This window comes from Lycium barbarum, chromosome 2, assembly GCF_019175385.1.
Source record: "Lycium barbarum isolate Lr01 chromosome 2, ASM1917538v2, whole genome shotgun sequence".
Taxonomy (NCBI): Eukaryota; Viridiplantae; Streptophyta; class Magnoliopsida; order Solanales; family Solanaceae; genus Lycium; species Lycium barbarum.
The window spans coordinates 74,428,762-74,500,850 of record NC_083338.1 but is presented as its reverse complement, the minus strand read 5'-3'; the positions used below and the strand labels follow the sequence as shown (position 1 = coordinate 74,500,850).

Here is a 72,089-nt window from a genome sequence, read left to right as displayed (position 1 = left end):
TGCGAAAATTACAAACTTTTGAAGTACAGAACTTTCTAAAAGAATTTCAGAGGCTCTTTTGGAAATTTCAAGTAGCAATCATATTAGGAAACTTCCAACTATCGCTAAAGAGCAAATCAAATGGGGTCTTAGAATCATATGTACATATCAAAATACATGTATCCAAAACTTTAGCCATATCAAATATTTTTCGGACATCATTCGGAAGTATACCAACTAGAATCTTTCAAACATCATAAATGTGTAGCAAACCATATGGAACAGCTTATGGAGATCAAGGACGTCGTCCATCCTAGTGGCTCTAAGAATAGAGTTTTCTTTAGAAGCATACACATATGTCATTCGTTCATTTCATAAAGGTCATGCCAAAAGAAAGAAAGGTAGGCTTTACATACCTCGATCGCTTGCTAGTCAAATCCCAAATCAAGTCTCGGCTCTCCAATATCTACAATAATATTATCAATTACCAAACATTAGCTACAAGTACTTAGAAATTCAATTCTAACTAGTACTTGTCTACAGAAATTTCGGCAGCATCTCCCCTGTAAATTCAACATCCCCGAGAATTTAACTCGGCAAAATTCATCAACAACCATACCAACAATACCAACAACCATACCAATAACATCAAAAACCAATTTAAAACGCATTCCAACACTAGCAACCTTCCTTTCTACATATTTCATCATTATTCAAATCAACTACACATTTTCAAGCCAATTCCAAGGCTCACATATTCATTATTAATTCAAGATCAACCAAATACAATTCAAAAGTATTTTATACAATTCTACAAAATATCCAACAATCCCACCAACACCATATTCCATTCAAAATCTCCACAAATGCGACAAGGTCACAACGTCACATTTTCTTCTTCCAATTTCATCAACAACAACAACCATTCCTACTTTAGTAATTCCATTTCCATAATTACATAAAAACTATAATAAAATTATATAATTTCCTACAACAACTTACAACTAATTTTCATGTCAATCTTGAACCATTATTCTTCCATTTACACCATAAAGGTCACAACAACATAATTAACAAGCTAAATAAAATTAATCCATCTTCTCCTCACCCTAACAACATCACACGGCCACATATACTTACACACACCCACACGGCTCACTCAACACACAACAACTCCATGATTTTCATTCAATTCTACTCACTATAACATATATAAATCTTCCATAAAAAAAGATAGAATTTTTACCTTCTTCCTTCAAATTCTTTACTTGCCACCAAAGTGATTTTCTTGCTAAAATAATTGTACCACGTTGAAGAGGGTCTTGAGCTTAGTAGGAATACTAGAAAATTTAGATTTTTGGATCAAAGGTGGAAGCCCTCCAATTTTATTTTATTTTTTGCTTCAATGTCCGAATGGCCCCCTTTTCTTTTCTCTCAATTTTTTTGTTCTTGAAGCTTCTTTGAAATGAAGGAATTGTGGCCCTTTGTCTATTTTATTACTTGGGTTAATTAATCACATGGGCTTGGGCCTCTTTCCATTGCCATGGCCGGCCACTTGCACCATTGGGCCTCTCTTTCTTTTTTTTTCATTTATTTTGAGCCCAATTAGTTATGGGTCTTATTTTGTAATTCCCGAAACTAATTTCCAAAATTCCCAATTTTGCCCTTGGCCTTCCTCCATATTTTCACATAAACATTTTTCATGAACAACACATATGTATTAAAATAAAATCAAAATATAGCCTTATTTCGTACAAGTCAAAATTTATTTTGAATTTTCCGAATATGCAAAAATACGGGATATAACACCAGTCACGCCTTACCCGAGTTGGGTGTGACAAGAAGGCACTGGGTGAAAAGATATAAGGTTGAAAAATAATGTCCTGAGCAAGAAATTGGTCCTTGCACATTAGGACACCTATCATTTTACAGGTTCCATATAACATAGCCGCCTAAGTGGTGCAATGAGTGGAAGGTAAGTCCCTAGCAGATTAAATATGTCATGCCCCAAACCTGGGCCTGGACGTAACACAGCACCCGGTGCCTGACTGCATGTGACCGAACGAACTTTCTGGCTGACTGAATCAACATGTGATGTCAAAACATGACTAAGTTATAAAATAAAATTAACACTTGCTGATTAAATGAAAGTTTGACTAAAATATCATAATGCGGAAATACTTAGACAAATCTGAAAATGTCGAAAAGTAGCCAACCTGGCTAAACCAAAACAACTGAAAAACTGAGTATACTGCCAACAAGGCTAACATAACAAATATTTGACTGTGTCTATGAAGCCTCTAAGAATACTGAATAATATAACCGACTAAAAACTAAAATAACTGGATAGCTGACAACGCCCTGAACGAATCTGGGGCTCACCAATAGCTGATACGTGTACTCCTAAACAGCTGAGTCATCAACCTGTATATCGTTACCTGCATCGCGAGATGCAGGCCCCCAAGCAATAAAAAGGGACATCAGCACATTGGAATTGTACTGGTATGTAAAGCAACTAAAGCAATAAAGTACTGGAACTGAAACTAAGACTGACAACTATAACCTGTGATAGAAAAGGAAGTAGAGATATGAATACTCCCTGCTCTGTATCTGAATTATCTATTTTATCTGTGTTTGTATATGTGGGTCAGTCAATGGCCTCGACCAAGTATACGTATATATAAGACTGTGCCTTTGGGCAAAATCACATATGCTCAATTATGGTTAATTAATAAAGACTGAGACCATAAAAACAATGAATAATACTGAACTGAAATAGACATGCTGGACTGAACTAAAAAACATTGATTGTTTCTGAGCATACTGAATTTCTAGACTGCAACTCATGTGGTAAAAATACATAAGCCTATAACGATTACATGATGAGTTCATGATATTCAAATTGACAACCATGAACGAATTCTGTAACTGCAACCCTAGAAGATAACAGTTCTACAACATATCATGAAACTAGGGCTAAATGGTATTCTGAGTCAAATTACTGAAAAGTATAAAGAATGAGGCCTAGGGAGAATCATGAACATTCCCTAACGTAGATAGTTAGCCTCACATACCTTAATTCCAACCTTTGAGCGTAATACAACATTCGTCAACCCTTTCAACTTTAATCTACATCAATACAAGTCAAAGGGATTCTATATTAGCAATAATATTCATGTTTTGGTCATCTAAGCATTTTATCAAACACTTGGTGGCCATAAAGCTCCACAACCTTCATTAATGGTGTTTTCTTCACCCAATTCTCATTCTATTACTTCTAGATGATTCTACAATCTCAATTAGATGTAATTAACATCATTCTTCATCACCCACATGATTATAACAATCCCAAGTCAACAATCCAAAACCCTATCATAGTTCATATAATTCTCTTTATCAAACCCATTTACTATTCTCCCAAGAACTCATCAATTCATAGCTATAAATGATTAGAGAGTAGAAGCATTACCGTTTTGAAGTCCAATCCTCTTGAATTCAAGTTCTAGGGTTTCCACATCCAACAATAATGTTCCAATCATAACTCTATGGATTAGAAGGGTTTACTCAAGTTAGAATGGGATTAGGGACTTGAATTCAACCTAAAATCATGATAAAACTTACCTTGGAGGGTTCTTGAGGCTTGGTACTTGTTCCCTCTGACTTCAGGGAGATTTTCGTGACTAGGGGTGTTAGGGAAGTAAACCCCAAGCTTAAATATAACTTAAAACGCGAAAACTCGACTTTTGACCCGAAACCCGACCTTTTACGCGATAGTCCCGCGATGCACATGCAGCGCATGACCCCCTGCAGGTCAGTGGTCAGAGAGGGTGTTTTTGTGGGATCGGCCCGCGACGCGGAGCCATCGCACGTGCCCTCACGCACCCTCACAAGCGACATGTGTTGGTTCTACGCAGTGTTCGGTAAAATGGGCATAACATCTTGTACCGATCTCTGTTCAAGATCCATAATATACCGTTGGAAAGGTATTTCAAAAATCCACAACTTTTATGTTTTATGTTTTCTCAAATTCTTAACGAATTTTCACGAAATTAGACTGGAAGGAAGACGTATCGAAAACTTAGCCGATTCTATAGAATTTTAAGTGCCTTACTATTAGCCATCTTGAGACGATCATATCTCCTTGCTCCGATCTCTAATTGTCCTGCTCCGTATATCTTTGGAAAGGTATTTCTACGTACTACAACTTTCATTAATGGTACTTTCCCAAATTCCCAACTAATCAAAGAATTATGGCTGCCCGAAATAGGCCTATCAACCATTTTCGCAAAACGTTCAAACCTTCAGTTTTTTCACTAAAACTCTAATGATACGAGTCTAACCTTAGTTCTAAGATACGGAGTGTAACAAAATAAGCCATCATACTTAGTAATGCGACCTAGTCATCAAGCAGGCTGCAGTGAATGGAAGGTAAAAGTCCTAGCATTATCCGACTCAGTGAGCTTACAAACTTCATTGCACGAAGTTATAGTGTTAGAACAATATGTAGCTGTTTTTAAGGGGAAAGATTGTCAACATATAAGCTCAACCCAAAGGGGAAGAAATTGTAATAACCCTAATTATTTTAGGAATTATTTTATTATTTAATCAAAAGAAAAAAAGGATTAAGTGTTAAAAAAGGGAATTAAATGGGTCAAGCCCAAAAAAGGAAAAAGAAAAATAAAGTCTGATGGATTTTAGCCATTAAGTGAGAAATCAGAAAGCAACAAGAAAAGAGAATGCAGAAATAGAGAGAAGAAAAAACGCACAAGAAGAAAAGAAAGGAAAGGGAGAAAAAAAAGAGGAAAAGAGAAGAAAAAAATAAGGTTTTTCTATCCAACTAATTAAGATAATGACTATAATCTTTTATTTAGGTTTATTACGTGAATATGGATAAATTTTTATGCTAGAAGTATGGAGAAATCATGAGGAATTGAGAAAGTTTAGCCCTAGGGTTCTTCAACCTAAATTGTGATTTGAAAGGGAAAACATTATCTAAATTTGATTTTGACTAGTGTTCTGGAATCCTCTCGTCGAGGAAAATTTGTTGGTGGTCATGGTTCGGGAACTCTGCCCCGTTAACTAGAGTTGACTTTTTACACCAATCTTTGTCGCGGTTTGAATTTTATTAAAAGAATAAAGATAACATCCTTCTAAAGGTTTTTGACCATTCTAAACCCGTTTTTGTGTAGTTTGAGGTGATCTGGAGAATCGAGAGATGGTGCTTGAATTGTGAATTTGAGGTAAGTGAGACTTTAAGCTTTAGGTGCTTGCTTTTCAAACTCGTTTTAAAAATATGTTTTATTTTCCTGGTCCATGTGTTGGGGCAAGCGTGTGCTTGGAAGAATCAGTGGTCTTTGAACAGCGGCAGATATGTTACTCTGAGAAGAATATTAAAACTGGTTTTATGAGTGGCTTGTGGTGTGGCGTGGTCTCATACCATGGCGTTGGGGCATTGGATATCATTCTTTTGCTACCTTGATATATTTACTAGGGGCTTACATACACTGCTGTAATATGTTAGGGGCACGCATATGCTGCCGTAATATGTTAGGGGTCTTGTACTTGCTACCGTAGTATACTTTTGGGGCATTATCTATGCTGTCGTGGACTCGTCGGGGTATTGTGTTAATCTCCTTCACTGCTGTTTATGACAAGTCTTGAGTGCAGATTGTGCTGAGATATATATTGTTCTTATTGACCATTCGTTTAGACCTTATTGAGCTTTATATTATAAAGTATATTTTTGTGCATATTATTTATGTGCTCATTGTGTGTTTGTATTTTCTAACTCTTGTTCCAGGAGGACTCAAAGGATCGTGTTGGCATAAAGCCATGTGTGAAGTTTTGATGACAAAGTTGTCACGACCCGACTAGGGGCCGTGACGAGTACCCGATACATGTACCGAGCACCCCTTAGCTATCCTGTATAAACAGTGCCATATTTTTGTTTTTTTTTAAACATTAACATTAGCAGTAATCTTTCTGATATCGCGTCACACCGGAGCGCGAACCATTCAGAATACAATACATTAAACTGTACATAACTGACTGTGTATATCTGTCTACGAGCCTCTAGACATAGTACATTTATACAGAGAAAGGGCCGAGTACTGTCGCGCCCGAAAATACATACACAAAATAGTACCGATGATATAAGGCTCCGGAACAACTGGAGCGTTGTCGAATGCTGCTGATAAGGCGCTAGGAATCTGGTCCGTATACCTGCTAACCTGCGCGGCATGAAACGCAGCGTCCACAAGAAGGGACGTCAGTACGAATAATGTACCGAGTATGTAAGGCATGGAAAACAATGCAAGCAGTAACATAAAGTACGATCAATAATAATATCACGGAGCCATAGGGCGTATAACGAGGCAAGAACGTAACCTGTACATAGGAAGGCCCCTCTTTAGGCCGGCTGTCATGTAGGCTTGTCTTTTCATCTTTGAAACGTTTCTTTTCATAGGCATAGGAACCAACATCTTTATATTACTTATTCTCGTGTACAGAAATAAAACAGTACGTTTCAGTAACGGTATCATTTGCTCACGTTTTCGGACGCCGAATACAATCGGCTCTCCCAACCCCCTCGGTGTCCCTTATTCATGTATACAGAAAACAGTACAATTCAGTAGACGGTATCTTTCATTTTCATTTACAGACGCCGAATACAATCGGCTCTCCCAACCCCCTCCCCAACGATGACCCAACATAGTACATCACATATGTATCACACATTATATATATATATACAGACGCCGCGTACGGCTCATCCCATATCCCGCGTCCGGGCATCCCGCGTCCAGGATGGAATCCAGCTGATCAAGTGGTGATATAACAGTGGCCCTTCCCTTTTTCCCCACATACACATACATATACATTTACTCATCTTTTATGCATATACAGGTCTCATATACAATTACTTTATCTTATATATATGCATACCCATACACGTATACCCGTTTTATATACATATATCATATAGGCACATAAGAGATCCAAGGAAAATCATGTATCCATCGGAGTGACATAAGGTCGGTGACCTCCGATTACATTACGGAATGCTAGTGATAGCTTTGTCTCACCTTGAAGGAACAAGTATTTTAAGGCGAAACTATCAACGGAAAATAGTGTTACAGTAACCGAAAATGAAATCTTAGGTATTCTAGGAAATAAAGTTATAACTAGAAAATATAAATATGATTCAACAATTAGTTTATCGCTTTCATGTTTATATGAAGTACTTGGCTTAGTCGTAGAGTCGTTCCGGTCGTACTTATCATAGCTACATTCTCTTGTCCGACATTGTCATTATCATTCTCATCATAGAAACACTCCCGCTGGAGTAGTCATAGTACTTATCACTTGGTGACGAAATCGGGATCAAAGGCCCCCTTTGGATTCACTTCAAGTACGTTAACCAAGATTATAGGAAGATCCGAGAGTAACAGGCCCACCTCGGGCCGGATGAGGTAGCGTATACAAATTACCCATATTACGTGTCATAGCGTTACTTGTATGAGTCTTAGGGTAATCGGGTCCCACTTAGGCAAGTTATAGGGGTCTAGAAGGTCTTTTCATCATTGTGCACACTTTTACTTCAATTCAATTGGACGAAAAGTTGAAAACTTTAGGTGCGGATTCCGGGGATTAGGGTTGTCCCCGAGACTCGTACCCGACTTCGTTTAGTTAAGACATGCCATAGAAAGAAAGGTGAAGCCTTACATACCTCTTTCCGCTCCTTTAGCTACTCCAAATTCGAGTCACAATCTCGTCAAAATCTGCGATTTGGTCATTTTTACCAAAACTCTCATTAGAAGACTTAGAGTTAAAATCTTAAGGAAGCACTTTGCTACCGAAATTTCGGCAGCATTTCCTCTGTAAATATACCATCCTCGACATTCAATTTGGTCAAATTCTCATCAAACACAACCCGGGAATTCAAACCCGGCCAAACTATCAACATAATTCAACAACTATACTAGCGATTCACACATTTCATTCAATACACATGATCTCAATTTTGCTACTTTCTTCAAAACTTTCCAACTTCAATAAAACAATAGCAACCTTACAAGATATATTCCAACAACATCATACTAATACTATTATATGCTATCCATGAAAGAACATTGTCCTCCAATATACATAATCTCCCACTTACCAATACTTCACCAAGGTCACCAAACCTTTATTTGCGATATGAAATCTACGACACAACAACTACAACATTGAATATAACTTGCTCATTATTCTTCATTCTTCAACACATATACATTGCCATACATACAATATACACGGCCATGTACACATAATAAAATTACTATACCTCACGGCCATACACAACATCAATATTCTCCAACTCATTCAACTTTCATTTTCTACATATCATTTACAAACATAACAACCAAATACTAGTTAAAACAATTGAAGCATGGCTTCTACACATACATATAGGTACACGGCCACATATCATATTTCTCTCCTTCATGAATTTCATCCATTTTTTGCATACTACAACACATATAAACCATGTATAACACATAAAACAAGATTAGAATTTACCTTTCTTCTTCAACTTCTCACTTGCCTAACTCTTGGCAACTTGTATGATTTTGAACCTTTCTTGTTCCAACCACAACTCCACCTTGTTGTGCACCCTCTACTTGGTAGAAAATAATTTTTGAGGGAATTTTTGGAATTTTTCTTGGTAATTTCCTCTATGGCCGAATGGCCTAGGGTTTTTGCTCTTCCTTTCTATTGTTCTTGGCTTCTTGAAAATTCTAGAGCTTAATGTGATAATTATGAAGTTGCCATCCTTTTTTAATTCATGGATTTTGCCCCACATGGGCTTGGTCCAAGAGGTGGCCGGTTGGGCCTAGAAATTTTCCAAAATTTTACTTTCAAGCCCACTTATATTTAGCTAGTTTATGTAATTCATGAAGCATTTTTCCAACTTCCAAATTTGTCCTTCGTCTCTCTCCATATTTCCACGAGTCATATTGCGAGTTTCCCCTTTTTGCCCTTGACCCTTCCTAATACTCCCACTTCAAAATTTTTATAAACAACTTGTACACCAAATAAGATCAAAATTATAATCTTGCTCTTAATCTCCCGCAATTACCTTAAATTATCCGAATGCGGAAAAATGCGGGATATAACAAAAGTGAATGTACGAGGCACAGAAACCAGGTTTAGAACAAGTCCATAGACATGTTCCTTTGCAACAAAGCAACAGAGGCAAATACAGACATATGGACTCAAACGCAGATTGCAAAATATGTGTATGTAAATGCAAAGACAAGTACGCAATAAAGAGATCATAGTAAAAGAGATAATGAAGATGAAGTGAAAAGGAGAAGTGACTCAGACAACATAAGACAATGTCTAGAAGGAAGAAATTGCTCAGCTAAAGAGTTTGCAGACAAAGCATGTGAATCAGGTTAATAGAAGAACCAGGTCTGCAAACATGTTCCATCACAGAGCAAGAACAATATCAGAAGTCAAAGAGTGACCAGAGGTGAGAAGACCAGTTGCAGACACAGAGCTTATAGTTGTATGAAACAGGTTTGTCAACATGTTCCAGCCAAGATCTCAGAAGCAGTTCGACGACAGATGAGAAATGAAAGAGATTGATGGAACTGGTACATAAACATGTTCTATCTCAGACAGCAAAGAGATTCAGAGGAAGACGAGCTAGGTGGATGAAATAGGTTTGTAAACATGTTCCAGGGCAAGTTACAACAACTAGGATTTGCAAAATTATGGAAAGAACTTGTTGGTCAAGTATGAAAGATTCCTTTCCATATTTGTAGGGATTGGTAAGCCTTCTACACATATTAGAAGCAGACTCACAAGGCAAGGATCTAAATACTACACAAACCCTATTACATGTCATTGACAGACCAGGACAGAATTTTGTATTCACCGACCTGCGGAGCATCAAGGGCTATATATATCCAGGTCTTTCCAAGAAGAAGTTTGTGCACCCCCAAAGAGAGAATTCAGAATATTGAGCGAGGAGAGGATTTATCCATCATATTCAAGAATCTGGGGTTGCGTCCCTAGTACAAGAAGACGGATTGAAGTAATTGTTCTACTGAATAATGTTTTCCAGTTCTTAGGTCTAGAATCTTGTATTAGGTTTGTACTATCAAAGTGTATCTTTATCAGCTTATTTAAAAGCATAAAAAGTAGATACAAGTGTTGTCACATCAAGTTAGAGTCTAGCTTGAAGATAGCTTGCTAATCAGAGGTTGGGTAGCAAAGCTGTTGTGGTTGACATTAGATTGCAAAGTTTGTAACTTAATTTCCAGTTGACTCAGTTGTAGTGAAGTTTGGGGTAAATCCTATAGGTCTGTAAGTCATGGTTTTTATCACCTTTTGAGCCAGGTGGTTTTCACATAAATATTGTGTGTCCTTTACTTACCCGCAGTTTATTATTTCTCAAAGACGCTAGCATCGAACGGGTGCAGTAACGTGTTCCATCCTTAGGTGAAAACTGATTACGCATAGGTTAGGCAGCAGGTCGTGCAACCTAACAGGGCGAGTCGAGGATCTTACAGGGTTTTATTTACGTATAACTGACTCTTTACATGTATGTCCATGCAGATACTATTGGTGACGATGAAGCTAGTAGCTGACGAGTTTGCTAGAGTTGATCTATTTGTTGAGGTGAGCCGCCGCTTTGTTCGTGGAGGCTACCAAAAGAATCCTTATCATTTATTTATTAATGTCTTTTCTTTTGGGGTTTACAGACCCGAATCTTTTGTAATTCTTTTAGATGCTCCATGGACTAGCGTGGGATTTAGGCAAGAGTATTTGATTAATATTCTGAGACACTAATATTCGTGATTAGTTATTATATATATTTGTGTACTTATTTAATTTATTAAATGCTCTGAATTTATTGTTAAGATAAGAAAATTTGGTTCGCCTGGCCGGTGGTGTGTTTTGGGTGCCAATCATGTCTAGGGGATATTTTGGGATGTGATAGATATGATCCAAAGCTGAAGAAGATTGAAGGAAGTTTATCAAAGGGCACATGAAAATATATGAAGCTGCTATGTGTTTGTCATCATCAAAAATGGAGAAATTGTTGAGTTGCTGCTGGCTCAATGATAGATTATGAGCATACATTAAAGTTTTGATGATTTGACAAACAATCCACCTAATGACGATCAAGGGAGACATAAGGAAGGATTTGAAGAACCATATATGCAAACAGATCTCCGAAGGATTCAGTGAAGCGGTCATATCAACAAACGAACTGCTCAAAGGAACTGATCTTTACTATGACGCAACTGGAGATTGAAAAACTATTTCATGCCGACATAAGAGAAGACGGAATATTAACTAATTCCTATTCGATGAAAGATTGTATTTCAAGTTATGGTAATATTTCCATAAAGTATCATAAGTTGATCAACATGGAATTAGTATTGAAGTAGGAGAATGTCACGACCCAGCCCCGTGGGCCGCGACTGGCACCCTACCTGGGTACCCAGACCGAATCGCCTATTCATTTCCAAATCCAAACTTAATTCAGAATTTTGCAAAATCGTGTCAAACATAATTTATATCAAAATATGTCTTAAGCGGTCGCACAAATCAAGATGGCATATCAAATCCAAACTGGGCGGCGGAATAGACATCGCCGGTCAAAAGTGCAAATATAAGCACAAGGGCCATTTAGGGCCATCAAAACAAACGGACCGCTTTAAGACCAGAAAACAAATCAAACAAACGTATATAGGACCCTCGCCCCACATATATGACTACAGGCCTCTACGAACTCAAAACAAAGACATATGGCGAGACAGGGCCCCGCCGTACCCAAATCGTCAAATATACAGAGCATATACATAGCAAAAGGAGTCTGTACCAAAAGTGGACTCCGGATCAGAAGGAGTACTCCAAAATGGCAGAAAATGAAGCCTACAGTGGAGGATCACCAATGTATGTACCTGCGGGCATGAAACGCAGCCCCCGAAGAAAGGGGGTCAGTACGGAATATGTACTGAGTATGTAAAGCACGGAGTACAGAAATATGGATCAAAACTGAAAGCAAATCAGATAACAAAGTGGAGTACAAATCAGTATGTCAAAATCCGTATCAAAGTCATATACGTATACATAATGCAAACGAAATCATGCAAACGCTTAAGAACGTGGTCGCCACTCCGACGCTGGCGCCACACACAGCATAACACCAGAAAGTTTCAAATCTCCGTACATCCCCGAACACAAACACAAACATAGGTGAGCTTATCGCATCACGAGCCATATCACAGCATAACTCCAAACGGAACCCGGCCCTATGGCGAAGCCTCGGGAACCGTAACACAGCATACGGCCGAATTATTGTAAGGCGCACGAATCATAACCGGCCCGGGAACCGGTGAACGAAGTCATAATAAGGCACGAGCGGAGTCGTGAGCAAACAAATGCAAATCATACTTCAAAATAGTCTTTCAAAACAGAGTAATCCCATAAGTCATTTCATAATACAAAATAATCGAATACTTAGTCGATATAAGGTTTCATTTCACAAAACGTTTCCAAAATAGTACGTATAGCTCAAAACGTAACTTAGCGTATCGTAATATTCAAAACACGTCCCGTAGGAGGAAGTTCCAAAATCGAAGGTATCATTTCAAACTTTATTCAAAAGGACAGCCCAATAAGACAAATAGGGCGTCTTGGGGTTAGCAGGTCCACCTCGAGTCGAATTGAGGTGGCGAACATAATTTACGAACATTTAGGGGCCAAAAGTTCATACGTAATCGTTTCTAAGTTACCCGACCACATTTCGATAGGTTTCGAACGATTGGTGGCATTCTAGCCAAAATAGAGCCCTTAGGCTTCAATTGAATTGAATGAATAGTAACTTTTCTGTGGATCGGGTTTCGAGGAGCAGAGATGCTCCGGAGGTTCCAATATTCACCTAGCATACTAAGACATGCCAAACGAAGAAGCGGGAAGCTTTACATACCTTACAGACGTCTTACGCTTTCCCAAAAGTCAAGTCCCGTTTCGTCTGAAATCTGCAAATGGTAAAAGTTACCAATTGAAATTCTTAGGCTTAAAAATGCCATTAACTTTATTTTTGCCTACCGAAATTTCGGCAGCACCTCCCCTATAAATCTAACACCCCCGAGACTTAGCTCGGCTCAAAATACATCAACAACAACAGCCCACACATCAACAACAACACAATTCATAATCAAACCACTCTAGTTTCAAAGTTCCACCTTATTACCTAAGTTGGCAACTTTTCATTCAAACTTCCAAAATTCCAAATCTATGCCCACATTATTGTATTCATTTACTTATTCAAGATTAGTCAATCACATCCCAAATATATTCCAAACCATATACGAAAGTTCCCGAAATTCATTATTCTCCATATTTCATTCAAAACATCAAAAGTCACGACGGACATTCTAACTTGCGTCGTTTCATTCCGAATTCATTAACATCAACTAATGTCACATTTAAAGTCTTTAGCACCCCAAATATACAATGATATACACAATTATACCAAAGGTATACACTTTACGATAATGTCCGAAATCATTTTCCAACGCCAATTTAATTCATCAATCGATCATTTGCGTCTTAAAGGTTATAACGACACAACTAACGAGCTAAATAGGATTCAATTCACCTCCCCTTCTAACTCTCATGGCTCACGGCCACACACCAACACACACACACACGGCTGCACACACATACACTACTACCACAAAATTCTCATTTCATTTCATACATCATAACATTCATACCAATTCCATAACACAAAAGTGGAAGAATTCTTACCTTTTCTTGAAAACCCGACTTGTCGCAAACGAGGTTCTTGTGTCAAGCTAATTATACCCCGTTGAAGAGGGCCTTGAGTACTTCACAACTATGTAGAAATTAAGATTTTTGGATCAACAACAAAGCTTGGGAAATTTTTTTCTCTCCTTTTTCTCAAGCTTGGCCGAGAGCTTCTTTGAGGTGCTTTCTTATTTTATTTTTTTGTTTTGATCTTGATTCTTGATAATTCCAAAAGGCCTAAGTGATATATATCCAATATAGATCATGTGCATGGCACATGATCATTTAAAAAGGGCTTGGGCCTAGCCAATATGGCCGGCCACCCCACTAACTTTGGGCCTCATTTTGTGTTCTAATTTTTTCTTGGCCCAATTCGATAAACGTCCCGTTTTGTAATTCCCGAAACTAATTTCCGAAATTCCAATTTTATCCTCGGCCTTCCCCGATGTCTTAACATTTATGATTCCATAACCATCATAGTCATATTCATCAAAATCAAAATATTTCCTTATAACACACAAATCGTAATTATTTCTCGATTTCCCGTTATACGAAAACACGGGACATAACAGAGAACATAGCCGACGCGCATACAAAGAAAGAAGGAAGATCCAAGTCAAACAAGATTTGGTTTTGGGGTAAAATTAGGAAACCAAAACTTGGTTGGTTTCTACATTCAAGAGGCGACAACTACTTCTATATTTACACAGCACGAACAAGCTTCAGAGCTTAACCACAACCACAAGTCACAACATTCCAACGAGAGGCTAAGTGAGCTAAGTCAACACTTTGTCTTCAGAGATCCAACTTCAAGTCGACAAAGAATCAGAGCTTATCAAGATTTATCATTAAGCTCTTTAGTTGCCTAGGGTAGGTTCTGTTGTGGTTTATTTATTGACCTTTGCAAGTATTGTGTAAAGTTGTTCGTTGGCTAAATAGATGTTAGAAACGGGTGTAAGAAACATGTCCTTTAGGTTATTGTAAAAACATTTGTATGGCTCCTTGATTTAGTGAAGATTTTAGCAAAGCCCTATAAGAGATAGGTCGTGATTTTTGACTCCCTTGAGCAAGAATTTTCCACGTAAAATTTCTTGTGTTCATTTACTTTATTCCGCTGCATTGTCTTCTTACATAGTTAGGCCTCATTTGTTTGCACTTAATAGAGGTCTGAAACTTAATCATTCAGATTCAGCCCATTAAGTGCATTTGTTTTTAAGGTCTGAATTTTAATTATTCAGATTCAGCTCATTAAGTGCATTTGTTTTGTTTCCTTATAAAGCCACTTAATAAATCTGAATAGATGTGAATAAATCAGATCTGTAAAAGAATTTTATTCCATTCAGACTCTTTAAATTAATACGGTTATTCACCTTTCACGCCTCTGTCTTCTCTTCTCAGCAAAAAAATCTTTCACGCCTCTTGTTCTTTTCTCAGCAAAAATTTTTCCTCTTGAACTGATAAAATTTCATAATCTTTATTTGTATACTTAGTATTTTTTACATTCACAATATGTTTTGGTGTATTGATGTTTATCACTCGACTGCTTAGTATTGAGGTTTTGTGATAATATAGTATTATACCATTCTATATTTCAGGTTGAGAAACATAAACCCGTAGCAAAATATTAACGCACCAATCACAGCAAGCAGGTCTTTTTCTATGTGATTTTGGCATTTTGTGGTACTTTTTTAATTGGATTTGTACTATTAAAGCAAAGCAGGATTGTTTTATAGAAAGTTTGGACAAAGTTTGGATCTTTTTAAGAAAAGAAGTATTTTTGAACCGCAAAGTTTTGAAAATTTGCTGGGAATTATATAAGTTTTGTGCTCAGTTTTGCAGAGTTGAATAAACTGTTGAAATTGTGTTGACGTTCGCTTTTTTTATCTTAAGTAGAGAAGGGTTCTGTGTTTTTCTCATATAGGTAAGAATTCTTGAAATTTTGTCAGCTTAGTTATTGGTAACTATGAAAAGTTATATACTACTTTTTAAAATGGGAAAAGAGTCAAATATACTCCTCTACTTTGTTTTATTAGTTAAATATACTCTTCGTTAGTGAAAGTTAACAAAAATACCCCTACCGTCTTCAAACTTCATACTTATGCCCCTATTTGGATGGAAATCCCCCAAATCCTCTCAAATTACCCAATTTCAAAAAAATTGCCCACTTTTTTTTTACCCTTCCCGCCTATCATCATCATCAAGCTCTAGCTTCATCTTCTTCCATGGAGAAAAAAAGAAAAAAGCAAGAACACACCCAAATGATAAAATCCCAAAACTCATCTCAAATTTTATCTTTAAATTCAACTTCAAATCTTGGTGCAGCCAATACTTAGGCTTGACATTATTCCTTATGCAAAACTCTTGATTATGTGTTTAAGGTTGTATTAATTGGTGATTTAATTTTATGAAGCAATTATAAGTTACCTGAACTAGGTTTGATGTAAGTAGATTTAATTTTCATACTTTTCTATTTTCAGGCCCCTCTTTTCTGTTGTTTTGGGGGGCTGTTATTTCTTTTTTCTTTTTAAATTTAAAAGGTAAGAAATAGGAGAAACTTTATTGTTCGACTGGCCAATGTGTCCATTACAATAGAACAAGATATGGTGCAGAGATTTGTACACTCATTTTAGGCGATATTTGAAAAGAAAGGGGAAAGAGGAGATCAGTGAAGTGAAAAAAATAAAAGAGAACTGGAAAATTTGGGAAAAGGAAAAGTTGATCACGACAGTAACTCAAAAGGCTCTTGAATTTTCGAGGTGCAGGGGCAATTTGTTTACTGGCTGCGCCAAGATTTGGAGTTGAATTTAAAGATTAAATTTGAGGTGAGTTTTGAAATTTTATCATTTGGGAATGTTTTTTTTCTCTCCATGGAAGAAGATGAAGCTAGAGCTTGATGATGATGATAGGCTGGTCAGGCGGGGCGGGTCAACAAAAAAATGGGTAATTTTTTTGAAATTAAGTAATTTGAGAGGATTTAGGGATTTCCATCTAAATAGGGGCAGAAGTTTGAAGGCGGTAGGGTTATTTTTGTTAACTTTCACTATCGAAGGGTATATTTAACTAATAAAATAAAATAGAGAGGTATATTTGACCCTTTTCCCTTTTAAAATTGTAAGTGAACAAGATTTTGTTTAGCTGCATGATTTTATTTATTAAAAGAATAAGTTATGTTGAATTCTTAAAAGAAAATCACGTTACCTTGTTACAATAATTTTTATATTGGTATAAATTTTAGTTTGCATTTCAGATAGTTTAAATTTTTTATCAAATATAAATATTCAAAATATTGTTTTCTATCAAAAAATATAAATTTATTATGTTGAAATGAGATTTTTATTTTTAATATTTTATTGATATAGTGTAATTTCACATGCACATTCAGATATTGAAAACAAACAGTCTTAATTATTCAGTGTTCAGATCTAGAGACCATATCTTAATATTCAGATTTGCATTCAGATCCAGACATCTAACTCTTAATGCACATCTTAATATTCAGATGTGTATTCAGATTCAGACATCTTAATCTTAATGAAAACAAATGAGGTCTTACTCTTAAGAACTTTTAGAGTGCATAGGAATAGGCCGATCCTAACATTTTCCTAAATAGTATCAATCAAAATCTATTTGAGCACTATTTGTCCGTATCTCTGTGAACATGATAATTTCCTATACTATCGTTGACAAGCACGAGCTTAACCTTATATATTGGGTTTGTGCTCGTCAGAACTCTACGATACAGTGATGGAAGTTGAAACTCTTAAGACATTGTCTTGAGTTCTAAAGAGATAAGACTGAAATAATATTTTTTTACATTTATTATGTGCCTATTTCACTCAAGATACCTATTTTAAAACTTATATATTTTTATTATAATTTTACTCATGATTTCTATTACAGGTTCCACGAAAAACCTCTCCGTGTATCCTTCATGAAGTTTGAATTAATAAATGTTTAAACTTCATGAATTGTACCTAAAATTTGTAACTCGCAGAAATTTTCAAACTCCAGCACTGTGTAGGAAATTTGTTCCGTGTCTTATCTACGGGTGTTGTTATCAATTTCTTTTTATATTAAAATGTGACTAGGAGCATTTAATTATTGGTGACTCTTTAGTTTTTTATTTTAGGAGAGGTGATTCAAGTTTTAATTATTGGGTGGAGGTGACAATTTTCTATTAGTGATTAAGGGATTTTAAAGTTGCCCAAAAGTTTGTATTTTGACACTTTGACCCTCAACTTTATTTTTAACACTTTGCACTCAAGTTTTATTTTTAACACTTTGACCCACCCCCGCTCCCATGCCCCCCACGCCCCTCCCACAGCCCCCCCCCCCCCCCCCCCCGCTCCCCATCCCACCTCCCGACCAAATTTGTTTTTTCTTTATTTTTTTTTTCACCCCCCTCCTCCTCCCAACCCCGTAACCCCACCCCCCCACCCCCCAAAAAAAATAATTAATTTTTTTTAATTTTCTTTATTTATTATTTCACCCCCCCTCCTCCTCCTCGAAACCCTCCCCCCACCCCCACCCCCGCCCTCCAAAACAAATTTAAAACTTTTTTATTTTCTTTATTTGTTTTTTCACCCCTCCCCCTCCTCCTCCTCCTCCTCCTCGCAACCCTCCCCCCACCCCCCACCACCTCCCAAAAATATTTTAAAGGAAGTTTTGATTTTTTCTTACCGGCCTCCACTCCTCCCCCCCCCCCCCCACCCTCCCCCACCAAAAAAACATTTAAAAAGTTTTGATTTTTTCACCAGCCCCCGCTCCTCCTCCCACCCCTCACTACCCCCACCCGAAAAAAAATTGATTTTTTTAATTTATTTTTTCACACCCCTCGTCCTCCTCGCAACCCTCCCCCACCCCTCACCAACCCCCCCTCCCCCACCCCCCCCCACCCCCGCCCCTAAAAAAGAATTTAAAAAGTTTTGATTTTTTTTTCTTACCAGCCTCCACTCCTCTTCCCATCCCTCCCCCCACCCCCAAAAAAAAATTGATTTGTTTTTAATTGTTTCACCAGCCCCCCCCCCTCCTTATCCCACCTCTCACTAACCCCCCCCCCCCCCCCCTCCCAAATTGTTTTTTTTTTTAAAGTTTTGAAAAGTTTTTCTTTTTATTTTTTTGCACCCACCACCCTCCACCCTTCCAAAAAACATGTTTGTTTAAAAAAAAAAGTTTTGAAAAGTTTTTTTTTTTTTGCACCACCCCCGTCCCCCACTCAAAAAGAATATTGAAAAGAAGTTTTGATTTTATTTTTTGGGGGGTTCAGGAAAAGTTTGGATAAAATTCAAGTTGTTGTTTAGTATGTTTGTAGTGGAATAGATAGTTTTTTTGTTGTTGTCCTGGTATGGTTCAGGGTTTAGGAAAAGATATCCAATAGATGATTTTTTTGTTCATGTCCTGGTATTTATCTTGTTCTGTTTATAGAAGATATCCAACGGATTTATAGTTGTTGCAACAAGTTCTACACTTGTGGCAACAAGTAGATAATCTGTTCAAACAACTACAAATCTGTTGGATATAGCTTCAGTTATTTGGTTCTGTTTGTAGAAAATATCCAACAGATTTGTAGTTGTGGTCCAAGAAATGCTCCATAGTTGTTAATTGCACTGTGTTGTAATAATAGTTATTTGTTGGAACTTTATGACATTTTAATGTTATTCTTTTTTAGAATGGTGATTTATGTTCTTGATGCTTGTGAACTTGGTTTATATGATATGTTGATCGTGTTCAAATCACAAATGTGTGTATTGTTGTTAATAAATTGCTGAACAGTTTTCAACAAGTAATGAATCCGTAGCAACAACTCTGTAACTTGTTGGGTTTTATCCAACAAGTAACAGGACTTGTTGCAACAACTAGTAACTTGTGTTTTATCCAACTGCAAAGATTTCCAGCAAATAAGCAATCTGTTGCAACAACTAACAGGCCTTGTTGCAGCAACTAAGTTACATGTTGGGGGTTTTCCAACAAGTGGAGTGACTTGTTGCATAAAGTGGGTAACTTGTTGTGTTTTATTCAACAAGAGTAAGGACTTGTTCAACAACTATGTTATTTGTTGCAACAGATACTACAGTTGTTGCAACAGATATTACACTTGTTGTAACAGATATTACACTTGTTGCAACGGATGCTACTTGATTCACCCATATTTAGTGATCAACAAAGAGAATCAATAATATTTAGTGATAAATAAAGGAAATCAATAATAAGTAGTGATCAATATATAATACTTAATCAATTTGATGGTAATTTGAGTCAGGAATATACATTAAATCCAATGATCATTAGAGTGAATTGATGTGAACTACTTGATTCAATCATATTTAGTGATAAGCAAATGAAATCAACGATATTTAGTGATCAATATATAATACTTAATCAATTTGATAGTATTTTGAGTCAGGAAAGATGATATACTAAGTCAGTATACACTAAATCAAATGATTATTATAGTGAATTGATGTGAACTTCTTGATTCACTCATATTTAGTGATAAACAAAGGAAATCAAATATATTTAGTGATCAATGTATAATACTTAATCAATTTTATGTATTTTGAGTCAGGAAAGATGATCTACTAAGTCAGTATACACTAAATCGAGTGATCATTGGAGTAAATTGATGTGAACTACTTGATTCACCCATATTTAGTGATAAACAAATGAAATCAACGATATGTAGTGATCAGTATATAATACTTAATCAATTTGATAGTATTTTGAGTTAGGAAAGATGATCTACTAAGTCAGTATGCACTAAATCGAGTGATTATTAGAGTGAATTGATGTGAACTACTTGATTCACTCATATTTAGTGTTAAACAAATGAAATCAACGATATTTAGTGATGAATATATATATATATATATATATATATATATATATACTAGCATCCTTAATGGACTAGATAGTAATTTCATGGATTAGATGGGCAGTTCTAAGTGTATTCTTAGAACAGATACTACAGTTGCTGCAACAGATACCACAGTTGCTGCAACAGATACTACACTTCCTACAACAGATACTATAGTTGTTACAAAGGATACTACAGTTGTTCCAACAGATACTACAATTGTTCCAACAGATACTACACTTGCTGCAACAGATACTATACTCGCTGCAACAAATACTACTTGGTTCACCCATATTTAGTGATCAATAAAGGGAATCAGCCATATTAAGTGATAAACAATGGAAATCAACCATATTTAATGATAAACAATGGAAATCAACCATATTTATTGATCAATATATATATACTTAAGCAATTTGATGGTGTTTTGGGTCAGGATAGATGATCAACTAAGTCAAATACGCACTAAACGGAGTGATCATTGGAGTGAATTGATGTGAACTACTTGATTCACCTATCTTTAGTGATAAAGAATGGAAATCAACCATAGTTATTGATCAATATATATACTTAAGCAATTTGATGGTGTTTTGGGTTAGGCTAGATGATCAACTAAGTCCAATACGCACTAAACGGAGTGATCATTGGAGTGAATTGATGTGAACTACTTGATTCACCCATATTTAGTGATAAACAATGGAAATCAACCATATTTAGTGATCAATATATATAATTAAGCAATTTGATGGTGTTTTGGGTCAGGATAGATGATTAACTAAGTCCAATACGCACTAAATGGAGTGATCATTGGAGTGAATTGGTGTGAACTACTTGATTCACCCATATTTAGTGATAAACAATGGAAATCAACCATATTTAGTGATCAATATATATAATTAAGCAATTTGATGGTATTTTGGGTCAGGATAGATGATTAACTAAGTCCAATACGCACTAAATGGAGTGATCATTGGAGTGAATTGGTGTGAACTACTTGATTCACCTATATTTAGTGATAAACAGTGGAACTCAACTATATTTAGTGATCAATATATATATATATATATATATATATATATATATATATATATATATATATATATATCTACTAAAATCATTAGTAATTTGTTGCAACTTCTTCCACAACTGTATGATCTGTTACAACAGATTAGTAACTTGTTTAAACAGCTTAGTTATTTGTTGGAACGGATTAGTAACTTGTTGAAACAGATTATTAATTTGTTGCAACTTCTTCCACAACTGTACTATCTGTTGCAACAGATTAGTAACTTGTTTAAACAGACTAGTTACTTATTGGAACGGATACTCTAGTAACTTGTTGAAACAGATTAGTAATTTGTTGCAACTTCTTAAACAACTGTATGATCTGAGGATTGATTGTCAGTTTGGCTGCCAATTTGACTATATCTTTCCTCAATATTTGATGATTCATAAATAAATTGTCTACTTGTTGCAACAAGTGTAGAACTTGCTGCAACAATTACAAATCTGTAGAATATCCTCTACAAACAGAACCAAATAACTGCAGCTATGTCCAACAGATTTGTAGTTGTTGCAACAGATTGTCTACTTGTTACAACAAGTGTAGAACTTGTTGCAACAACTACAAATCTGTTGGATATCTTCTATAAACAGAACCAAATAACTGAAGTTATGTCCAACAGATTTGTAGTAGTTGCAACAGATTGTCTACTTGTTGCAACAAATGTAGAACTTGTTGCAACAAATGTAGAACTTGTTGCAACAACTACAAATCTGTTGGATATCTTCTACAAACAGAACCAGATATGAAGTTATGTCCAACAGATTTGTAGTTGTTACAACAGATTGTCTACTTGTTACAACGAGTGTAGACCTTGTTGCAACAACAACAAATCTGTTAGATATCTTCTACAAACAGAAGCAAATAACTGAAGCTATGTCCAACAGATTAGTGAGTCGTTGCAACAGATTGTCTACTTGTTGCAAAAAGTGTAAAACTTGTTGCAATAACTACAAATCTGTTGGTTATCTTCTACAAACAAAACCAGATAAATACCAGGACAAGGACAAAAAATTATCTGTTGGATATATTTTCCTAAACCCTGAACCATACCAGGACAACAACAGAAAAAGCATCTATTTCACTACAAACACATAACAACAACAACCTGGATTTATCCAAACTTTTCCTAAACCCAAAAAAAAAAAAAAATCAAAACTTCCATTTAAGATTTTTTTTTCTGAAGTGGGGGTGGGGGGGGGGGGGGGGGTTGCAAAGAACCAAAAATAAAAACTTTTCAAAACTTTTTTTTAAAAACAAAATTAATTTTTTTGGGTGGGTGGGGGAAGTAAGCAACCGAAAAAAATAATTCAAAACTTCTTTTCAAGAAAAATCATTTTGTGTTGGGGGGGGGGGGGGGGGGGGTAGTGCAAAAAACAATTCTTCAAAACTTTTTTTTCAAAACAATTTTTTTTTCGGAAGGGTGAGGGGTGCAAAAAAAAAAGAAAAACTTTTCAAAATTTTAAAAAATATATTTTTTAGCCGGGGGTGGGTGGTGGGGGGTTGGGGGAGGAGGAGGAGGGGGGGGGTGAAAAAACAAATCAAGAAAATAATTTTTTTTTAAAAAAATAAAAATTAAAAAAAAAAATTTATTTAAAAAAAATGGGGGGGGGGGGGGAGGAGGAGGAGTGGGGGGATGATAAAAAGAATCGGGTGGGGGGAGGGTTGGGAGGAGGAGGAAGGGGGGGGGGGGGTGAAAAAACAAATAAAGAAAATCAAAATTTTAAAAACAAATTAGGGGGGAAGGGGTGGGAGGAGGAGGAGTGGGGCTGGTAAAAAAAATTAATTTTTATTTAATTTTTTTTTTGGGCTGGGGTAGGGGGAGGGTTGGGAGGAGGAGGAGGGGGATGAAAAAACAAATAAAGAAAATCAAAACTTTTTTTAAAAAAAAACAATTGGGGGGAAGGGGGTGAGGGGGAGGGGTGAGAGGAGGAGAAGGGGGCGGCTGGTGAAAACGAAAATACAATAATTTTTTGGTGGGGGTGGGGGGAGGGGTGGGAGGAGGAGGGGGCTAGCTGGTGAAAAAGCAAATAAAAAATTCAAAACTTTTAAAAAAAAAAATTGGGGGGGGGGGGGGGGGTAGGGGGCGGCTGGTGAAAAAGAAAATAAAATAAATTTCAATTTTTTTTGGTGTGGACGGGGGGGGGGGGGAGGGGTGCGAGAAGGATGGGGTAGCTGATGAAAAAGCAAATAAAATATCCAAAACTTTAAAAAAAAATTTGGGGGGGGGGGGGGTGGTGTGGGGCGGGGGAGGGGTGGGAGGAGGAGAAAGAGGCGGCTGATGAAAAAAAAAAATTAAAAAGAATTCAAAATAAATCTTTTTTGCTTGCGAGGGCGGGGGGGGGGGGGGGGGAGGAGGAGGGGGTGGCTGGTGAAAAAGGAAATAAAAAATTCAAATCTTAAAAAAAAAAAATAGGGGAGGGGGGCGTGGGGCAGGACAGGGTTGGGAGGAGGATAAGGGGGATAGTGGGTTTTTTGAATTAAGTTGGGGTCTTTTATATTTTGTAAAAGATTAAGATGTTTGAAAAAATACATTTTGGACCCCAGTTTTCTTAATCCCAAATTTAATTAGATTTTGCTTTCAAATGGTCCCCATGAGTCACCTATACTAATTTCACAACTAAAAGGTCATCTATACCTAATTCTTCCAAGTGACTACCACTTTCCAATTAGTAAAACTTACACAAATAGCTACCTTTTAATAGCCTCTAACAAGTTATAGTTATAAGTTGAATATTTACTTTTCGTAGCTGGTTTTGGATATATTTCAGAAGATTCTCGGCTGGCTGAAATATAGTGAAATACACTGATATATAGATCGGCTGTTGAGTAAAAAACGGCTATATTTATGGCAATAAGAACCTTTTCCAAATTAAATGTTAATTTGTATTTATGGTTCCATGATTCACGCAAACCTCCTGAGGTTCCATTACAGCTAACATCTATCAATCAAATTAACTCCATTCAAATACTTTTTGAATTCAAAAAACAAAATCAGCATCTTATCTTTCCCAAAAAATAGCAAAAGTTCCTTCTTTTTTTTTTCAACAATCTGCTTTGCGATAATACAGCAAAATCCCTTTCGTTTATTAATTTTTTCAACAATCTGAATGGAGATATGTTGTTCTAGTATCGCTGTATTTGTAATGATATAAATGGTCAGCGTAACCGCTTTGATCCGACATTCTGGTTTTTGGAACGATCAAAATTGTTACGTTAACTACAAAATAGATGCAGTTGTATTCAGTGATAATTGCAATTACGATGAACTGGTTGCTACGATTTCAACTTGGTCTGGATTGCAGAAACAAAATCTCAATAAAATATGTTGTTGAGGGGGATACTCAACCAATGGAAATACACAACGATATGGGAGTCAGGGTGTATGTTGAGCTTAAGAGGGAAAAAAGTGTTTTGGGGATGTATCCATTGTGCGTTAGTATTACAGATAATGATGTTGAGGAGATTGCAACTGGTGAGTGTGTTTTTAGAGACGATGTGCTTCAACTTGGATATGATGATAATTTGGAGTATATGGCTGCGTATGATTCGAATGAATTCGATCTGTCAAATTGTGGAAAGGCTGTTGTATTTTTAGATGAGGACAACAAATTGATTATTTCCACCGCAGAACAGAAGGAAATTTTTGTAGATCAAATTTACAAGGATAAGGATACATTGAAACTTGTAATGGCGAATTATGCTATTCGAGAACGATTCAATTTCAAAACTGAGAGATCAAATGTTATAAGGTATGTTCTTCCCATATTCTAACTTTGCGGGACATAATAAATGCATTACAAACTGCTCGTTACTGAGAATGAATTCATATTGATATATGTTTTTTATTGTAGCTATACAGTCGTATGTATGTCGCCTGAATGTGAATGGAAATTACGAGCGTCAAGTGTTGGAAAATCTGAACTGTTCAGAGTTAGGTATTTCCATGACGAACATACATGCCCTTTGAAGGACAAGGTATATTCACAGAGGCAAGCAACAAGTTGGTTTATTGGGGAATCGGTTGTTAAGCCGAAAATAGCGAACCACAAGAGGAAAGTCAGCCCTGGGGATATAATGGACGACGTAAAAAATGAATTCGGCGTAGATGTTTCTTACATGCTGGCCTGGAGAGCTAGAGAAAAAGCTATGAATGATTTGAGGGGGGATCCTGCTGCTTCATACAATAAATTGCCGGCATATATGTATATCCTAGATAAAACATATCCTGGATCATATGTTAAAATGCATAAATCATGTGAAAATGAGTTCCTGTATTTCTTTGTTGCACTCAAAGCATTCATAAAGGGATTCGAGTGTTGTAGACCAATAGTGGTAGTGGATGGTGCACACCTTAAAAGCACGTATAATGGTACATTTGTATCCGCAAGTACTTTGGATGATGCAGGTATGTGTATTCCTGTGCGTTTAATTTCAATAATATAAACTGAAAATACATTGTATATACCGAAATATACTGTGAAATATAGACTACATTACTCTTATCTAGACTTAAAATATAGACTGATAAAAATACACAGTTTATGGATTAACTTTTTACAATGTAAATGTATATACAGGTAATATTCTACCACTGGCATATGGTTTGATAGATTCGGAAAATGACAAGTCTTGGACTTGGTTCTTTGAGCAGTTCAAGCAAGCTTATGGTATTAGGGATAACATGTGTGTCGTATCCGACAGACACGAAAGCATAATCAAAGCGGTGTATCGGGTGCATCCTACTGTTCCTCATTTGGCCTGCATATGGCATTTGTGGGAAAATGTGACTAAGAAATACAAGTCGAATGATGAAGTATTGAGTCCTGTCTTTTATTCACTTGCCAAAGCATACACACAGGATGAGTTCGATAAACTGATGGAAAAGATTGAGAATGTTGATATACGAGTAAAGGAATATTTGGATGATGCTGGAAGGGAGAAATGGTCTAGGCTATATTCACCTGTTAATAGAGGTTGGAGGATGACTTCGAATATAGCGGAATGTATTAATGGAAAATTAGTAGCGGCAAGAGAGTTGCCTGTATTTGATTTCCTTGAAGAAGTTAGGAGGATGTTTGGGAGATGAAATTGCACAAATAGGAAAAATGGTACATACACATTCTCAACACTTTCGAGACGATACCAAGAAATGCTCTCAATGAACGAGTATAAATCGTTACGCATGAGGGTAAGTTTTTTCTTGATGATAAAACTGGTTTGTTTATATCTCAGGGTATACTTCTCTGTATTTTTCTATATTTTGTTGTATTTAGCTAACTGCCTTAAGTTTTCTTTTTAGTTTATGGTAACTGACATGCAATGTATTTTTGTTGTTGAATGTGCATGTTTCTTAGGTTGAAGCATCAACTGAATATGTTTATACGGTTAATGATGGACCGCGGTGTTTCATAATTGATTTGAAGAGAAAAACTTGCAGTTGCAGGATGTTTCAAATGGACGAAATACCATGTTCACATGCCTGGGCTGTGTTAAAGAGTAAAAATCTAACGGATGATGCATATTGCTCAGAATTATTCAAGCCAAATACAGTGGTGAATACGTATGATGTGCCGATTGATCCACTTCCCGACGAGAGTGAGTGGAATGTTCCAACACACATATTAGAGGAGGTTGTTCTGCCACCGAGACACAAGCGACCTCCTGGTAGGCCAAAAAAGAAAAGGGATAAGCCATTAATGGAGCTGATGATTGGTAAACGTAGGAATGCTTGTAGTACATGTGGACGTCTTGGTCGTAACAGGCGTTCGTGTGGTAATGAGCCACTTAAGAAGAAGAAATAAATGTCTAGTCTTCATTTGTGTTTTATTTCTAGGACAGTTGTCCGATGATGTTTAAAAAAAATCAGATGTATTCCATCTTGAATTCATTTTTTCTTTTCTGTGATGTATTTCACTGGTGTTATGTCATAGAATTGACCTGATTTGTTCAATAATAAAATTACAATGAAATTAACTTGAAAAACATTGGTCAATACTTGTGCCTCAAAAAATGACTTTATATGTGCAATGATTGTTGTGGGAATACATTTGATTCATACATAACAAATTGGCCGAATTATTATACAAAGGGAAAGCATTCAGGAGTTTTGTAACTTTTTTATATTTCTTTGTATTTCTCTGTATTTCAATTTATTTCCTTGCATTTCAATATAGTGTCATTGTTGGGGAATACATTTTAAAGAATACTCGTGAACTTATGAACCAGTTGACTTTTATTGCAATATATATGACATGGTTGTTGCATTTCTGGTTTTCCAAAAAAAGAAGTTTACCAGATATACAATGAATAAGGAAATGTATTGCGTACTTATAACAAACAAACACGAAATGACTGCAGACAACATACGAGTGTATTTAATAATATCCGAGAACACTAGACAAAAGACAACACCATACTCGTTGTATTCTGAAAGAAAAACATACTGTCTAAATGTAATATTAACTGATCCAAACACTAATGTTCAATATCAAAACCACATGAAAAAATGTCTTGAACTAAACAACATCTAATCTACCCCAACATCTACTCTACGTCATCTACTATATTCACTGCATCGTAATCAACTATAGGCCTGACTGGTCTTGCTGGTTGCTCGTTATCACTTTCTCCATTCTGTTTTGCCTTTCCCCAAGCATAGTCGCAAAGAAGTGCACCATCTCTGACGGTGAAACTTTGCATCAATATTGACTGGAATGCCTTCACCCGAGCTCAAGAATTCAGCAAAAGCTGCCACATATACACCACAATCCCTGAAACCAAATGAACAAAAATTTATTCGTGCTTTAGTAAAATTTTAGAAGAAAAACAATGTTATTGAATCTGTATTTCAAAGATAAAAAAAAAAAACATACATGCTTCCAGAGGGTTGTTGTGGTAGATCGTCCACATTAACGACATCAAAATCGTCATTTAGTGCTCTGTTTTTGTAAGCGGGGTGATTCTGAAAATCCATATCCTTCTTCTTTTCATAAAAACCGGACATTTGTAGATGATGTGACACAAGGGCAGCCATCATGTTCACTTCTCTCCTAACGACGGCATCATGCCCTGCAGCTCGATATGAGTCGTACACATACAGACATCTGCGCAAAAATCATAAACAAATATAAGAAAACAACAAAAAGATACATTATAGAAGTGTATTTCATTATTTCTATAGCGTATGTTTAATAACAAATACACACCTGTCAATGAATGATATTACCACTAAAATCCAGTGATTTTCCTCTTTCACATTGACAGGGATTAACACGTTGTCAACTGTATGCCATGGTACATTACCCGTCAACCTGTACCCATTTATGTACTCACATACATCAGATTCCTTGCTAGCAACACTTGTGGATGATTCCGGATTTTTCCAAGTATGATAAATCTCGGTGATTATGGTATGTAGTATACAGCTGACGGTGGTATATTTATATGTGTTGTTATCTTCATATTTGCCTTTCTTACGGAGGTAATAAAAAATAACATCAAGATGCTGCAAATAAAATATAGAGGCAGTCAGTAATCTCAGTTGTTACTTCATTAAAAATACATTGAAATATATTGAAAAAAATACAGCAAAACTACTGAAAAAAACAGAAGCATATCATAGTAGAAATATAACCGAATGTTATTACAAAAAAAAAAAAAAAAACAGTACGAAAGGTACATATGGTAAATATAGTGAAATATAGAATAAGATTCATTGAAATACACATTTTGAAGAACACAGTAAAATGAAAGGTGATAAATAAGTGAAGTCGATCTGTGGAATACATCGAAATATATGATAGATACGGTGAAATACATGAAGAAAAAACAGTGAAAATTAGGAAGATTTAACGAAATACATCGTAAAATAAACATTGAAACATGCAAATGGAAAAAGGAAATTCTGTAAAAAAAACGAACCTCATCATTCCAAAGTTTCCCTTCCATTGATAACAAGTAGAACCAGTTTTTGTCTTTAACAAGTGTGACGCCTAACTTGAGGGACATATCGACGTCTTCAGGATCCACTAATTCCTTGTTTTTTCTATAGTGGTTTTCCTTGTCTCTTCTATATATCAACAGACAAAAAAGAAACATATGATTAGAAATCTTGTATAAAAAACATTTTCATATTTTAAAGAAATGTAATCTTAAAAAAACTTACTTTTTATCATGCCTTAATAACAGATCCTTCTTGAGCCAATTTTCATATTCTTGAAAATACGTCGTGTCCACAGGGGCATTTATTGGATGTTCTACAAAGGGGTGCTTCTTTTCAAATTTGATAGGGACAGAAGACCTTGCAGAAGATCCTGCTGAGCTGTAATTTGGCATGAAAGGGGACACAGTGTATTTGCTGGGTTTCCTATCTCGCACAATGCTTGGGTGGACAATCATTCGGCGTTCAGTATTTTCGATTGAAGGTTGTGCTATTTCAGCAGTTGAACCTTTCCGTACTCCAAGTTGGCTGGGTAATTCATCATCAAGAATTAACCATTGAGAATTTGGTACAACGTTCTCAACTTTGCTGCTCTGAGGGGTCGTAAACATGTAGGGATCAGCTTGATCATTAACTTGTATTGCAGGGGGACCAAGTGGAATCACGGTGGCAAGAGGACACTGGATTAGCAACTCTGCTACCATTTGCTCTGATGCACTAAATTCTGCATTATCATTTATCCCACCTTGTTGCACAACCAGAACCGGCACATGTGTATGCACAATGACTGCCTCGCCTTATATCAGTTATAAACATTCAGTGAAACAACAAAATACAAATTCAAAATGAATTAAAAGCATCACCGGGATATACAATAAATAAATCAGTGTAGTGTTCATTGCACAGTAAATACACTGGAATACAAGAATGAGTTAGAAAACAGTGAAATATAATTTGAAGTATAACAACTCGGGTTAGAAATATAGTGAAATACACTAGAAAGTGTTAGAGATGCAGTGAAATATACTAAAAAAAGTTACAATGAAATTCAGTAGAATACAAAAAAAATGTTGTGACAAGTGAGTTATACACTGAAATATGGTAAGAACAATTAGAGATATAGTGAAATATATCGTCAAATATACTAAAAAAGATTAGAAATACAGTGAAATATACAAATTAGTGTTAGAAATATAGTGAGATATACTAAACTTGTTATGTGAATACAAGTAAACATGTGTGTACCACATCCTTTCACAGAACCAAAAATGGGATTCTGAAAGAAAAAGAAAAAAAAGCAAATTTTGTTCTTAGGTACCTGTGGTTGTGTTGGCTTCGGGGGTGTTTCACCGCTACCTTGAATCTCTTCAGTTGAAGCCTTTAAAGTATCCCCACTTTGTGTACTTTGGCGCATTCCAACACCAGAAACATAGCCAGTTAACATTGTGCCTGTTAACTTCATATTTTTTTCCAATAATATATATTATTGTGAGTTCCTATATGTATAACAAAACATATTAAAAAAGTACATATTGTTAAAGGGTAGTTTTTACCTTATTTTCATCAATACCATCTTTGACAGTTGATGTCTCTTTGGCATATTGTTGTTCTTGATTGAATTCATGCGAGTATTGTATGCCAGCCTCGTATTGATTTATCGGAGCTTCACTATCGGCAGCCTTAGAAATATATTTATATGTTATTCGTAAAAGTATGGGAACAGTTTTCATTCAAAATCTGTATTTTGTGAATAAACTCAATTTTATTTTGGATTTACCTTTTCTGAGGTTTGATTTCCCTTTATTGCCTCAACAACCTTTTTGAAGTTGTCATCGATGCACTTGCGAATATCATCCATGGACTTGTTAAGCTCAGTAAACTGAGCAGATACCTACGTGTTTTTGACAGAACAATACGTCAAAATTTTCAAAACCCTTAACAAAGCAAATATATTACAAAAAAAAAAAAAAAAAAAGGAGAACAACACACTTACATCGTTCTTAAAAGCTTGAAACTCTTGTCTGAGCAGTTTCACCTCATCAGTTTTGGTGGCTGTTTAGACATCATGATGCCTTGATGTCGAAGCGTCCTTCGATGTTGTGAGTGGTTCGTTCCGGGCTTGTTGTTTCCTAACAGTAGAATCTGTAACTGAAACCCGTCTGCGTTTCTTATTAGGCGGTGAATCAGATACGGCAGGCCGCTGTTGCTGTTTACCCCTTACATTGTGTGGTAGTGTGGTACTGAAGTCATCATAGTCATCATCAACCATCTCGTTACCTTCGGCAACTTCAACTCCGTCTGTTGGGTTGGGGATAGCTTGTGAAACAACAGGAGGCAAATTAAGTCGTTCCAACTCAGCAGTGGTTAGAAGAACATCATCAAAAGTACAAATCTGTGAATAAAAAAATTAGAAACACTGAGATATACATTAAGTACATAAAAAGAAATTGAATGAAATATATTTGTATGGATACATATAATAGTGTCAAAAATCATATATGGAAACATTTATGATATTTGGGGGGCTATAATGAGAAAAGTAGTGATATAGAGGACGGAGTCGATGAAAAATATAGTGAAATACATATGATTACCCCCTCTGAAAAGGTGGTGATCTACATTATAGTAAAAAAGAGTGAGAAATATACTGAAATACAATAACTGTATATTGAAATACAAGTGATATACATTTAAGTACATTAAAAGAAATTGAATGAAATATATTTGTGTAGATACATATAATGGTTTCAAAAAGAATATATGGAAACATTTATGATATTTGGGGGCTACAATGAGAAAAACAGTGATATAGAGGACTGAGTCGATGAAAAATATAGTGAAATACATATGATTACCCCCCTGAAAAAGTGATGATCTACATTAGAGTAAAATAGAGTGCGAAATATACTGAAATACAATAAATATATAGGGACAAATACAAGTGATATACAATGGGATGCAAATGAATAAACTTTGATTCAAATACAGTTAGAAAAAAAAAAGGAATGCATGTGTAAAATTTACCGGGTGTATGTCATCTCTAAACATGCCTTCCATCAAAGCATCAAATTTCGGTCTTTCTTCAACAGTCCGCCAATTCAATATTCTTGGAATTAAATTCCCCGACTTAATTGCAATATTGGATGAGACTTTTGAACAAGATTCATACAGCCAAACTTGCATGGCAATTGGCATTCCGTGAATCCTATAATATTGCTTGAAGTCGGCATATTTCTGACTGATGCTTGTAACCAACTCTTTGAAGGAGTCTTTGCCCCAAGGATAATCAACATATCTCCCATCCTTTACAACGTCAAAATGTATCCTAGGTATGTTCGATTGAACAGGCTCACTGCAGAATACAAATGTATTTATAAAATACAATATTGTCATCTTGACTGCGTCCTCGCCTTTGTCCTCCCAATCTATATTGTTGAAACACTCAATCAGCTGCCCCCTTTTGATGTGATCAGTTGTTCCACCCAAATAATCATCCATAAGCCTATTTTTTTCCGTCTTATCGTATACAAACTCATTTGCGTCGGAGACACAATTCAATCCAGTGATTAGTGCAAATTCTCTTATGCTAAAACGCAATACTTTTCCATTTATTTCAAAAGTAAAGCACTCGTATGTACTTCCCTTAAGCTCTTTAACCATGAAGCACCTGAACAACTGTGCTTGTACATCCATATGCTGCATTCTGAGATACTTCCCAAAAATAGAGTCTGCAAACTTGTCCATCTGACCAGCCCCCTTTAGTTTATCCCTAATGTCACTGATTACATTGACGTTCGTGTATCTTTGCATAGATGGGGCCACAGCAGGCTGCTTCGTGACCAAAAATCTAGAATCCTGGACCAAAAGACATATGTAAAACACAGTCAATTTTCCCTACAAAACTAAGATACAAAAATTTAAAAACAAGAAATCACAACTACAAAGAAACACAACTGCTAAAGTCTTAAAATTTAAAACAAACATGCTGTATTTTTGACATTCACTGAAATACACTGAAATATAATGAACAAATATACTGATAGAATGTCAAACCCAGATTAAAAACAAAAAAATAACAAAACTCAAAAACAAAACTACCAGATGATAAAATGTATATAACAAATTGAAAAACACATAAATAATTCAAAACAAAAGGAAATACGAAAAAAACAATACACATAAATATATGGGAAATATAGATCTGGTGAATTGAAATACATTCCTGAAAAGGGGAAAATACCTCTCCATCGTCTTCTACATCAATTGAAGGTTCCTTCCGAACTACTTTTTTGCCCTTGCCTCCAGGAACATTCTTGGTAACCTTTCTCTTCTTCTGTAGCGGCACTTGAGAAACTTTTTTATCTGGTGCTGACTGTTTCTTCTTTGTTTCTTTATCCTCATGAGAATCATGATGTTGTTTGTTCCTTCTTGGATCATTGATTTTTTTGCTACGCATCTCAGCATAAGATGACCCTCCTGCAATGGGGTTTTCTTGTTGAGTGAATCCCAAAGAGAAACTAGGAGCATCTATTATATTTTCTATACCTCGAGTTCTCGTGCCCGGAGAGCCAATTTCAGCCATTGAAATCGAATCTGTGAATCTTGAGGAAAAACAACACTAAGAATGGATGATTTCTATATCTGAGAATGATGAAATTAAAGCAACAGAGAATTTTACAAAAAAAAAAAAAAAAAAAAAAAAACAGCAAACAACATGCATCTTCACAAAAAATATACTGAAATACAGTATATAAAATCAAAACCGAAAAAAAAACTTACCTATTTTTGGTAAATGTTTTACTTAGAAACTGTAAAAATAATGTGGTGTTATGTGAGAGTGAAAAACGGAATTGATAATTGAAGAGGTGGAAGAAACTGATTTGAATTATGGAAGAAATGGGGAGAATTGAGAGTTAATTGCGTGTATTTAGGTGGAGAGAGAGAGTATATTTGGGAACTATGCGTGTAAAGAGGGATATGGTGTTGCACGGTTATTTAGTAAAAAAATGAGATAGATATGAAGTGTAAAATTTAAAAAATATATTTATTGATCATAAATATTAAAAAAGTTAGATATTATGCATAAATAAGTCTTAGGTAGTTACACCAAGTAAATTTATTTCCAATTATATGTAAAGAATTGTGGTTAAACTTTGATTGGAGGCCAAAAAATGACCATCCCACCTCATTTTTTTGCTCAGATTTTTGGCCATCGAATGGACATATTCAGCCAAAGTATGTTGGACCCCTAGGCCAGAAGCCATTTCCCGTTTCTGTTAATCTTGTGGTGTAAAACTTGTATGTTTGAGAGGGTTTAGCAAAACCCCCAAAGATGGGCGGCACTTGGAGGTTCATCTCCCTCATCGCCACTCCATTTCCCACACTCCTACGACCACGCCCCTATTTGATCCACTTTCGTCGTTTGGGATACTTTTCTCGGCGCCTCACGCTCACAGTCCATATATCCCCTCTTTCACCTATCAATTCCTCCCAACAACAACAACAATTCCACGCCCAACCCGTCAATAATAATAATAATAGCCCACTCAACTCTTCTGCTTCTTTTAGGTCCCACCCTTGGCCTGAATGGAGTAGCTTAATTAGCGTACTTACTGGCAATGGCCAGCTAGCTCCTGCAGTAGAGGACTCCTTCGTAGCATACGAGGAGTTATCAGATGACTTCGTTCGTGCTGCTAGCGTCTGCTTAGCGTTTGCTCGGGACAGCCGAAATCTCATAGGGTTTGATTTCCTTTCCTTTCCTTTTATCTCTTCAAGTTTATCTCTATCAACACTCGCAATAATCTTCACTTGCGTTATAGCCTATTTAATTAAGCTTCTAAAATTAGCTTATTTTGGAAATTGCTTTTTAAAGTACTTTTGTGAGAAGCAGTTTGTGTTTAGCGAATTAATTTAAAAAACACTTTTGAGCAACAATCAGTGTTTGGCCAAGCTTTTAAATTGGACTTTTAAGCGACAATTAGTGTTTGGCGAAGCTTTTAAATAGCACTTTTAAGTGACAATTAGTGTTTGGCCAAACTTCTAAAAGGTGCTTCTAAATATATTTTCTCAAAAGTGCATTTCAAAAGAAGTGTTTTCGGGAAAAGCTACTCGTTTTAGCTTCTGAAAAACTTCTGCTACTCCCCAGAAACACTTATGTTCTCCCAAAAGATTAGCGGAACACCTCACTTTTTTAAATTAAGCACTTTTGGCCCATTCCTGGGAATTATCAACAATTTTATACTGCCTTCGAAGGTTGACATTTTTCTGTTTGGAGGCCCTTTTCTTAAGAATTGATATAGCATATGGCATAAATGCATTATGAAGATTGGTGACAACTTCAAAAAGGTTATAGGATTATTTTGGTTTGTGGCATGAGCAAGAGTATTTGCTACTTATTTATTGGGTGTTAAGTAAAAATTACGAGGCCTATATGAAGATATTACAAGGAAGAAATGAATCAAATGGAGTGAGGACAGAGTGATACAGATATAAATAGTCAAGGATATATGTAGATATGACATATGTTTGTATTGTAGGGTATTTTTTGGAAGTATTTTATGCATGTCTATATAAGTATATATCTTGAAGGTTGAATAATCCTGATGTATCTCTTATTTTATTCGCTTGAATTTACTATTGATTAAATCTTGGAATTATATATTGTTTGACTTCTGAAATGTCTATGACAAGAAGATTTAGTAGTATCCAAAATATAAATTCTGCTATAAGCACTTTGCTTTTGAGAAAACACTGAAATGTTGGTTTCAGATATTTATAAGTTAAAATAAACATTACTTTCATCTTTGTGTGCATCTGTTTCATGTATTCCAGGTCGCTTTCAAGGAGGGATATTGAGGCCGTTGTATCAAATGGGACACCATTTTTGTTCAAAGCTGCTCTTGAGACGGCAAGAAGAATGAGGGCATTCTTGGGTATTGACGGGAGCACTGTAAGCACAATGCTATTCTTATTTGACGATATAATATAGTATTCTGTTGGCATTACAGTGGTTCCTTCATCAAATAAGTCAATTTTAAGGATTTGGAGTTTGGACATATTAGAAAAAGGTTTAATATAGGATTGACTTAGTCTATTCAATTTGGAAACAAGCTTAAGGATTCAGTTACATTTGTGGACATTATATCTATTTTAGGTTAATTTTATTTCTTGAGTGCAAACTAAGCGAAGTTTGATATGTTCAAGGTTGATGAGCTCAACCAAGCTCAAAGATACTTAATATAGTAAGGTAATTCTATGAATGAATATTTGTGGAACTTAAGTTGATGCCCAGTTTTTAAAAGCTCAACTAAGCTCAAAGCTTAACTACTTAACTTGATGAGACATTTGTGATGCTTAATATTATTTTGATATAGCAAGGTAATTCTATTTATGAGTTTTTGTTATACTTGAGTGAATGCCCAGCTTTAACTATGGTTGAAGCTAGGGAACACTTCTTTTGCTGCCTTACCATCCTGTTAACTGCAATTAGAAAAAACTTGCTCCAATATGATTTAGAGATCAAGCCAAATGTTTGAGAAATAACTCAAAACTTACTGTTGACATAATCCATATTAACACTGAAAGTCTCTTTGGCCAAGCTTCTAAAAACTACTTATTTGGAAAATGCACTTTTATCAAAATAACTTAATCAGTTTCCGTTTGGCCAATTCATTTGAGAAGTGTTTTATTAGTATTTGATAAACAAATTGTGTTTGATCGATCTTTCCAAAAGGTGCTTTGAAGTGTCAAATTACGAAAAAGATAGGATTAAACTTCTTTTTACAATTAATATTATTTAAAGAGAAATAATTTTAGATATTTTTTGTGAAATATTTTTATTTAAGTTTTTATGTTTATTTATTTAAAATTTAAAACATAAATTTAAAACTTATATTAAGGTCATTAATCAAAATAAATATAGTTAAACCGAAGAAGGAAAAAGGAGAAGATGGTTGTATTTATATTTGATAGATATATGGGTTATATTAATGAGAGATAGTATGGTCTGGCCCTTCCCCTGACCTTGCGCATAGAGGGAGCTTAGTGCACCGGGCTACCCTTTTTAGTATGGTATAACAATTTTTGGTAAGGATAATTTGTCTTGAAAAAGTTGATTTTCTGCTTCTACTTCTTCAGAAATTCGTAGATTCCCGCAACCGCAGAAAAACTGCTTTTGTTGCTACTCAAAAATACTTTTATCTTTTGGCCAAGACACCTTAAATCTCCAAAATTATTTTCTTCAAAGAAAAGCTTTTAGCTTTCTAGAAGCTTGGCCAAACAGACTATTAGCTTTAAATTACCTAGGAGTTCCATTCTAACTGGTTAAAGATGGTAACTTTTCCAAAACATCTAGGTGGTCTTGGTATAAAGGATTTAGCATTACACAACAAATGTATGTTAATGAAGTGGCACTGGAGGTATAACCAAGATGATGCTGGTCTTTGGAAGGAGATTATCCAAGCTAAATATGGTAGCACTAGCCATTGGTGCTCCAACCCAATCTTAACTCCTTATGGAACTGGTTTATGGAAAGATATCAGGAGATTGTGGGATGAGTTCTTTCTCAACACTTCCTTCCAAGTGGGAAATGGGGCTCATCTTCTATTCTGGAAAGACAAATGGCTTGGCTCTATTACTCTTAAGGATGCTTTTCCCAGGCTGTTCCCTATAACAACTAACCCAGATTCAACAATTGCTCAGAACTGGGAGGACAACTCATGGAATTTGCACCTAAGGAGACACCTAAATGACTGGGAAATAGAGGACATGATAGCATTGATTGGGTGTCTACAGAACAGTCCAGTTCTCACTCAGAAAAATGACAAACTTAAGTGGGGCAGTAACAAGGACGGTTCTTATTCTGTCAAAGAAGGCTACCTGCTTCTGACCTCCAACAAGGACCTGATTGATCAATGGCCTTGCAAGCTGATTTAGAAAATCAATTTACCGCCTAAAGTCTCCTGTTTCTGCTGGGTCGCTCTAAAAAGGGCTTGTTTAACTCTGGACAACCTCATGAAAAGGAAATTTCATCTTGCTAATGGAAGTTACATGTGCCATTGCACCTCTGAAACCATTAACCACCTATTCTTACACTGTCCAATTGCTACAGATGTGTGGAATATGTTCCTCACTTTGTTTGGTTTGCAATGGGTTATACCTCACACTGTCTGTTGGAGTTTTTGGAAAGTTGGGAAGGCCATCAGAAGAATCTGGTCTATGGTCCCTGCTTGCATTTTATGGTGCTTATGGTTGGAAAGGAACCAAAGATGTTTTCATGGTATTGTAACTGCCAGCTCAAATCTCAAGGCCAGATGCCTGACTACTCTTTTTAGCTGGATTAATTTTACCCCTGCATATAACCCAGACTCTTTTTTGGATTTTATTAGCTCCTTAGTCTTATGATAGATTCTTGGATTTGTCAGCTCTCTAGACTTATGATAGGTTTTTTGTTATCTTTGTATGAGCTGATATTTCCTCCTCTTTTGTAACTATGCATCCCCTTGATGCCTTTGTGATTATAAAACACTTACATCATCAAAAAAAAAAAAGATGGTAGGTTTTTTATCTTGAAGTATTGCAGTTTGTTTGTAACATCACTTGAATACCCAATTTTACATGAAATCTTTTAGTCAACCCTTTATCAGATGGGAAGCGATGACTTATATGGTTAAAATGTTAATTTAAGTGTCCAGATAAGAAAAAGTAGTTCTGAAATCGTGATTAAGACTTTTGTTGTGTGATAAAAAGCATCCTTTTGAATGTTGAAAGATAAGGGGATGATTTTGTTTTAGTTTGTACATTATAATAGAAATGCAAATAGAGGTTCAGCGGTTTCTTTTTCTTAAATTATCATGTCATAAGTCAAAACAAATGGAAAATTAAGAGAGGGTTAGGAAGTGTGGGGTAGGCACACGTCACAAGTCTGAACTGTGCTATAGCAAAAATCATGGTATTTTAGTGGAGAACTGTAGAGAGACAGATTCATTATGCACCGAGTTTGAACTGTGTGCCACTGGCCCTCGGGTATTTCTCAGTTATCAAAAAAGGAAAAAAAAAAGAAAAAAAGAAATGGAATATGAAAGACAACATGACTTTGAGAAATAACTCCAAAACTCTCCTAAGGATTTCAAAAGCTTGTTGATGAAATGGTTGTGGAAGTTTGCAACAACTGATAACTTACTCTGGAAGGAGGTTATCATTGCTAAATATGGGCTGGAGGATAAATGGATGACAGAAGTGGTTACTACTCCTTATGGTTGTAGTGTGTGGAGATCCATTAGAAACTTATGGCCACTGATTTTAGCTAGGTCAAATTTCAAAGTGGGTAATGGTCTGAAGGTGTCTTTTTGGAATGAAAGATGGTGTAGCCAGGCATCTTTGAGGCAAATGTATCCAGATATATACACTTTGTGTCAAACTCAACAAGCCACAGTGGCTGAGATATGGACAGGGCAAGGTTGGAATCTAAATCTTAGAAGAAATCTGAATGATTGGGAAATGACAAGAATTGCAGAATTTTATGACACAGTTGCACAGTTCAACAATTTATCAGGGGAAAGTGACACTTTGGAATGGAAATTTGAGAGTAAAGGAAGATTCACTGTTAATTCTGCATACAGGAATCTGAACTCAACAGGAATACATGAGGAAGGGTGGCCATGGAGGATGATTTGGAAAACAAAAATTCCTTACGGCTATTGGCTAAGGAGGCAGTGTTGACTCATGAAAACTTGAAGAAAAGAGGATTTCAACTTTGTTCAAGATGTTACTTATGTGGAGAGCAAGCAGAGACAGTTAACCATCTCTTATTGCACTGCAAGTGAACAGACCAGCTCTGGCAAATTTTTATCAGTATGAGGAAGATCAAATGGGTGAAACCAGGAAGCATAAAAGAAATGATGAGGAGCTGGAACAAGGATGGCAATGCAGCAAAGAAGGAGGAGAGATGGAAGATTGTCCCTGCAAGTATCTGGTGGACAGTGTGGAAGGAGAGAAATCAGAGATGTTTTGAAGACAAGTAGAGCAGCATTCAGAAACTTAAGATGAATTGTATAGCTCTTTATTACTTTTGGTGTAAACAGGAGGTGTTAAGTCAAACAGAAGATAGTTTTACAGCTTTAGATTGGTTGTAATCTAGTGGAATATAGGAGGACAATATGTAAGATGTAACACTTTTGAAGGCGGACTACATATTTTGATGTAGTATACCTGTGGATATATAGACTAACTGTTACCTTTTTAAAAAAAAAAATAAAAAAAATCTCCTAAGGATTTAATTTAGACCGATATGCATTCATTTTAATACTTGTTCTAATTAAAAACCTAGATGTTTAACTGCAACTGCATAAAGGTTTGAGGTGTTTGATTTTTGACTCATGCACACCTACAATCAGTAAGTCAAGTACCCCTTCTCTACTAGCTTAAGCTTTAAGATGAGGTGGTTCCATAATTGAGTTGGTATCTATGCAATTAGAGCTTGGATTCAAGGTGGGGTCATACATCAGGGATACAACTCGAAAATCTCGTGAATTGGTTTAAAAAAATGATTTGAACAAATTCGGGATAGATGGTATAATTTAAAAAGGTAGGGAAAAAGACCCGCAAGGGTGGCTCAATTGGTTGAACATGGGGCTTTCATAATGGAGGTCTCAGGTTCGAAACCCCCTGCCTACCACAGCAGGGGATTTGCCTTCTGGGTCGAGCTCGTCGCACGGGGCTTGCCTAGTGCGGGTTATCTCTCCTGTGTGGTTTGCGAGCTATTACATAGGAGCTGGGTTTACCCTGTGTGCACCCGAAGGGTAGCGGCTGCGGGTTCCTATGTCATAAAAAAAAAGGTAGGGAAAAAGCGCACATGAAAAAGGATTATATAATAAGAGTGGGATATGAAATGGACTTTGCAGAATTACTTCTTTGTTCCCTCAACAGTGTCAATATGGGTGAAGGCACTGAATGTCTAACATAAAGAACATAAATCCAAGGCAAATTGCAAGGGAGTGTTCAACAACCTCAACCTTTTGATAAGCTAAAGTTCTGACAGCCTTTTTCGGTTAGCAGCTGCAGCTTACTTGTTTTCTTATATCATGGTATTGTATCCTTGAAAAGATCTTATCAATAGAGTTTTATTAGTAGTGATCTAGGCATGCGTAACAATCTATTCCACAATTCTTCCCATTATCTCTCTTGGGGACTATACGCGCTTTGTGTAGCTTATTATTAATATGCAAATATGTTACTTTTTTTTGGAGTTAATATACAAATATGTTACCTTCTCAGTAAAGGTTCAAGATTCCATGTCAGAATCAAACGTGATTTTCAGGATCTCTTCGTCGCATTGCTGTTAAGAAGAAAAACTTGCTTGAAATCCTCCACTTTCACTATAAACTTCATTTGTGATATTTTTTAAGAAGTTATAATCTGTCGAAGGGTTTGTGTGATATTTCACTGCTGAACTATGTTGCTAGGACTCTTCAAATTATCGATGGGTGCGTATCGGATACTCCAAACGTAGTGTGTGTTTGGAGAATCCGACATGGGTGCGGCATCATTTTTGGAGAGTCCGAGCAACATAGCTGCTGAGTGATTTCATTCTTTAGGATTGAACAGCCTAGGTATGACTTCCAAGCTGTCTTTGGTTTTTACATTGAGGATTTTTACAATTTCACGGCACGGCCAAAAAGAAAGAAAGAGCTTCGCTCGGTTGGCCTTCCTACGCCGACAAATGCCTCTTTTCTTTGGGTTGTCAAAAATAAGTGTCTTCTGTTGCAACTGCGTTGTTTTAATGAATTTGTTTTTCTTCCTTTGAATTAAACCTCTGGGAAGTAGTACATCTGGTCAAAGTAATCTCCAGCTACCCTGTGTCTTGTAATTTGCTTCTTATATCTCTTGACTATTCCTGCCCCCCTCGGAGCAAACTGAAGGAAATACTATAGTGAGCTTGTCATCAACAATTTTTCTCTTTTCCTTTTTGGCTGAGTCATTGAAATTCTTTAGTAGTTGCACCTTTTAATACACATCTGATATAGTATTGCTGAACATTGTTTTTCCTCTATCTTTTTGGTTGTTTATTTTCTTTTTGAAACTTAATATCGATTAAAATTTCAGGTGCTGGATCGTGACAACGCAAACATGGTTGATCTCATGAAATACATATTAAGTTACGCGAGTAAACCCACTGTTTCTTCAGAAAAAAACTCTCTCTATAGCAGGGAACTTATAGAATCATCTTGCCGGAATCTCCTGCGTGAGTTGGTTGAAGTGAGCTGTGGAGCTCCTGCAGAGAAATATCAGTTTTCAGGTAGATATGGACAAACACCAAGGCCTACTACACAAAATATTGTAATGAAGAGAGGCGACTGGATATGCCAAAAGTATGTACAATTGTCTTGTTCTCGCCTTTCTTGTTTCTAAAATTCTTGTTATTGGGTTGCTGTCTGTTATTATTTCAGCTTTGTGGCCCCATATTTTTTTGAGGAAACAAGGGCATCCCACTTATAGTGTCTGAATGGGTTAAATAATGGGAATTGTTTAATCAACACACCTATGGTAATCGAGACTTCTCACTGGACCAAGCTGTTTATGGCTAAGGCTTGCAAAGCCTTTGGAGTTAATTTGGCTGGATTCGAGCACGAGATGTTCGATATAATTCTCAGGATGGAACAGAGAAGACAAGCTCAACTAATGCTACAAAAAGAAAAGAAGAATGGGGGAAGGTGCTCTGCAAAGAAAGGGGTAAGAGAGGCCAGGAATATGGAATGCACTGTTACTTATGAAAAAGGGGAAGGATCAGCTAGGGGCAGGTTTCAAAAAGCTTTCTCTGAATGAAATTAAAACTTATTAGCTGGAACGTGAGGGGGCTCAACGATATGAGCAAAAGGAGTACTATCAGGGCTCTTATGCAAAAATGGAAACCAGACATTTTGTGCTTGCAAGAGACCAAAATAGATGGCTGTCCAGTGGCTACTATCACACAAATTTGGGGTTCTAGATGGGTTGGTTGGGCTGAGTTGAGGGCTCGTGGTACTAGAGGAGGCGTAATTATTATATGGGACAAGAGACAATGGAACTGTCTTGACTCCCATCAAGGTCAGTTTACTATCACAACTATGTTGGAAGGGGTGCATTCTAATTTTAGGTTTTGCTTTACTGGAGTTTATGGACCCCACACTAATTGGGAGAGGGCTGAATTATGGGAGGAACTGGCTGATGTTAGAGGATTATGGGATGAAGGCTGGGTGGTTGGTGGGGACTTCAATGTCTGTAGATTCGAGAATGAAAGATACAATTGCATCAGGAGATCCAGGGCAATGAGTGCTTTCTCTGATTTCATTCAAGATATGGGACTGATTGACCTCCCTCTTCAAGGGGCATTCTACACTTGGACCAGGAATGCTGATTTTCTTCAAGCCTCCAGAATTGATAGGTTTCTTGTCTCTTCTGAATGGAGTGATTACTTTGGGGTTATTTCTCAAAAAGCTCTGCCCAAAGTTGTCTCTGATCATTGCCCTATAGCGCTAGAATGTGGGGATTGGACATCTGAACCTTCCTACTTTAAGTTTGAGAACATGTGGTTGCAACATGAAGGATTTGGTGATCTGGTGAAACAGTGGTGGCAGGGGTATGAAGTGAATGGATCCTCAGATTTTGTACTTTCTCAGAAGCTCAGAATGCTCAAAAAGGACCTGGTCACTTGGAACAAGGAAGTATTTGGTAGCGTCAACACTAAGATCAACAAGGTTTTGGAGGAGCTGCAAATGTTGGATCAGGTTGCTGAAAATAGAGTGTTGACTCAAGACGAGACTAACAAATCCTTGACACTAAAATTGGAACTTCAACAACTAGCCAAGGCTGAGGAAATCTCATGGAGGCAGAAATCTAGATGCTTGTGGTTGAAGGAAGGGGATAGAAATACTAAGTACTTTCAGAGAATTGCCAATTCTCATAGGAGGTATAACTGTATCGATAGGCTGCAAGTGGCTGATGACATTATTGAGGATAAAGAACATATTAAGCAAGTGATCTTGGACTTCTACCAAGAACTATACTCTGAGAATGAAGAATGGAGGCCTATCGCTGATTTTGAAGGTTTGAATTGTCTTGACAATGAAGACAAAGAAACCTTAGAATGTCCTTTTGAAGAAGAAGAAGTCCTCAATGCTATCAACTCTTGTGCTCCAGATAAGAGTCCTGGACCAGATGGATTTACTATGGCTTTTTTTCAGAAATGCTGGTCCACTATCAAGCAGGATGTCATGAACACCTTCAACCATTTCCACACCAACTGTCATATGGTGAAATCCTTTAATGCCTCATTCATAGCCCTTATCCCTAAAAGGAAAGGGGCAATTGAACTAAAGGACTTCAGACCCATCAGCTTGATTGGCAGTGTGTACAAGATAGTGGCTAAAGTGCTCTCTGAAAGACTCAAAAGGGTAATATGGAAGTTCGTCTCAGGCTATCAAAATGCATTCATAAAAGGTAGACAGATAACTGATGCTTCCCTTATTGCCAATGAAGTATTAGATTGGAGACTAAAAAGTGGTGTTCCTGGTCTGCTTTTTAAACTGGACATAGAAAAGGCTTTTGACAAACTTAACTGGAAATATCTAATCTCTATTTTGAGGCAAATGGGATTTGGAGACAGGTGGATCAGATGGATCAGGTTCTCCTTTTCTACTGTTAAATACTCTATTCTTATTAACAGGAGTCCAGTTGGATTTTTTTCTCCCAAGAGAGGAATAAGGCAAGGGGATCCTCTGTCCCCTTTCCTTTTTATCATAGCAATGGAGGGACTTAGCAGGATGCTTGACAAGGCAAAAGAACTTCACTGGTTGGAGGGATTTGATGTGGGCAACAGGATTGGTCAATCAATCTCTATCTCTCACCTACTATTTGCCGATGATACCCTTATATTTTGTGGTGCTGAGAGGTCCCAGGTTCAACATCTTAATATTACCTTAATGATCTTTGAGGCTATATCTGGACTTCACATCAATATGTCTAAGAGTGTAATCTATCCGGTGAATATGGTTAATGGTTTGGAAGATCTGGCTGAGATAATGTGTTGCAGTACAGGGACCTTTCCAACTACCTATCTGGGACTTCCTTTGGGTGCTAGCTACAAATCTGTTGAAGCTTGGAATGGGGTGGTTGAAAAATTTGAAAAAGGATTGGCCTCTTGGCAACAACAATATCTCTCTCTCGGAGGCAGAATTACACTGATCAACAGTGTATTGGACAGCATCCCAACTTATTTCATGTCCTTATTTCCCGTACCTGGTGAAGTCTTGAAGCAGCTTGACAGACTTAGGTGCTTATTCTTATGGGATGACAAGAATGAGAACCACAAACTTCATTTGGTGAATTGGGACAAGGTCACCATCCCAAAATCTCTTGGTGGGCTAGGAGTGAAGGATTTGGCACTCCATAGCAAAAGCATGCTTATGAAATGGCATTGGAGGTACAACCAAGAGAATATGGGATTGTGGAAGGAAGTGGTCCAGGCTAAATATGGAAATGATAGCCATTGGGTTTCTAATCTCAGCAGATCACCTCATGGCTGCGGACTGTGGAAAGAAATTAGGAAGTTGTGGACTGATTTTTCTTCTAACTCATCTTTACATGTAGGCAATGGGAACCGCATCCGCTTCTGGGAAGACAACTGGCTAGGGCAGAATACCTTGAAGGAGCTCTATCCTATGATTTTTTCCATTGCCTCTAATCCTAACTCTACTGTCTCTCAAAACTGGGAGGGGCATGCTTGGTGCCCCAACTTGAGAAGGAACCTGAATGATTGGGAATTTGATGAACTTGCAGCGCTTCTGGGAAGATTGCATCCCAACGTTGTTAACCCACTGAGAAATGACACGCTCAAATGGGGCACTAGCATGGATGGATCATACTCAGTTAAGGCTAATTATCAGCTCTTGAATTCCAACAAAATTCTGATTGACCAGTGGCCATGGAAGCTGATATGGAAGGTCAAATTGCCCCCCAAGATCAGCGCTTTCTGCTGGATAGCTTTGAACAACTCTTGTTCCACTATAGATAATCTTAACAGGAAAGGCTTCAATACAGTTAACAGATGCTACATGTGTTTGAACAGGCTTGAAACTGTTAACCACCTTTTTTTGCACTGCTCGATTGCTAGAGACATTTGGTCAATGTTTTTCTCCCTTTTTGGTCTCCAGTGGGTTCTGCCAAATAGTCTCAGGGAAGTTTTTGTAAGTTGGGGCAATTGGAAAGTTGAAAAGTCCATCAGAAGAATCTGGTCTATGGTTCCCGCTGTTGTTGTGTGGGGTTTATGGACAGAAAGGAACCAAAGATGTTTTGATGGCATCGCAACTAACAGCTCCAATTTTAAAGGCAGATGCCTAGTCTTACTTTTTAGTTGGGTTAACCATACTCCCTTGTATGATCCTGATCAATTCTTGGATTTTGTCAGCTCTCTAGTTTTATGATAGATTTTTATTTTTGCCTTTTATAGAGCTGACTTTCCTACTTTTGTAATCTCGCATCCCCTGGATGCCTTGTTATTAATATACCACTTATTTCATCAAAAAAAAAAAGAAAAAGGAAAGTATAAATTCGAAAAAAAAGAAGAAACAACCTAAAATCAAATGACTGACAAAGAAAGGCTAAAAATTTAAGTTAAAGACATTAGACTCTAACGTGAGTTTCTGTTAGTAGGTTTACACTTAACACTTGAGTTAAAAGACTTAAAGACATGGGCTTGGACATATTCTTAAAACCATGGGCCTTAAACAATCATGTGAAATAATAGACCAAAAATCAAATTAATGATCAAAAGGTATAAAATATTTATAATTATTTATGAAAAACTAATATTATACATATAAATAATTATAAAATTTATGTATATAGTTTATCGGTTTGGTTCGGTTATTTATTCGGTTATTTTTTAATAGAACCATAACCAAACCAAATATTACCGGTTTTTAAAATTAAAACCAAATCAAACCAAACCAAACCAAATGTCGGTTTTTTGATTCGGTTTGGTTAAATTTTCGGTTTGGTTTTGGTTTTAACCAAAACCGTGAACAGCCCTAATCTTGAGGAGACAACGGCAATATCCCACCTCTAGCGGTCCATTTTATTGATGAATTCCGTTAGGACATGAAAAAGCAGTATATTATAAATTCATGCATAAAAGGTTTCCAATGTGCTTGAGGATTAATATTAGTATATATAGTATAACTCATTTCTCTTTCATGTTATTTGTTCCTCACCTTTTATACTGTATTAAACATCTTGTTTTCCATGAGTAAAGAGCTTGAATATGTAGAATCTATTCTAGAAATCTGCTGTTTTAGGTTACTGTGGCAAGTAATCTTATGGATGTGTGGATAGTACCTAACCTAGTCCTCTCTAGAATTTGGAGGTAAGAGGAGGGGCGAGGCGTGGGGGGTGGGGTGGGGGGTGTTCTTTGGCATATATATTATGGTTAGAATGAAATTAGGTGGGACCGTTCCCGGAGCAGAAGTGGATGGAGTGCAACACTTCGGATCAACATTTTCAGTCCTTTGGAGATTAGATAGAAATTAGAATACTACTTTCCACTTTTGTTGTCTTTCAAGCTATTTCTTTCATATACTAATAGCTCTACCAAATAAGGGAATGTGCTGACCCCAGATGTAATGATATTCTTAAGCTCGTTAATTTGTTGGTTCTTCTACTTTGATAATCTTTAACGATCTAAGACTGCATGAATATTGAGCAGGTGCAATTTCATGAACTTTGCGAGAAACAACAAATGCCTTGAATGTGAGGAACCTAGACCAAGGAGACAGCTGACAGGCGGGGAGTGGGAATGCCCTCAGTAAATACCAAGCCTTTTGTTTATGTATTTCAGCCATTAGCTCTTTGCATTTCATTATCATGTAGGACATATCTTTTATTACTGCATTGATTTCGCAGATGTTATTTCTTCAATTATGGGAGAAATGTTGTCTGCCTGAGATGCGACTTCGGACGACCAGCTGGGGCTTCACCTAGAGTTACTCACTCCAGTGCGGAGGCTGGGTACAATGGGAACTCGGCGTATCCAAATGGAATTGATCCTAGGTTGGCTGAGAATGACGAGAAGGCACAGCGGTGGTTTTCTAAGGTTTCTCAGATGAACAACACCTCTGATATGGATAGTGCAGTGGCTGACGAAGATTTTCCCGAAATAATGCCGTTGAGGAAAGGAGAAAATAAGTTTGTTGTAAGCACAAGGAAAACACCCTTGGAAAGGAGGTTGGCCAACAATCCATACCAAAGAAACTTGGGTGACAATGGTATCCCAGAAGGTAACACTTTGACTGGTGGTGCACATAGTATCCTTGACACATCAGTGAAGCAGAATATGGATCAAATATCTGGAACAAGTCATAAGGGTGCTGCTGATGAAAATAGTGAGTCAGCCATTCACCGTAGTGGAAAAGGTTCTAAATATGTTCCTTTTGTGCCATTACCAACAGACATGTTTAATAAAAAGAGTGAAACTTCAGTAATGGATGAGAAAGTGAAGGAAGAAGTTGGTGTTTCTCACACTCCTGAGGCTAGTCACCAAACAAGTTCAGCAAGTCGTGGTAATGACTTTGGAAAGTCCATAGAGTCAAATCATGCACTCAGTGAGGATAAAGAGAGAGAACAAGCTGAGAAGTCAGAGAGCTGGTTCAAGAAAATCGCAGAGCTGCATGATGTCAAAGACTTACCAAGTGCCATCTCTGATGATGACTTCCCAGAGATCATGCCAATGCGTAAAGGAGAAAACAGATTTGTAGTTAGCAAGAAGAAAGATCGTTCTTTGACTTCTCCAATGTACAAAAGACAAGTGGCCATGGAACAGGCAAACAACAGTAACTTTGTCCCATTTGTTCCATTCCCTCCAGGCTACTTTTCGAAAACGGACACACAACAGGCAGATATCACAGATTCTTCCTCTCTGTCTAGGGTTGAAACTTCATCTACCAGCAACTCAGATCACAAGGGATCACTTTTGAATCCTCTTTCCAAAACCTATTGTGAGACGGCAGATGTAGAGAAGACACATCAGCAGTCACATGATCCTGGATATAAGTTCACAGATAGTATTACTGCACAAACACCTGATGATCAATTCACAAGTTCAAGGTTTGTAAGTCCAAATTTCTCCGGGGATCAGGGGGTCCCTCGTGTTGGAAATATAGGTGAGACCTCTGTTGCTTCCGATGCTTCCAGCACTGATAGAAGTGGCAGTAGAAACTCCGTGAAAGAGGATGTGTCCTCATCTGAGACTTCGGTAGTGGGTTCACCCCAGCTGCCTGGAAACCAGAATGTCAGAAGTGGATGGACAGGAAAGAGTTTGGAGGGGTCTGCTGTGAAGGAACCTGATCCTTTAGACATGTCTGAAGAAGCCAAAGCTGAGAGGTGGTTCCGGCGTGTTGCTCAAATAAAAGACATTTCTGAATTGAGTCAGATCCCAGATGAAGACTTCCCATCGATTATGCCAATGCGCAAGGGGGTTAATAGGTTTGTGGTGAGTAAGCGGAAAACTCCTCTTGAGAGAAGGCTGACATCAACTCAGTACCGGAGAAATCTTCCCGTTGTGAGTTCTGATCCCATGAAAAGAGAGAGCGACAATAATGAAAAATGAATCAACAGAGACCGCGCCCAAGTTTTTGCAAGCCAATTTTTTGTTCGGTTGATTTCTCAGATAATTCAAGCCAAGCATCATTATGCAATTACTGTACGTGTAGTCAATAATAAATAATAAACTAAAAATGTGCTACTTCGCACAGATTTTATTATGGCTTATTCACTATAGCAAATTGCATATATGAATGAAAGCCAACTGATAGGGCTGGTTCTTAGGTCTGTTTCTGGTTTTGATTGATGGTCTCCAGCTTTACTCTTGTGCCTTTGTTGACTTTAGGTCTGTACTAATGTTCAAAGACTAGTTCTTTTTTTCTTACTATATTTGTTCCCGCAACCGCTTTTAGTCTACAAAAAAAAGAGAGAGAGGAGCGAGTGGGGGGAGGGGTTTTGGAGTTAAAAGGAATGTGTTGTACCTTTTACCACTCAATTTATTTAGCTTTTGTTTCACATATTAGCATAAGAATTACTATTATCATTATCATATACAACTAAAGCAAGAAAATAGTAAAACTTTCACAAGTTATAATGTGAATATGGTTAGACTTGAAATATAACATTTGCAATATTTCATTTTTGGGATAAGGCACTGTTACCCCCCCCCCCCCCCCCCACTCCCCCCATAACTTGTACCAAATTTGCAAGGACACACCTTTCCTTTCAAGGGGTCCTATTACCCCCCTAAACTATATTTTTCCGTAATTATTTGCACCTTTTGTGCTGACCTGGACTAGTGCGTGAGATCAAATATGTGAAGCGCGTAAGAGGTAAAAAAACATAATTTTTCACGAATGGGAAACTGTCACGTATCATCACAAAGCTTATGTGAAGACCCATCGTCTCTAGTCCACTACATTCTTCATCCTATACTCCACCGATTATCAGCCCAAATTGAAGAATTCAAATTATTTTTTTGGTCTTAAATTCTCATCTTTTTCGACGAGGTAAGTAAATTACTGTCTAAATTCGTTATCCTTTCTCCATCTCATGTCGAATTTCTAGCTTAGGGTTTTAATTTTCTTCCCCAATTTCTGTGTATGAAATTTTAGGGTTAGGAATGGCGAACAACTTGTTGAATAAGCTGTGTATGGACGAAGAAGATCCTATGGTCAATTCCGTAGTGCGATGCAAACATGGCATTTTGCTGAAAATGCAGACTTCTTGGTCTGATCGCAATCCCGGAAGGAGATTTTGGTCTTGTCCTCACTATGAGGTTTGTGCTCATATTCTAATTTGGTTGATTAATTTTAGTGTTAAGTGTTGATTTCGAGTGACTGTATTCTTCAAATTTCAGCCAATGAAGTGCAATTTTTTCAGATGGAGAGACACAGAGAGAGTTGATCAAAGATCAAGGTTTATTATTCTAAGATTGGTGAACAAAATCAAAGAGTTACAAGAAAATTACGAGCATGTTCGGGTGCATTTGGATGAGTTGAAAGTCTTAAGATGAAATATGATAATGTCGACATGAATTCACTTGAACCTAAAGAGAAAATTCAGTTGGATGAGGTTGAAAGTCTTACCCTTCAATATGATAATCTCAACATCAGTGAGTTGATTGAGGTTCAAGATTCAATAGATAAAGGTGAGTTGATTGAGCTTCAAGATTCAATAGATAAAGGTGAGTTGATTGAGCTTCAAGATTCAAAAGATAAAGGTGAGTTGAATGAGTTTGAAGATTCAAAAGAGGAGGAGGATGGATTGAATGAGTTTGAAGATACAAAAGAGGAGAAGGATGATTTGAATGAGCTTGAAGATTCAAAAGAGAAGGGTAATTTGAAACAGAAGGATATGACAGGAAAAAAGAAAAGCGGGAGGTGTTGGTTTAATAGAAACTTACTTTGGTGTTTGATGGTTTGTTTATTTGTTGTGTATCTTAGTAGTTTATTCAAAATGGGCAACTTAAAGAAAAATCAAATGAAGTTGCCATAGTAGCTAGTGGTCTGTTAATAGTACCTCATTTTGTTTGTTGTAATGGTACTTAAATGATCTCGGATAGGCTAAGTTAGATGTGTTTTGTTGGATGGTACATTTTGGTATTGTAACGAAGCATTGTAATGGTATTTTAATGGTGGTCTTTTACCTACACTTGTTTTAGTTTATCCTACTTCTCATATTGGTGTTCTTTCACTAAATTTTGACAACTTTCTTTTGGTATTGTTTGAGTAAATGTTGGTCAAAATAAGATCACATAGTGCAGCAAATTGCACCAGATTTCAGCAAACAAAACCATTCTCAAATGCCATGACAACCTAACAGTTTTTTTCATTCTCAAAGTGCACCAGAATTTGTCACTCAAATGTGCCAAAATTCAGCATCAACTTGTACTCAAATGCCATAACAACCTAACAGTTTTTTGAGTGACATAATGCAACAAAATAAGATCACATAATGCAGCAAAGTGCACCAGAATTTGTCACTCAAATGTGCCAGAATTCAGCATCAACTTGTACTCAAATGCCATAACAACCTAACAGTTTTTTGAGTGACATAATGCAGCAAAATAAGATCACATAATGCAGCAAAGTGCACCAGAATTGTCACTCAAATGTGCCAGAATTCAGCATCAAAACCATTCTCATATACCAGATTTTGTCACTCAAATGCACCATAGATAAACAAAACACTTCTTGAACATTGGGTACATCTGAATTCAGTACCAGAATTCTCATATACCAGATTTTCTCAAAGTGCACCAAAATTCAGTACCATTTCCAACATAACAAAAAACATATGGTACATCTGAATACCACTTCAAAGTCTTAAGTGTTAATGTAGCTTAAAACAAACAAAATACAAGTTGTTTCCAGCTGGCACTTAACATTAGATCTTCCATGGGTCTTTTGGCAGTGAAGGATTGATAATTTGCCTTGCTTTAGCCCTTACTTGATCTCTAATTTCTTGAAGCCTTCTTGTTGTGAGTGCTTTAGCTCCCTTCCACTTCAGTGTACTTGTTGGTTTGAAACCAATATCATCAGTTACATCAGTTGATCTTACTATTTATTTTGGTCCAGTAGATACTATTCTTTGACTTGGCAGCCCAGGCTATTTTAAAAAAAATAAAATCATAAGTTACTGTTATTAGGAGAACAATACTATATAGTAATGTATCAATACTTACATTAAAAGTTGTGAAGCCATTCTTAGCTTGAAACACACCTACTCCCATCACTCTTGGCCTTTTATATGGTGTTGTTCTTGCCACACCTTTTCCTTTTCCTCTAGTTGCAGCAGTTGAACTAGGTGCAGTAGTTGAACTAGGTGCAGCTGTACTTCCGGAGCAGTTGAACTAACTTTCAAGTGGATGATTAACATCCCCTCCCACATCTGTTCCCACACTTTTTCTTTTTCCTCTAGTTGCAGCAGTTGAACTCTGTGCAGCAGTTGAACTAAGGTGCAGCTGTTGAACCAGGTGCAGTAGTACTTCCAGAGCAGTTGAACCAACTTTCAAGTAGGTGATTAACCTTTTATCCTCCCACATTTCTCCCTGCACCCCTTCCACTTCCTCTACCACCTTTAGTACTTCTGGTTCTTTTTGTACTTTCAGCAGCTCTTAAAGAAGTTTCATGTGCCACAATTGGTGTTGTGTTAGTTGCAGATGGAACTTCTGCAGCAACTGTATTTTTCTTAGGTCTGCCTCTCCCTCTCCTTACTGCAGGCTCAACTTCAACAGTTGTTGTTTTCTAACATACAAACACACATATATTATAAGAGGAAGAGAAAATTAGAAGACACACAATAAAATAGCACATTACCTTTGGTCTGCCCACATTTGGTGTTGTGTTAGTTGCAGATGGAACTTCTGCAGCAACTGTATTTTTCTTAGGTTTGCCTCTCCCTCTCTCTAATGCAGGCTCAACTTCAACAATTGTTGTTTTCTAACATACAAACACACATATATTAGAAGAGGAAGAGAAAATTAGAAGACACACAATAAAATAGTACGTTACCTTTGGTCTGCCCACATTTGGTGTTGAACTTGATGGAACTGATGAAGCAACATTTTTCAAAGGACACCCTCTTCTGTTGTGACCCTTAACATGGCAGAGACCACATGCCATAGGCATACCACTTTTAGGTAATTTCCCACACTTCTTTGTTTCATTTTGCTCTTTCCTTCTATTCTTTTTGGGCCTGCCTGGCATTGGTTTCACCACTGGTGGTGCAACAGTGGGATGTCTATTATCAGGCCAAAAAGGCATATTATTTACAGGCTGAATGAAGTGAGAATATGTCATCAAATATCTCTCTTTTTTGTAGCAGCTATCAACATATTCAGTTGGGTCACACTGTTTTAAAACCATGGCAGATATGGCATGTGCACAGGGTATCCCCCTAAGCATCCATGATCTGCAACTACATACCCTCTTTCTTAGACAAACAGAGTGCTGTTTGTCTCCATCCAACACTTCATATCCTGATTCTCCATTAAATTCCATTGAACAGTCCATTGCTTTGTCAATATTATCCTCCAATATCTTCATTCCCATTGGAGAAATGTCCCCTATCCAAGTATTTGCAAATTGACTTAACCTAGCAATTCTAGTCATAACCTTTACTCTTATCTCCTCAAGCATGCTAATGATAGTTTTGTGCCTAGCTGCCAAAATCCAGGCATTGAAACTCTCACACATATTATTATCAATTGAATCACACTTCACATCAGTGTTAAAAAACACCTTGCACCAATACTCTTTATCATAGTAGAGTAGATCATCAACTATTTCATCGCCAAGTTTTCCCAGTAACTTCAAATTTGCATTAAATTCTGCCTCATAAGTGCTTTTAGCACACTTCCAAAATACTTGCTTTCTTTGAAGCCCTCTCCATTCCTTTGACCAGTTAGCAAGAATGTGCCTAGCACACCTTCTTTCTCACAGGCTGGCAACAGTTCCCTAGTTGCTGATTCAAGTCCCTACAACAGTTGGCATCAAAGAGTGAAAAAACAGAAACAATAAAGAATAAAGAAACAGAAAGTGTGAAAATAAATAGAAGGTACGATAAGAACATACCTTTTGCATGTCTGAAATAATAGTGTAGCCTGTGCCATCTCCTAATCCTAAGTCCTCCTTCAGCAAAGTCAAGAACCAAGTCCAAGTATTTTTGTTCTCATATTCCACTACTGCCCAAGCAAGTGGAAGCATTTGGTTATTCCCATCCCTAGCCACAGCACATAGTAATTTCCCCTTACTAATTCCTTTAAGGAAACAACCATCTAATCCTATGCATTTTCTAACAACCATAAATGCCTTCTTGAGTGCATCAAAACAGATGTAAAAACCTTCAAAAACTGGCTGACCAAGATCATTAGCATCACCAAGTTTAACAACACAAGTACTTCCAGGGTTTGTCCTTAACAACTCATCCTTATAATCAAGAATTCTCCCAAACTCAAGAACATGATGTCCCATTATCTCCTTCAGCACCTTAGCTCTTGCTCTCCTAGCTGTGGTCTTACCAACATGGACTTTAAACTTCTTCCTAACTATCTCTTGTAACTTAAACACTCTAATGTTTGGTTGTTCAATTATTCTCTTTTTTAAGGCATGAGCCAAGAATTTAGCATTGCACAAGTAGTTTCTGGAGGATTTTTCACACTTATGAACTGGAATGTAAGTCCTAATAATAAAATTATTACTTACTTTGTCAAGGCTAGCAAACAGAAGCCACTTGCAACCTTCCTTGCAACACCTCACCCTTATTCTATTAGGCTCATTAACATACTTCTCAATATGAACTCTCCTCTGGATTGCATACCTAGTGACTGCATCCCTAAACTCCTTCACACTCACAAAAGTCATTCCTAACTGCCACACAGGTTTTTTACAAGTTGGATCAAATCTCACACCCTTTGTACTAGATTTTTTTCTTTTAGATTTTGACAGTTTTACCCTCCTCTGTTGCCCCTCTTCAAACCAATATTCATCATCATCAGTTTCATAGGTACCAGGATCAGAACTTGGGTAATATGGTTCATCACCCCCTAGTCTGCCTTCTAAATATTTTTTACCTACTTCTGCAGTCTCATCAAATCCCAAATCTGGGCCAGCTTCACCACATGGTACTTCTTCAGTGTCTTTTGGAATTCTTTCCCTTCTATTCCTCCTTACTGCTTTTCTTCTCTCATTCTTAAGCTCTATGTACTCCTCATGTACATCACTGAAATAATCATCCTCTCCAGTCAAGTCACCATTTTCAGAATCTGGACTATTATCAGTTGATTCATCAGATCCCTTTACTAAAAGTTCACTGTTTTCAGAATCTGATGGACCAACAGCTAGATCTATTGGATCTTGAGTGTTTGGAGGTACTACTTCTAATGGAGGAGTAGTATTTGGGGCAGTATCGAGGGCATTTTTGGAGGCAGTATTTAGGGTTGAAGCTGGGGCATTTAAAGATACCTCACCAACTTCAATGTTTTGACTAGCACTTCCTTCAATGGTCCCTACCCGTTTATAAAGAGAAGAATCAGATTCCCCCTCATCCATGTGCACATATACTTCCAAAATCTGCCCACTTTGCAAAGTCCTACCAATTCTTGAAATAACCCTATCATTGTCAATATTTCCTAAAATGCCACTATTAGGTGGCCTAATACTAAAGTTGCAACATGAGCTGTACCCTAGATCTGTAATATAACCCTTCAGCTCAAAATAAGAAAGTGTATCAACATCAACATTAGTAAATTCACTGATTACCCCACCCACATATCTTGCTTCATCCTCATCATCTTCATACACTAAGTCCCCACCATGATACAGTCTTACAGTGATAAATGTAAACCCACTTATACCTAAATGCAAACAAACACAAATAACAAAAAAATTCATCATAATTCTCAACAAACTAACTAATCGACAAAAATGAGAAAAACTCACTAAAGCAAAAAAGCAGTGTAGACATGCAAATCAAGTGGAAAATCTAACATTTTAGCAGCAATTCAACAAAAATACTACTTTATTCGATTCATCAAAATCGCAAACATAAAAACCCCTAAAACCCTAGACTAACACAAACCCAATTAAATGTAGTAAAGTACTAACCTTTGCTCGAAAGATAAGCTTAGCCTTCCAACTGACCGTGAATCAACAATCGTACCACCAAAGACATGAAAAAAAAAACCCTAGATTATACTTTTTTGAACTGAAGGAAGATAGAACGTTTGATTGAAGGATTTGGGGAAATTATGTTCACTCTATTAATGATGCACTGCAGGAGAATTAAGAAGAATTCAGAATTTGGGGAAATTTTGTGATGGAATCGAAGAGGTTCAGTTGATTTTTGGGTCTGTTCTTTTGGTTCAAATGAGTAAATGTAATAAAATTAAAACGAAATGTGATTTTTCTTGGGGCCCACAGCGTGTGTATAACACAGATCGTAATATAACTGGGACACTAGTCCAAGTCAGCACAAAAGGTGCAAATAATTACGGAAAAATATAGTTTAGGGGGGTAATAGGACCCCTTGAAAGAAAAGATGTGTCCTAGCAAATTTGGTACAAGTTGGGGGGGGGGGGGGGGGGGGGTGGTAACAGTGCCTTATCCCTTCATTTTTTATAAATTACTTTTTCGGCGTGCGATTGAATGTGTATGTTAAGTCATGTAATGTAGCACACTTTTATAAAATAATATCAGTATTATTAAAACAAATTTTTGAGTAAATAATTATATATGAAAGAATAAACTACAAATTTATGCGAATGATAAATGTGGATCATTGTGTGATGACTTATTTGTCAAGGTTTAATTATATATATTTGATTGTTTACTTATGTTGGTTTTATGAGGTACAAATATATAATGACACACACCACTCCTAATACTTACGTATACATTATAGTCTCATTTTTTTTTAAATACGTAAAGGGGTGTATTATAGAATAAAATTGGAAGCTTGACACTAATCTAGTGCCTAGATAATTACAAAGTATGAAATCCTTCTGTACAAAAACAAAAATAAGGTTTCCACCAGAATAAACACCTATTCCTGTAATGAATCTATGAACTCTAACATGCTATGTTCATCTTTAATATCTCAGAATCACTTGAATTTTATCTTCATAACGGTCTCTGTTTTCCCTTCGAAACATCTAGTTGACCTTCCTTCTGGGCGTAGAGCTATTGGGAACAAATGAGTTCTCAAAATTAAACGCAAATCGGATGGGTCAATAGAAAGATACAAGGCACAATTCGTGGAAAAAGGCTTTGCTCAAGAAGCTGGTATAGATTATGAGGAAACATTTCACCTGTTGTGAAGTTTACCTCAATTCACTTACTTTTGGTTGTTGTTGCACGTTTGGATATGAAATTACACCAAATGAACGTGAAGAAATCTTTTCTAAATGGAGAACTAAACGAAGCAATCTAGATGGAACCTGTAAGTTTCATTGTTAAAGACCAAGAAAGAAAGTCTATAAGTTGAAAACATCTATTTACGACATATAGTCGTCTTCACGACAATGGTATTTAAGATTTCACAGGGAGGTGATCTGATATGATTTTACCATGATCAGTGAATACCATTGCATCTATGTGAAGAAGTCTAATTGAATGTTTGTAATTCTTTCCCTTTACGTGGACGGTATTTTATTAGCCAGAAATAATTTGAAGTATGTAAAAACTATCACGTCATGGCTTGCAAAGTCATTCGACATGAAAGACATGGGTAATGCAGACTATATATTGGCTGTTAAAATCCAAAGAGATCATTCTAAGAAGTTTTTGAGTCTGTCTTAGGAAACATGCATAAAGAAATTTTTTGAACGATGTCGAATGATAAGTTGTAAACCCATGGAAACTCCTACAACAAGAGGTGAATCTTTGAGCATTTGATCTGCGTCCAAAGATTGAAAAAGAAAAGGAAGACATGTCTCGAGTTTCGTATTCAAGTGTTGTCGGGAGCTTGATGTACGTTATGATATGTACTCATCCGGATATTTTATTATGTCGTAGGTCTGGTTAGTAGGTATCAATCCATTCATGGAAGAGATCATTGGAAAGTTGTGAGAAGGATTTTTCGATGCCTGGAATGAACTGTTGATTATTCTCTATGTTATAGTGAAAATGATTTACACTTGAGAGGGTATACAAATGTTGATTGGGCTGATGTTACACCTTGAAAATTTCCCCGTGAACGTACAGTGAATAGACTAACGAAGAATATGAGTATGCGATATCTTAATAAGAAGGGAACGACTTTTGACGACTCTAAGTAAGATTTCAAAGGCAATTGCAATAAGAGATAGGTCAGGCTCCACAATGACCGATTATAGGTTCTGAAGACGTGAAAGTTGCAGATTCGCACTTTGTCCCAGTCGATCGTAAAGTGAAATTGTTACACCCCGGAAAAATTTTGCGTTACCAAAAACTGTAGACGGCTTAGAATGGGCCAAAGGGCCAATACAGCGCGAACGCGCCCCCAACGTGGCGCGAACGCGCTGAACAAAAATCTAAAAATTAATTTCAGAATGAAGGTTGTGTTATAAGAAGGTAATAATGGCATATATATGACATTTGGAGACCATATGGTGTAAATTAGTTCATATGTTAATTGACGAAAAGCCCTCGTTGCTGCAAGCTAAGTGGGGCCCACCTGTCAAAGTTTTATAAAGGACATATGAAGATACATACGAGTAGTATATGGAAAGTTGAGCAAGTCCTAAGAAGGACCCATAAGCCAAAAATGGGCATAAGCCCTCCAAAAGGACGATTTAAGGAAACGTTTTCGGATGATCTGACTTGAAAGGGACAAAACGGCATTATAAGTTTGGAATTTGGGAAAACCACCTGAAATAAAAGTTGTAGATAATTGAAAGAACTTTCTAACCATAGGTCGTGGGCCCTCATCCGATATCGGGATCAAGAGTTATGACCGTTTTACGGAACGAACATCCAATCAAAAATTTTAACCCTGCGCGAACGCGCCCAAAGGGGGAGCGAACGCGCAGAAGGAAATTATTTAACTCTACGCGATCGCGCCAGAAGGCAGCGCTAACGCGCAGAGCATTTTTCCAGCTGCTTCTGGCAGCTTCTAAACATCATAAAAAGGGGGAAACCCCCCTCATTTTCAGATCAACACACGAAAAACACACCCCAAAACTCTCCAAAAATCTGGAGAGTTCTCCCCAACTCCCCAAACCAAATTTTGCCCAAACCAGGTATAAAATTCCAAATTTCAGTCCGGGTAGCGTATAATTATTGGTGCAGAATCATATAACAGTGTGTGGTGGCCTAAATTTAGCATGAAAAAGTGGAGATTAAGCAATATTAGAGGGAGAAAGGTATGAATCTCTTTCTATTTGTGCTAATACCGATTTATTTACGCAGAATACGCGATTAAATAATTGTATACTGAGTTAATTAGTTATGAAAGTTGGAAAACAGCGTGTGGGCTGTTTTATGAGATATTTTGGAGTTGGAAACATTATATTTGATGTTGGTATTGTTGTTGTTGTTGTTGGCTGCTGAATTAAAAATTTGGGCTAGGCATATAAACAGGGGAGATGCTGCCCGATTTTCGGCAGAATATAAAATAGTATAATTTGAATTATGGCACAAGTGTACGATGAAAAGGCTAACATTAGTGTGAATTATCTTAAATGTAGACTTACAAGCTCGGACACATAAGCGTAGCTAATAGGACGTGGAACAGGTATGTTAAGGCTCGTCCCTTTTTCTTTCAAAGGCATGATCTCGATATTGTGAATTTAAAATTGTCTCCATATCTTACTTGTTTTTAAAAGTTAGATGTCTATGATTCTAAGGTATGATTACTTTCCCGATAACCCGTCAACGTTTTTCAAAATGTTCGTATTTTTCCAAAACAAAGGTTTATGGTATTGTAAGCTTTTATGACAAAAATGATGGATATGTATTAAAATGACAACGCTGACGTCAAATATGAGAAAATGTCTATGACAGATATGTTGACGATATGTTCCTACCATGAATATGACAATATGAAAATGTTAAGTTATTTCTTGATTTCTCAACTCTATTATGGATATTCACTCTTTTAAAGGCTCCAAGTATATGAAACGATGCCTCATGACCCTATTTTATATTTCCTCATAATGACACTCTTCATTGATAGTGTCGCCTTATGATACTAGTTCCTTCAAGGTGAGACGAAGCGATCATGGTTATTCCATAATGTAATCGGAGGTCACCGACCTTACGTCACTCCGATGGATACATGATTTTTTTTATGGGCTCTCCTGCATGCTTATATGACATATGTATATGCACATGGGGTGGGGGAAGGGATACATGGGGGATGGGAAGGGAAACATGTTTCATTGCCACCTGGTCAGCTGGCTTATCATCCCGGACGCGGGATGCCCGGACGCGGGATATATGGGCGAGCCGACGTATTTTGGCGCTATGTGGGTGAGCCGACATTGTTCGGTGCTATGACATGACATGATATGATATGACATGACATGATATGATATGACACGACATGATATGACATGACATGCTATGACAAGATATGCTATGACACGACATGACATGACATGATATGATACGATATGAGATGATATGATAAAATATGACATGCCATGACCAGATAAGTATGCATGGTATCCGCCCTCAGCGGCACTCATATGTACAGGTTACTCTTTTATTCTATGACATGTTTTATGTTTCCATGCAGTTATTATTCACACGCATATTTCTTACTATGTTACTATTCTTGCCTTACATACTCAGTACATTGCTCGTACTGACCCCTCTTCTTCGGGGGATGCGTTCATGCCGCGCAGGTACACCCAAAGGAAGCGAAGTTAGCATAGAAGATGTTCCAGCGGAGTTGGTAGGCTCCACTTGTCCTGGAGTGCTGCCAAGTCAGAGTATATGTACTATGACGCTATGTTCGAGGTTAGAGACTTTGCAGACAGAGTCGTGGGTATAGAGTGTCAGCTTTGTAGACGGCTTCGCCAGTCGATATGCTATTATGTCTCATGTCACGGGTCCCACATGATTATAGACTTTACTTATGAAAAGAAAAAAGAAAAAAAAAAGATTGGAGAACTTACTATGTATTTATTTCTTAATTGGTTCAAAAGATTATATGTGTAATAAGAGTCAGCGGGTTCGCTCGGCTCCGAATGTGGGGTCGAGTGCCCATCACACCCTAGTAAAGTCGGGGTGTGACAAAGTGGTATCAGAGCAGGTCGGTCTAAGGGGTTGTCTGCAAAGTCGTGTCCAGTAGAGTCCTGTTTATGGGTGTGAAGCCGGCCACATTTATAAGCAGGAGGCTGCGGGGCATCTAGGGATTGTTGACCTTCTTTTTGTCTTAAGATCGTGCGATAGAGACAAGTCATAGGAAAATGAAAATTCCTTACATAAGCCTTATATATGACGGAAGAAAGTGAATGGCGATATGGAGAGCCACAGGGGTAAGTATTGACATTTGTTCTGGAACTGGAAGCTCTGGATAGCTAGAACGTGTTATATAGCCGTATGTTCTGTGAGGTCTTGTCGATATCTGCTGCATACATATTGTAAATAATAAGAATGGTAAAGGAGATTCTGTCAGAATTGCTGGGTATGCTTAACAGGAAAAAGCGTGGAAAGGAAACATCGTAAACAGACAATAAGTGAGATGTGCTGTTTAGAGGAGCCACGGATTTGGACATGGCATGAAGAAAAATTGTGAGAAAGACGATTAGTGGTCTGAACTGGCTGATAATCGGATATGCATAAGTAACGACGACGAAAGTATAATTGTTACCATCAGGAATCTGGGAATCCAGGACGAAAGATAATTATGCACGTAAGTGAAAGGTGAACATTGGGAATCAAAAAGGGTAAAATAGTAATTGCAAAAGAAAGGACGTGTTACGAAAATGTCCCGGAGCCTGTAAGACTTCAGTTTGCTTCAGAACATGTAATAAAGGTCATGTGAGGAAGCGGACGCGAAAATATCAGTATTAAGGCACTGAATTCCAGTGAAGTTTCGAGGTTAAGCGTGCTCAGGTGGGAGCAATTTCATGATGGGTGACCCCCTGGGAAGTATGCAAGAATTCTATAAATTGAGACATGAAAGGCAGATGAGAAGCTAGGGTAACCTAAGGGAAAATAGAGTATATGGGATGGTTGGAGACCATAAGAAGTCGCGCAAGACGAAACAGACTAGATTGGCGAAGAGACAGAAAGTGCATTACAGCTCGGGAACTAGGATAGGCTTGAATAGCGTTTGGAAGTATTTTGTAGACTAGTTGATAGTAATTATATATATATTTCATATGTGATTGTATCAGTGGACACGTGAGTCTCAGTAATCGGCGCTACGGTAAAGAAGACATTAATCAAGTAAGAATATCATTAATGACAAGTAAAGATATGATTATGATTGTCGTTGAAATCAATGATGAGTACAACACAAGAATAAAAGATTATGATGTACAAGGGGTGCAAGATTGGAGGTCAGGCAATGGATTTGCGAATGATATAAGTAAGAACCTAAAAGGGGGGAAGCAAGTAAGGAAAGCGTAAGTGAAGAGGTTGAAACGACGAATTCCAAGGTGTGACAAGTATAGGCCCTAAAACAAAAGTGAAATTTATACGGAAGTGATACGACCGTTATCGTTATACATTTCAGTATGGACATTGAGGGAATCGATGAAAGAAACGTATTAAGCTTAAATTGAAAATGAGGATTGAATATCGAAGTGTGAATTTGTCTTGAAGGCACCGTAAGGTAAGACTCATAAGGAGAAAGCAAGTGAATAGAGCGCAAAGATTCTAAACGCACTCAGATGTGACAAATAGATGCAGTTCGAAGTGAGAATTTTTATAGAAACGAGTTCAATGAGATCCAGGGGTTAGTCAGCAAAATAATAATAATAATAATAATAATAATGATAGAGTGATTGAAGGGTATCTTTTAAAATCGGACTAAAAATAATTTATGAGAAAAAGAGAATCGAGCGATATTCCAATGAAGGGGGCGAATATTAACAAGATATTGGAGTAACAAACATACTTGTTATGGTATAACGGGATGTACCCGAGAATAAGATTATGGACAGACTACAAGACTAGTATGAACATTCGAGGACGAATGTTTCTAAGGGGGGAAGGATGTTACACCCCGAAAAAATTTTGCGTTACCAAAAACTGTAGACGGCTTAGAATGGGCCAAAGGGCCAATACAGCGCGAACGCGCCCCCAACGTGGCACGAACGCGCTGAACAAAAATCTGAAAATCAATTTCAGAATGAAGGTTGTGTTATAAGAAGGTAATAATGGCATATATATGACATTTGAATACTGTGAGTAATGGGCTTCTTCCAGAATCTGACGACGTAGTCCTACCACATCTGGCACACATAGCCTACCTCGATACCTGAGAACTCCATCTGCAGAAATCTCAAATGGTGACTTCTCTTTCTCAGGAAATGTATCTCTATAGTGACTCAACTGGGGATCTTCATATTGGCGCTTTCTCACCTCCATATCTAAGGATGAAACAGTTGGGTTACATACCGCAATTCCTGCATTACCTGAATCACTTAAACGAACTCCAAGGCTAGCTAGCTGGTGGAGCTCGCAAACTAATTCTTCGATTGAACATCATATAGGCTGCTCATAGATTTACGGCTGAAAGCATTGGCCACCACATTTGATTTTCCGGGGTAATAAAAAATACTCACATCATAGTCCTTCAGCAATTCTAACCATCGCCTCTGTCGTAGGTTCAACTCCTTTTGCTTGAAAATATACTGGAGACTTTTATGATCTGTATAAATATCAACATGTACACTATACAAGTAATGTCTCCATATCTTCAGTGCATGAATGGCTGCTGCCAATTCAAGATCATTAATCGGGTAATTCTTCTCATGTTTTCACAATTGCCTGGAAGCATAGGCTATAACCTTCCCATGCTGCATCAATACACAGCCTAACCCAACACCGGAGGCATCACAATAAACAACATAGCCTTCTGACCCTTCAGGAAGTGTCAGGACTGAAGCTGAAGTCAGTCTGTCCTTCAATTCCTGGAAACTACGCTCACACGCATCGGTCCATTGAAATTTTGCTGATTTCTGAGTTAGCTTCGTCAATGGTGTAGAAATAGAAGAGAACCCTTCCACAAATCTCCTATAGTAACCTGCCAATCCTAGAAAGCTTCAAACCTCTGTAGGTGTTGTAGGCCTCAGCCAAGTCCTCACAGCCTCAATCTTTTGGGTATCTACGCGAATACCATCAGCTGAGATAATATGGCCCAGAAAAGTCACAAAATTCAGCCATAACTCACATTTTAAAAATTTGGCATACAATTCACGAGCCTGAAGAATTCCAAGGACAATACGCAAGTGGTCTGCATGCTCTGTTTCTGACCGAGAATATACCAAAATGTCATCGATGAACATGATCACAAATAAATCTATAAAAGGCCTGAATACATTGTTCATCAAATTCATAAACACCGCTGGAGCGTTAGTCAACCCAAATGACACAACCTGAAATTCATAATGACCATATCTAGTTCTGAAAGCCGTTTTTGGAATGTCTTCCTCCTTGACTTTCACTTGATGGTACCCGGATCTCAAATCAATCTTTAAAAACCACTTAGCACCCTGCAATTGATCAAACAAATCGTCGATTCTTGGAAGTGGATATTTATTCTTTATCGTCACCTTGTTGAACTGCCTATAGTCAATGCACATTCGTAAAGATCCATCCTTCTTTCTTACGAACAAGACAGGTGCTCCCTATGACGACGAACTGGGCCTAATAAATCCCTTCTCAAGCAAATCTTTCAATTGTGCCTTTGCTCTTTCAATTCTGCAAGAGCCATTCTGTAAGGAGGCATAGATATAGGCTCGGTGTCCGGCAACACATCAATGGTAAAGTCAATTTCCCGTTCCAGTGGAAGACCCAGAAGTTCATCTGGAAATACATCCGGAAACTCATTTACTACCGGTTCAGATTGAAAATTCGGCGGATGTGCTTCAATGTCATGAACTCGGACTAGATGATAAATATAGCCTTTTGCAATCATCTTTCGTGCTTTGAGGTAGGAAATAAACATACCCCTTGGAGACGCTGTGTTACCTTTCCATTCCAGCACTGGCTCTCTGGGGAATTGGAATCGAACCACTTTGGTTCTGCAATCTACATTAGCATAATAAGAAGCCAACCAATCCATGCCCATAATCACGTCAAAATGTAACATTTCTAGTTCAATCCAATCCTCTTTAGTCTGACGATCACATACCACAATCACACAATTTCTATAAACTTGTATAGCTATTACTAGATCACTAACTGGAGTAAATACCTCGAAAGGTCTAATTGGCTCAGGTTTCACCCCAATACGGCCAACAACATAAGGAGTGATATAAGACAATGTAGAACTGGATCAATCAGTGCATAAACGTCATGACAGAATATGGATAGTATACCTGTAACCACATCAGGGGAGGACTCAAGATCTTGGCGTCCGGCTAAAGCATAAATACGGGGCTGCTGAGGACCACTCGAACTAGATGCTACCCCTTTGCCTCTACCACGGCCTGCTGAAGCCTGAGGAGTCTGCCCTACGGGACGTACAGACGAAGAAGAGCCTGCTACCGATCCCGTAGGCTGAGCCCCTACTCTACCACCCATCGATGGACAATCACGCATCATATGCCTAACCTGACCACTGGCATAACAAATGTCTGATCCTCGGTGACACTGACCCGAATGTAGTCTATCGCATTGGCTGCATCGTGGGACCAACAGTCTCCTCTGATTAGGATCTCCTCCAAACTGGGAACCTGAAACTCTCAAGCTCCGACCCTATCCTGAATAAATGGGGCGATTAAATCTACTACCCGCAAATCGAGGAGATGCACTAGTCACAGACTGGCCTGAATATCTGGAATATGACTGCCTCTGACCCCCTCTGTACTCGCTACTAGCACCAACAGATCTGGCCCTCTTACTCTGTCCTCTCTCTACATCACACTCACCTCGTTGCGATTGCTGCTGTTCTTCTAGATTCTGGGCATGAGCATGGATACGAGAAATATCCATCCCATCCTGAAGTGAAGCTGTCAGACAATCCTTGAACAAATGTTTCCCTAAGCCACTCACAAATCTATGCACCCGATCTCCCATATCGGCTACCATGGTCGAGGCATACTGGGCTAATGAATTAAAACGAAGACCGTACTCCCGAGCACTCATATTTCCCTACTTTAGATTCAGAAACTTGTCAGCTCGGGCCCTTCGAACCTCAGGTGGAAAATAGTGATGAAGGAAAACATCTACGAATTCCTGCCAAACTAGGGGAGGTGCATTTTTATTTCTTGAAGAAATCCAATTATTATACCAAAGAACCACCACATCATGTAGCCTATAAGATGCCAACTCCACAGACTCTGTATCGGAAGCATGAATAATCCTCAGCGTCCTCAGCATCTTATCTATAAAACCCTGCGGGTCTTCAGCCGGCTTCGACCCGAAAAATTCTGGTGGATTCAAACTCATAAAATCACGAGCTCTGGCACTAGTGGCTCTATCACCCGGACCCACACTCTGCTGCTGAGCCTGGGCGGCAACTAGATGAGTCAGTAGCTGAATAGCCTCGGTCATCTTCTGACCCGAAGCAACCGGTGGAGGAACTGGAGGCACTTAAGCTGGAGCTGAAGCCCTTTCATGCTCCTCCGAAACTGGCGGAGTGTTAGAGGTATGAGATGGAGCCTCATTTTGGGACTCACCCTCCTCTATGTGTACCGGTGGCTCCGGTTCAACCCGACTTCCTTCCGCAGTCTTGCCCTTCTTAGCGGTTGTTGCTTTTTTATTTACCGGCATCTCTGCAACCATAACGCACAATTAGGGAAAAAGGAAATCTTATAACATAGCTCTATCGCACGATCTATGAATAAGAAAGACGGTTATTATTCCTAGATGCCCCGCAGCCTCTTGTTTATAAGTGTAGCGTGCTTCACACCTATAAACAAGACTTTACTGGACACGGCTCGTAGACACACCCTAGGACGGAACTGCTCTGATACCACTGTTGTCACGATCCAATCAGGGGCCATGATGGGTACCCGGAGCTAACTACCGAGCACCGCTCATTATGCTGACTAACATACTTAACCTGGGCACATATCATTCTCAACACAACTTATTATTAAAAATCTCCAAACATCCCCCAAAACATATATAAACCTGGGCCCATAAGGCTACAAAAATTATGAACAAAATCTACAATGAAGAAGTCACATGACACCTACAACCCACACATAAGTATCTACGAGCCTCTAACTGAAGACTGTAATCATAAGGACGGGACAGGACCCCGCCATGCCCCATTATATACACAAAAGAATATAACAAGATGTGGCAACTCCGGAGTAGTGGAGTGCTCCTGTAAAACTGCTGAGTAAGATTCTAAGTGTCACGACCCGACTAGGGGCCGTGACGAGTACCCGATACTTGTACCGAACACCCCTTAGCTATCCTGTATAAACAGTGCCATTTGTTTTTCTAAACATTAACATTTGCAGTAAACTTTCTAATATCGCGTTACACCAGAACGCGAACCATTCGGAATAAAATACATTAAACTGTACATAGGGCGTATAACGAGGCAAGAACGTAACCTGTACATAGGAAGGCCCCTCTTTAGGCCGGCTGTCATGTAGGCTTGTCTTTTCATCTTTGAAACGTTTCTTTTCATAGGCATAGGAATCAACATTTTTATATTACTTATTATCGTGTACAGAAAACAGTACATTTCAGTAACGGTATCTTTTGCTCACATTTACAGACGCCGAATACAATCGGCTCTCCCAACCCCCCCTCGGTGTCCCTTATTCATGTATACAGAAAACAGTACAATTCAGTAGACAGTATCTTTCATTTACACTTACAGACGCCGAATACAATCGGCTCTCCCAACCCCCTCCCCAACGATGACCCAACATATTACATCACATATGCATCACACATTATATATATATATATATATATATATATATATATATACAGACGCCGCGTACGGCTCATCCCATATCCCGCGTCCGGGCATCCCGCGTCCAGGATGGAATCCAGCTGAATCAGGTGGTGATATAACAGTGGCCCTTCCCTTTTTCCCCACATACACATACATATACATTTACTCATCTTTTATGCATATACATGTCTTATATACGTTTACTTTACCATATATATATACATACCCATACACGTATACCCGTTTTATGTACCTATATCATATGAGCACACAAGAGAGCCAAGGAAAATCATGTATCCATCGGAGTGACATAAGGTCGGTGACCTCCGATTACATTACAGAATGCTAGTGATATCTTTGTCTCACCTTGAAGGAACAAGTATTTTAAGGCGAAACTATCAACGGAAAATAGTGTTACAGTAACCGAAAATGAAATCTTAGGTATTTTAGAAAATAAAGTTATAACTAGAAAATATAAATATGATTCAACAATTAGTTTATTGCTTTCATGTTTATATGAAGTACTTGGCTTAGTCGTAGAGTCGTTCCGGTCGTACTTATCACTTGTTGACGAAATCGGGATCAAAGGCCCCCTTTGGATTCACTTCAAGTACGTTAACCAAGATTATAGGAAGATCCGAGAGTAACGGGCCCACCTCGGGCCGGATGTGGTAACGTGTACAATTTACCCATCTTACGTGTCATAGCGTTACTTGTATGAGTCTTAGGGTAATCGGGTCCCACTTAGGCAAGTTATAGGGGTCTAGAAGGTCTTTTCATCATTTTGCACACTTTTTACTTCAATTCAATTGAACGAAAAGTTGAAAACTTTAGGTGCGGATTCCGGGGATTAGGGTTGTCCCCGAGACTCGTACCCGACTTCGTTTAGTTAAGACATGCCATAGAAAGAAAGGTGAAGCCTTACATACCTCTTTCCGCTCCTTTAGCTACTCCAAATTCGAGTCACAATCTCGTCAAAATCTGCGATTTGGTCTTTTTTACCAAAACTCTCATTAGCATACTTAGAGTTAACACCTTAAGGAAACAATTGGCTACCGAAATTTCGGCAGCATTTCCTCTGTAAATACACCATCCTCGACATTCAATATAACCAAATTCTTGACAAACACAATCCGGGAATTCAAACCCGGCCAAACTATTATCATAGCTCAATAATCACACTAGTGATCCACACATTTAATTCAAGACACGTGATATCAATTTGCTACTTTCTTCAAAACTTTCCAACTTCAATAAACACGACAGCAATCTTGTAATATATATTTCCTCAACATCATACTAATACCATTACTTACTATCCATGCAAGAACATTGTCCTCCAATATACATAATCTCCCACTTACCAATACTTCACCAAGGTCACCAAACCTTTATTTGCGATATGAAATCTACGACACAACAACTACAACATCGAATATAACTTGCTCATTATTCTTCATTCTTCAACACATATACATTGCCATACATACAATATACACGACCATGTACACATAATAAAATTAATATACCTCACGGCCATACACAACATCAATATTCTCCAACTCATTCAACTTTCATTTTCTACATATCATTTACAAACATAACAACCAAATACTAGTTAAAACAATTGAAGCATGGCTTCTACACATACATATAGGTACACGGCCACATATCATATTTCTCTCCTTCATGAATTTCATCCATTTTTTGCATACTACAACACATATAAACCATGTATAACACATAAAACAAGGTTAGAATTTTACCTTTATTCTTCAACTTCTCACTTGCTTATCTCTTGGAAACTTATATGATTTTGAATCTTTCTTGCTCCAACAACAACTCTACCTTGATAAGCACCCTTTGCTTGGTAGGAAATGATTTTTGGAAAAATTTTATCAATTTTTCCTTGGAATTTCTACCATGGCCGAATGGCCTTGGGGTTTTTCCCTTCTTTCTTTTGTTCTTGCTTCTCCTTGAATTCTCTAGAAGTTAATAAGATAAAGATGACTAAGTCATCTTATTTATTGACCAAGTTTAATCCCTTATGGGCTTGGACCCTATATGGCCAGTTGGGCCCTTAATTTTTGTCCAAAAAGGACTTTCAAGCCCACTTATATTTTGGCTAGTTTATGTAATTCATGAAATATTTTTCCAACTTCCAAATTTGCCCTTCGTCTCCCTCCATATTTCCACGAGTCATATTGCGAATTTCCTTTTATGCCCTTGACCTTTCTCATTATTTTCACTTCTAAATTTTTATAAACAACTTGTACACCAAACAAAATCAAAATTATAATCTTCCTCTTAATCTCCCGCAATTACCTTAAATTATCCGAATGCGAAAAATGCGGGATATAACACTAAGCGTCTACGCCGTCTCGCTATGGGCATGAACACAATGTCCATAAAGAAAAGGACATCAGTACGAACAATGTACTGAGTATGTAAGGCATATATGATAACATAATAAGGAAAAATAGAAAGCATAAGAAGAAAAGATAACTGTAACTGCTTGCCTCGTGAGGCAGAATCATGCATGCTCACTTTTACCTTTCAAACATATCACATATATATACATAATCTGTTTGAATCAATAATATCGTTAGCCCGCGTCCGGGGTAACCATCTCATGTCACCCACTAATGGTGCTGCCCGTGCCATATAGACATGGTGTAATCATCTATAAACAGCCTGCCTTAGCGGTGCTGCCCGGCCATATAGGCACGGTGTAATCTTACATATACATAAGCCAATGCGTGCATGAGAGCTCAAATAAAAGCTATCAACCTATCCGAGTGACGTAAGGTCGGGAGCCTCCTATTACTTTATGG

At 37.4% G+C, this 72,089-nt stretch overlaps 4 protein-coding genes across 4 annotated transcripts; 3 read left to right on the top strand and 1 right to left on the bottom strand.

Moving 5' to 3' along the window:
• The first annotated feature begins 24,947 nt into the window (after positions 1–24,947).
• Positions 24,948–27,520, top strand: LOC132628646 (uncharacterized). Its single transcript, XM_060344410.1, has 5 exons — positions 24,948–25,468; positions 25,571–26,124; positions 26,297–26,792; positions 26,952–26,964; positions 27,074–27,520. The coding sequence occupies exons 1-5, from the start codon at positions 24,948–24,950 to the stop codon at positions 27,518–27,520; spliced, it is 2,031 nt and encodes a 676-aa protein (XP_060200393.1).
• Positions 27,521–28,338: 818 nt separating this feature from the next.
• LOC132628645 (uncharacterized) lies at positions 28,339–34,240 on the bottom strand. The gene is made up of 12 exons (XM_060344409.1): positions 33,899–34,240; positions 32,683–33,513; positions 31,793–32,050; positions 31,436–31,549; positions 31,212–31,337; positions 30,977–31,114; positions 30,904–30,934; positions 29,884–30,454; positions 29,640–29,787; positions 28,925–29,223; positions 28,592–28,822; positions 28,339–28,489 (listed from the first exon to the last, which is right to left on the bottom strand). The coding sequence occupies exons 1-12, from the start codon at positions 34,238–34,240 to the stop codon at positions 28,339–28,341; spliced, it is 3,240 nt and encodes a 1,079-aa protein (XP_060200392.1).
• A 573-nt stretch (positions 34,241–34,813) lies between these two features.
• Positions 34,814–50,611, top strand: LOC132626584 (zinc finger protein VAR3, chloroplastic). Its single transcript, XM_060341497.1, has 5 exons — positions 34,814–35,397; positions 36,490–36,607; positions 42,760–43,025; positions 48,395–48,493; positions 48,592–50,611. Exons 1-5 carry the CDS (start codon positions 34,991–34,993, stop codon positions 50,291–50,293), a joined length of 2,592 nt encoding a protein of 863 aa, XP_060197480.1. The 5' UTR covers positions 34,814–34,990; the 3' UTR covers positions 50,294–50,611.
• A 1,148-nt stretch (positions 50,612–51,759) lies between these two features.
• LOC132628644 (uncharacterized) lies at positions 51,760–52,224 on the top strand. The gene has a single exon (XM_060344408.1). It carries the CDS (start codon positions 51,760–51,762, stop codon positions 52,222–52,224), a length of 465 nt encoding a protein of 154 aa, XP_060200391.1.
• Positions 52,225–72,089: the final 19,865 nt, after the last annotated feature.

What these genes read in the sequence shown, in the direction of transcription:
- LOC132628645 (XM_060344409.1), bottom strand. Translation starts at nt 34,240, where the DNA reads ATGGCTGAAATTGGCTCTCCGGGCACGAGAACTCGAGGTATAGAAAAT. An exon ending in GAAATCAAACCTCAGAAAAG is followed by an intron (nt 31,338 to 31,435) that starts GTAAATCCAAAA and finishes TATATTTCTAAG; the next exon opens with GCTGCCGATAGTGAAGCTCC. An exon ending in GGAAACTTTGGAATGATGAG is followed by an intron (nt 29,224 to 29,639) that starts GTTCGTTTTTTT and finishes TTTTATTTGCAG; the next exon opens with CATCTTGATGTTATTTTTTA.
- LOC132628644 (XM_060344408.1), top strand. Translation starts at nt 51,760, where the DNA reads ATGAATTCACTTGAACCTAAAGAGAAAATTCAGTTGGATGAGGTTGAA.
- LOC132626584 (XM_060341497.1), top strand. Translation starts at nt 34,991, where the DNA reads ATGGGCGGCACTTGGAGGTTCATCTCCCTCATCGCCACTCCATTTCCC. An exon ending in TGGGTATTGACGGGAGCACT is followed by an intron (nt 36,608 to 42,759) that starts GTAAGCACAATG and finishes TTAAAATTTCAG; the next exon opens with GTGCTGGATCGTGACAACGC. An exon ending in GGGGAGTGGGAATGCCCTCA is followed by an intron (nt 48,494 to 48,591) that starts GTAAATACCAAG and finishes TTGATTTCGCAG; the next exon opens with ATGTTATTTCTTCAATTATG.
- LOC132628646 (XM_060344410.1), top strand. Translation starts at nt 24,948, where the DNA reads ATGCAGTTGTATTCAGTGATAATTGCAATTACGATGAACTGGTTGCTA. An exon ending in GAGAGATCAAATGTTATAAG is followed by an intron (nt 25,469 to 25,570) that starts GTATGTTCTTCC and finishes TTTTTATTGTAG; the next exon opens with CTATACAGTCGTATGTATGT. An exon ending in AAGTACTTTGGATGATGCAG is followed by an intron (nt 26,125 to 26,296) that starts GTATGTGTATTC and finishes ATGTATATACAG; the next exon opens with GTAATATTCTACCACTGGCA.